Genomic DNA, 72,089 nt, shown 5'->3' with positions numbered 1-72,089 from the left:
AATTTCAGGCAGAGTTTGAAAATTATAAGTTAATATCGAAGGAAGTTACGGAGTGAGTAGTGTGCGTAGCTCCGGAGTCGAAATTTATCCGTTTTTCAGCTATTATTCCCTCTTTCCCAAAGAAAAATAATTATTTTTATATAAATAACACTTTATTCACGTTGAAATATCGAAAAATGAATTTTAAAAAGTAAAATAAAGTAAATAGAAAAAAAAATTAGAAATTAATCCGTGACCAGGACCGAACCCCTGATCACCGATTCAACAGACTTCTTTACCCATGGCGCTAACAACCACACCACGACACACACGTTGCTGCCACGAATATATAGCTTAAAGAACTTCCTTCCCGTTAAATAACAAAATCGATTTTGGCCCACTATGTGCCCCCTAATTAGTGTATAAAAATTTCCTTTATTACGATTGTTTGATATATAAAATTCTAATTTCAGGCAGAGTTTGAAAATTATAAGTTAATATCGAAGGAAGTTACGGAGTGAGTAGTGTGCGTAGCTCCGGAGTCGAAATTTATCCGTTTTTCAGCTATTATTCCCTCTTTCCCAAAGAAAAATAATTATTTTTATATAAATAACACTTTATTCACGTTGAAATATCGAAAAATGAATTTTAAAAAGTAAAATAAAGTAAATAGAAAAAAAAATTAGAAATTAATCCGTGACCAGGACCGAACCCCTGATCACCGATTCAACAGACTTCTTTACCCATGGCGCTAACAACCACACCACGACTCACACGTTGCTTCCACGAATATATAGCTTAAAGAACTTCCTTCCCGTTAATTCAGTACCGTCTTTACGTATGGGCACAACCGGGCAGTGCCCGGGGGCCCTGAACGCTCAGGGGGCCCTTGAGAATCTAATTCTTTATAGATTATATTTTTAAAAAAACTTATGATAAATAAACTTAATGCTTATAATTTTTTTTAAAATATACATTATGAAAGAATTCCTTCACTAAACACTTTGAAGTGCATACTTTGCTTTTCTTTCTACAAATAGTTATTGGTTACAGCAGTGCCGTAACTTCACCCCTCGGGGCCCTGGGGCAAAAGTTTTTGGCGGGGGCCCTTTCAAAAACTTTCAGTACTCCGTCTGTAACCGTCATTTTAGCTTTTTATGTATTATGTTTGCGAATATATTTATGAAAACAAGTTATTTGTTCGCTTATAAATAGGATTACAAAACATTGTAAATTCTCAACACGCTAAAATACAAAATTTCAGCGAAATCGATTAATCCTGAGAAATTAAATTAAAAAAAAAATCTTACTTATAAAGCTTGATTTCTCAGAAACTAATCAACCAATTTCGTTCAAATTTGCGTTTTCCATGTGGAATTAGATACTTTAAAATGATAAAAAAAATTAAAAAAGCTATATGCCTTACGATTTAAAAGTTTTCCGACTATTATTGTCCCGCAGTGGACTAATCGTTAAGACACGGTTCCTAGCAGATACCGAAGTCAAGCATCACTGGCTGCGATCAGTGTGCGGGTGGGTGACTACTTGGATCAGTCTGCGTAGGGACCGAGTGTGTGCGGTATTGTTTCCCTCGTTAAACTATTCTACCATAAAGTGCTCAACGTTACGTGCAGGTCACCAGGCTACCGAGGCGGGGGTGCCATCCCCACTGCAGAGGATCAAACCTGAAGGGACGTTTCCGTCGCCAATAGCCTATTGTGCAGCACTAGTGTGACGTAAATGATCAACATCAGACTATTATTAAATAAAAAATAGTAAATATTTACTAAAAGTTATTTTTTGCATGGAATTATCTTTAGATAAAACAATTTTATAATCGTGTGCAAAATTGTTTTCAATTCCCTTAAAAAGCTCTCGATCTGTAGTGAAATACAAAAAAATGAAATTAACATTTGGGGATCCAAACTTTGGATAGCTCACCCGACCCAAGTATTGAGACCATATTTCCCAGATTACAGCTACCTCCTGTATTACGGGGGTTAGAAAATCGAATCTGTTGAACAAAAGTTATGTTTATTCAGAGAAAGTATGTTTTTGTGTCTGATTGCGTAATTTAAAATAAAATATCGTGCACTAATTAATTTGCATATAAGTCATACCCTCGAATTATTGAGAACGTGAAGATCCGATCATTAAATCAAAAGTTTTTCAGGGTGGTACGTTTTTGGTTCACTGTACGTCAGTTATCAATTTACGACATCTCACCGAGGAAATACGACTAGGGGGAAAAAAGCTATTCACGTTGTCTACTATTGTCCCCCCATGTCCACAGTAAAGGCTACTGTATGTAATCATAAAATACCAATTTTATAAACCTGTTGAATCCGGTTACTATATCGTAAGGAAGGTCTTTTCAAGACAAAACCATTATAAAAATGAAAATTATTTTTAAGTTTCAAATCTAAAGGTTTTTGATCGCGTTATGGAAACTGAAGGAAATTATAGACTTTTTTTTCTATCGACACGTATACCCACATTTTAAAAAGTCCTTTTAAAAATATTCAGAAATGTTTTCTCCATATACATAGATTAACAAAAACAAAGTTACCTTACTCCAATATGGACAGGTCCCTAGAAAATATAGCTATATTTTGCAAAGAATTCGTTCTTGAATATTTGGCCTATGTATTCATGATGAAATGTAATCATTTGTGACAAAATTTTCACAAAGAGTAATAGTTTGTTTTTTATGAAAGAAAAATGAGGAAAAGTCAAAGCATATTTGCTAATTAAAAAAAATTCTTTTTAACGGTTAGTCATGGCAATCAATTTTAATTGCTACGGATTTCTAAGCTGATGTTCATAGCTTTTCATGAAATTAAATGCGATCTTTTATTAAATTAATTATGATTTTTTTGTATAAAATAAAGATTGCATTTCATTTTTTAATGAAAACAAAGTTGTTAAAAGCCCTGAAAATTCCAAGTTCCAATTTAAAGAATTTAAATGTTTTTATAATTTAAAAAACATAAAATTACAACAAAATCCATGCACACAATAAACAGTAAAATTATCAATTAAAGTGCTAAACAAATTAAATTTTATGTACGAACAAACAAAAAAAGCGATTTTTATGTTACCATTCTTATAAAAGAATTCTAACAGTATATAAATATAAAATTTAAGCGATTAAATGAGTTAATGAAAATATTTACTTACCTCCTTATAAATAAATTTAAATTTGTTTTCTTGTTTTCCAAAGAAAAATTTTATTAAGAATGGGAATTATTGATATCACGATTTATGTTTGAAAAAAAGGAAGTTGTAAATAATTTTAATAACTCTTAATTAAATTTTAATTTAAAAAATTGAACAAAATGAAAGCTGACAGAAAATTTATATCTGAATTAAAAATTATTAATTTAATTGATGCAGTTAAATGAGTTAAAAACTGGAATTTAACTGGAACGTTTTACGTTTGCCTCAGAAAAAATCTCTTGACAAAATGACCTAAGTAAATGTTAACAAGAGTCATCCCCTTGGATCCCTTAAAAGCTTACATCCGTTTTCCTAGAACATCTAGATAATTGCTAGTTTCAGACAACTTAAGGGACATATAGATGGTACTGTAAATATATGACATTTCATAAAAGCACAAAAGAGCCCAGGGTCATAAAAATGATTTAGGCAATTTAAAGAAGCAAAAGGTCATTTTCCTCTTAGTGTAAAAGGAGATGGCTATTTTTTGAGGAGTCAGATAACTGTGGGTTAACTCTGCGGGTGGTATGAAGATTTTAACACCTTCATACCACCCACAGTCAAAAGATGCTTTAAAATATGTCGATTAGTCTCAGTGTAGGATGCATTTTTCAGGATGCAAAACAGTGGTGCTTATTTTAGTCTTCTAAACACCTGTTATGTTTTTTTATGATGAACACCTCTTCTCTTTTCGTGTTTTAGTTTTAAATTTTTTTAATAAATTAAAAGTTGTAATTTGTAGAAAAAAACTGAAGCAAAACCAAACTATTTTTCTTGTGGGGGGGGGGGTGTTATTTCAATTTGGAAAATAGCTAGTAAATTGGAAAAAAAATAATTTCTTTTTCTAAAATTCTGAATTTTATTTTACTTTATTGTAGCGAATGTCAAATTTTCAGAAGGGCTGGGGCATATTATCTTCCATCTCAATTAAATTTCAGAGGAAAATAAAGTTTTCGATTTGGAAAATAGTTTTAAAGTCGAAAATAAGAGTTAAATATAAATTCTGCTTGACTTTGTTCCTTCGAATGTTTGAATTTCAGAAGGGGTAAAGTATATTATTCACCCCCTCACTTTAATTTAAGAGGAAAATAAAATTTTCTTTTTGGAAAATAGCTTCAAAGTTTTTTTTTTTTTTTTTAAATAATTTTACTAGACTTTATTATTTCAAATGTCTGAATTTCAGAAGATGCAAAACACATTTTAGCCCCCTTTACTTTATATCAGAAGAAAATAAAGTTTTCTATCCCCTTACTATAATTTAAGAGAAAAATGAAGTTTTCTATTTGGAAAATATCGCCGAAGTTATGTAACAAAACAATTTTTTTTCTTCTAAAATGTCCAACTTCACTTGATTTTATTCTATTAATGTTTAAATTTCAGAAGATGAGAAGCAAATTCCACCCCCTCCCTCACTTTTATTTTAGAAGAAAATAAAGCTTTCTATTTGGAAAATAGATTCAAAGATGACATTTTTTTTAGTTACCAATTTTTATTATTTTTGAGCACTTTAAAATTTCAGAAGAAGCGAAGCACTATGTTCACCCCCTCATTACTATTTCGGAAGAAAATAGAGTGAAAATTGGAAATAAAATATTTTTTCCACTTTTACTTTACTTTTCCAAAAATCAAAAAACACATTAATCGCCCATAACAGAATAAAGTTTCCTGCTTGATGTATATTTTCAAAGCTGAGAAAGAATAACTTTTTTTTGTCTTTCTCTAAAATTACCTATTTTACTAGACTTCGTCTTGGCGAATAACTAAATATCAGAAGAGGTAAAGCACATAAATGTTAGAGGAATATAAAGTTTTCTATTTAAAAATAGCTTCAAAATTGAGAATGAAAATTTTTTTTTGAATTACCGATTTTACTTTATTTTTGTGAGTGTCTAAATTTCAGGAGGGGAGAAACGCATCGTTCACCTCATCACTTAAATTTTAGAGGGGCCCTCTGTCTGCCCCTGGTTGGCACGCCACTAGATCTGACGCTAGATAGTAGAGGAAACAACTGAGTAAACCATATACAGAAAGTGTTAACAATCAACTACATGCAGTTGTGGCCTTTACCCTTCTCTGCAAAGCGTGTTTGTTCTTTTGAGAAAGGGAAATAATTCGCGAAAAGATGTTTTATCGTTTTTTACCCTCTCCTTTATGTTATAGTTTCCTTTGTGTTATAGTAGGTACGCAATAACAAAAAAGAAAATTTGCATCAACTCTATCTTAACACAATTTCTTTCTTACATACATATAATTAGAGTACTTTATTTTGAAAAAACATGATGTGGTCGCTTCATATGGGGCCCTCTTGACCGTCGGGGCCCCGGGGCTGTGCCCCGACTGCCCCGGCGTAGTTACGGCCCTGGGTTACAGTGAAAACACCATCAGCTGGAATAGCTTATAATCATGACAACTTAAAAAGACGCCCGAAGTTTAATGTTCTACATTTCCATGAAATTTTTAGGTGATCAACCATCATTTCCTTTTCAGTTTGTCCCTGTACTTTCATACATTGTCCTCGCTCCTAGGGGACCCTTTTGGCGAGTAATCCGAGGAACAAAGCCATAAATTTTACTAGTCCAAGAGGCTATTTATATGATAGCGTAACAAATTAAAAAGAACTTCGTTCTGCTAGCTTCCTGTCTCCAAACCATTGCTTTCTTGTAGAAGGATTCTTTAAGGGAATGAATTTTGTAAGTTAAAAAAAAAGACCATTACGGTAGAGTACTTAAGTAATCCTCCACGTTCCTTGTACTGCCCATAGCCAGTAGGAGTTAGGGCAGCTGAGAGCTCTGTGCAATGTGTCAAATATGTTGATTTTGTGCAGAGATTGTATACTTTTTTCGCATTATCAACTCATCAGTGGAGTATTTTAATTTCTTCTCTAGATGGTGAAAAAGTTGTAAAACAGGCATAAGGTGTTCATCGCGGTCTGACGCTGTTCATTCGTAAATCAAGGATATGAAAAAAAATTCAACAGGCTTTCTATTTATTAGCAAATGACACTGAACAAGAAGCAAGTACGAAGCTTATAAGCTTAGTAAAATAAAAAAAAGCACATTAGAAATTATTTTTTTTTTACTATCTTATGGAGTGATGCTCTTGAAAGGGTAAATAAAACTACATCTTTTTACTATCACCTGAAATGAATTTAAGTACAGCTTCTAAACTTTTTGATTCCTTAAAAGTATATATTTTTTATCTCAGAGAGAAATTTCGTGATCATTAATCAAGAGCCAGAAATAAAATGCCAAATTGTAATTTTGAATATTTAGCTAAACGAGACAGAGCGCGAAGTATACGTTTTACAAGGCATGATGGTCCGGAAAAGGAAATTCAGTGAAAGTGATAAGTTTAAAGTGAAGGTATTTCTACCTAGACTCGTTAATAATTGAAATAAGTAAACGTGGAGAAGCGTAGGAAAATATAGGGGAAAATTTTCACTTTTTAAGTAATTTAATGGACATTGAATTCAATGAACTGAGTGATAAATGCAAAAATCTAGTAAATACGCACAAGAATGATTTAGATTACGATGACATGTTAAATGAATGCATCTATTTTAAACATTTTTTAAATTCAGAAGAAAATAGTTTTGAGCTTCCTGCATTATATGAAACAATTGTTTCTGGAGGTTTAAAATCGATATTTCCTAGCATTGTTGGGTTTTATTGGCACAAGAGAAAGAAATGGCTATACTGCACTTGGTTAAAAGTTGGTCAAACTACTGTATTTATTTCCCAGCATTGAAATAGCATTAAGAATTAGTTTGTTCATGATGATCACAAATTGTACCGGTCGTTTTCTCAGCTTAAATTGAGAAAAAAATCAATTACGCAGCGCTATGGGACGCTTAAACTGTCTGATGTGCATTGAAAGTGATGTGCTAATGACTATCGAATTTGACGAAATAATCAAAGAATTCGCAAATAAAAAAGTTCGCAATTTTTTTTTAAAAATAATCATTAAAGGTAGTCATTTTGCCAAGGGGGTTATATCTTTATTTTTGTTCATTTAGGTATTGCGATTACGGCTGCTTACCATCTCAAATTTTTTAAAATTATAAATATCTTAAAAATGCTAAATTTTATGTGTATTAAATTTTCAGAGAATTCAAAATCTGTTCAAACTTGTCAAAATTATTGCATGGTTTAAAAATGTTTAATTTTACATTTAAAGTTTGTGAAATTTTACACCTCGATCTTAAGCAATATGACATGTTAAAGGGGACCAAACCATTTACGTGCCCAGGGCCTTTCATGCTATTAAGACGGCCTTGCGTTAATTAACAAAATCTATTTTGGCCCACTATGTGCCCCCTAATTAGTGTATAAAAATTTCCTTTATTACGATTGTTTGGTATATAAAACTCTAATTTCTGGCAGAGTTTGAAAATTATAAGTTAATATCGAAGGAAGTTACGTAGTGAGTTGTGTGCGTAACTCCGGAGTCGAAATTTATCCGTTTTTCAGCTATTATTCCCTCTTTCCCAAAGAAAAATAATTATTTTTATATAAATAACACTTTATTCACGTTGAAATATCGAAAAATGAATTTTAAAAAGTAAAATAAAGTAAATAGAAAAAAAAAATTAGAAATTAATCCGTGACCAGGACCGAACCCCTGATCACCGATTCAACAGACTTCTTTACCCATGGCGCTAACAACCACACCACGACTCACACGTTGCTTCCATGAATATATAGCTTAAAGAACTTCCTTCCCGTTAATTAACAAAATCTATTTTGGCCCACTATGTGCCCCCTAATTAGTGTATAAAAATTTCCTTTATTACAATTGTTTGGTATATAAAACTCTAATTTCTGGCAGAGTTTGAAAATTATAAGTTAATATTAAAGGGAGTTACGTAGTGAGTTGTGTGCGTAACTCCGGAGTCGAAATTTATCCGTTTTTCAGCTATTATTCCCTCTTTCCTAAAGAAAAATAATTACTTTTATATATATAACACTTTATTCTCGCTGAAATATCGAAAAATGAATGTTAAAAAGTAAAATAAAGTAAATAGAACAAAAAATTAAAAATTAATCCGTGACCAGGACCGAACCCCTGATCACCGATTCAACAGACTTCTTTACCCATGGCGCTAACAACCACACCACGACACACACGTTGCTGCCACGAATATATAGCTTAAAGAACTTCCTTCCCGTTAATTAACAAAATCGATTTTGGCCCACTATGTGCCCCCTAATTAGTGTATAAAAATTTCCTTTATTGCGATTGTTTGGTGTATAAAACTCTAATTTCTGGCAGAGTTTGAAAATTATAAGTTAATATTAAAGGGAGTTACGTAGTGAGTTGTGTGCGTAACTCCGGAGTCGAAATTTATCCGTTTTTCAGCAATTGTTCCCTCTTTCCCAAAGAAAAATAATTACTTTTATATATATAACACTTTATTCTCGTTGAAATGTCGAAAAATAAATTTTAAAAAGTAAAATAAATAAAATAGAAAAAAAAATTAAAAATTAACCCGTGCCCAGGACCGAACCCCTGATCACCGATTCAACAAACTTTTTTACCCATGGCGCTAACAACCACACCACGACTCACACGTTGCTTCCTCGAATATATAGCTTAATGAACTTCCTTCCCGTTAATTAACAAAATCTATTTTGGCCCATTACGTGCCCCCTAATTAGTGTATAAAAATTTCCTTTATTACAATTGTTTGGTGTATAAAACTCTAATTTCTGGCAGAGTTTGAAGATTATAAGTTAATATTAAAGGGAGTTACGTAGTGAGTTGTGTGCGTAACTCCTTAGTCGAAATTTATCCGTTTTTCAGCTATTATTCCCTCTTTCCCAAAGAAAAATAATTACTTTTATATATATAACACTTTATTCTCGTTGAAATATCGAAAAATGAATTTTAAAAAGTAAAATAAAGTAAATAGAACAAAAAATTAAAAATCAATCCGTGACCAGGACCGAACCCCTGATCACCGATTCAACAAACTTCTTTACCCATGGCGCTAACAACCACACCACGACTCACACGTTGCTTCCACGAATATATAGCTTAAAGAACTTCCTTCCCGTTAATTATCAAAATCTATTTTGGCCCACTATGTGGCCCCTAATTAGTGTATAAAAATTTTCTTTATTACAATTGTTTGGTATATAAAACTCTAATTTCTGGCAGAGTTTGAAAATTATAAGTTAATATTAAAGGGAGTTACGTAGTGAGTTGTGTGCGTAACTCCGGAGTCGAAATTTATCCGTTTTTCAGCTATTATTCCCTCTTTCCCAAAGAAAAATAATTACTTTTATATATATAACACTTTATTCTCGTTGAAATATCGAAAAATGAATTTTAAAAAGTAAAATAAAGTAAATAGAAAAAAAAATTAAAATTAATCCGTGACCAGGACCGAACCCCTGATCACCGATTCTACAAACTTCTTTACCCATGGCGCTAACAACCACACCACGACTCACAAGTTGCTTCCACGAATATATAGCTTAAAGAACTTCCTTCCCAATAATTAACAAAATCTATTTTGGCCCACTATGTGCCCCCTAATTAGTGTATAAAAATTTTCTTTATTACGATTGTTTGGTATATAAAACTCTAATTTCTGGCAGAGTTTGAAAATTATAAGTTAATATTAAAAGGAGTTATGTAGTGAGTTGTGTGCGTAACTCCGGAGTCGAAATTTATCCGTTTTTCAGCTATTGTTCCCTCTTTCCCAAAGAAAAATAATTACTTTTATATATATAACACTTTATTCACGTTGAAATATCGAAAAATGAATTTTAAAAAGTAAAATAAAGTAAATAGAAAAAAAAATTAGAAATTAATCCGTGACCAGGACCGAACCCCTGATCACCGATTCAACAGACTTCTTTACCCATGGCGCTAACAACCACACCACGACTCACACGTTGCTTCCACGAATATATAGCTTAAAGAACTTCCTTCCCGTTAATTAACAAAATCTATTTTGGCCCACTATGTGCCCCCTAATTAGTGTATAAAAATTTCCTTTATTACGATTGTTTGGTATATAAAACTCTAATTTCTGGCAGAGTTTGAAAATTATAAGTTAATATCGAAGGAAGTTACGTAGTGAGTTGTGTGCGTAACTCCGGAGTTGAAATTTTTCCGTTTTTCAGCTATTATTCCCTCTTTCCCAAAGAAAAATAATTATTTTTATATAAATAACACTTTATTCACGTTGAAATATCGAAAAATGAATTTTAAAAAGTAAAATAAAGTAAATAGAAAAAAAAATTAGAAATTAATCCGTGACCAGGACCGAACCCCTGATCACCGATTCAACAAACTTCTTTACCCATGGCGCTAACAACCACACCACGACTCACACGTTGCTTCCACGAATATATAGCTTAAAGAACTTCCTTCCCGTTAATTATCAAAATCTATTTTGGCCCACTATGTGGCCCCTAATTAGTGTATAAAAATTTTCTTTATTACAATTGTTTGGTATATAAAACTCTAATTTCTGGCAGAGTTTGAAAATTATAAGTTAATATTAAAGGGAGTTACGTAGTGAGTTGTGTGCGTAACTCCAACAATATGATGATACGAAATAATGCTTTCCAATAAGCCATCCACTTGCCAGCCACATAAGTGATTACAGAATTATTGCGAGTGATTATACAACGCCCTCTTTTGATCAGACAGAAATTCGTTAACGAAATCGAAAATTGTCATAACTTTATTTACTCTAAGACATTCACTTAAGACACTAATAAAAAAAAATAATAAGATAGTAGTTATGAACGTAAAATGTTATAATATAAACCTAAATTGAGTACATTGAAAAATGCTAAAATACGACTCATAGAAAAAGGTTCAAAGACAAAAACTTTATTGACATTATTTCCCATCAGATTACATTTAATGGAATTTTAAAGCATAAACTACTTCGAAATTTTCAATATTCACAACACTGCCTGTACGTAATAATCATATGGTGCACAATAAACATAATGTTCTGCCTTTGAGCTATTTTTTTAATGTCAACATTGGATTTGTGAAGATTTGGTTTTGTAAAGATTAGGTTTTGTCACAATTGGGTTTTACCATAGCCAGGCTCTGTCATAGACGGGATCTGTCATAGTCGGGTTCCGTTATAGTTAGGTTCAGTCATAGTTACGTTCCGTCAAATTCGGGCTTGTCACATTTAGGATTGAGGTCAAAATTAGGTTTTGTCCATAATTGGACTAATCATCCACATTGTGGGTATCCTAACTACTCACGTAATACAAAAGTTTGTGTTAGTTAGCCACCCTTTAATATTGTCCATGTGGAGATCTCAGAAGGTCACAATCCGGCTCAAGAAACAAAATGTCCTGCCCAAGAGCCAAATTACGAAATAGAGTATTTTATTCCAGTCTTTGCCTTTGAATTTAATGGAAATTCTAACCATATGCATTATATAGTTCATGAGTTAGACATTATTTAGAAAAGCTGTCCGGTGAGAGTTTACCTACAGCTCAATATACAAATTGTCCTGCAATTGAGCTAGTTAAGTCAAAATTAGGTCTTGTCATAATTGGGTTCATGAAATGTTTTTAGAACATAACTAACATTGCACGAAAGTTTGTGTGTGTGTTAGCCCTCTCATGAAAATCACCACATAAATGTCTATGCAGAGTTTTCGGAGTTTTACAGTTTGGTTCAATGAACAAAATGTCCTTTCATCAAGTAATTTTTTCAGTCTATACCGTTATCATGTTTTATGCAGAATTTAACGACGATTCTAATAGAAATGGTTCCATTAAATCCACTTCTCATTTTTCCATTTTTGGAACTCTTCAACCAAGCGCACGAAATGGGGCGTAGAAAATAACGCATTTTTCAAGTCAAATTTTATGAACCCATTCTGCTTGAAGTCAAGAGCCATTTGCTCCATTATCTCTATATCCCAGTTTTTAAGTGGAAAATTTTCGCCATTTTTATCGATCTCCTTCTCCACTTCCTGTGCAGACTTCCAATTGTCTGCCGCTTTTGGCTCTTCCACTTTTTCATCATCCATATCCATGTTTTTAATATCAAATTGAGCAGATGTCATTTCTTCTGCCAATTTCGCCTCCTCAACTTTGCCAACTCCTTTCATATCCATGTTTTGAATCTCATACAGCTCTTGCTCAGCCGCTTTTTGCTCTGCAAGCACTTCGGCCCAGTCCCTCAACTTAAACTTGCTTTCGTCTCTCTTTCCCTTTGAACTAAAAAAAAAAAAATGACTATGCTGAATTCTTTCATAACTTTAAATTGTAACAGTCACATATTGATTTTAAAGGATTATTTCTTTGTTTATTGACCGCTTCGCTTACCAATGAAAAAATATGAAAAAAATCAACATATTTTTTTATTTCATTAATAAATACAAGGAACTAAAACAAAACGTAACACACAAGTTCTAAGTTGGAATTTTATTCCTTTTTATATGCCAAAAACATTTAATTTACCATCAGTTTACTATCCTAAATTATCTCGGGCAAATGAAAAAAGTTAAATATTAGTCTTTGTATATGTTCACATCTTCATAATCTGAAAAAATCATCTGTATTACTTTCACTTTCACTCGTGAACGCCATTTTTTTACTTTTTTCTACGTAAATTCATCAATTATCGTATAACACAATTGTACAAAACACGTCTGCAGTCCCACAAATAGCTAAACTCCCAATCAAAAATTGGCAAACTTCCCATCACAGCAGATTATTATTATTTTTTTGTTTTGCAACATGATAAAACAAATAAAAACGAATAAAAACGTGATAAAACAAAACGTATTGATGAATTCCGCTATGCCCGAGTTTACTCGGGATAATAAATATTTACAATGTACACGTACCCGAGTTTACTCGGGATAATAAATATTTACAATGTATACATACCCGAGTTTACTCGGGATAATAAATATTAACAATGTATACATGCCCGAGTTAACTCGGGATAATAAATATTTACAATGTGCATATGCCCGAGTTTACTCGGGATAATAAATATTTACAATGTACACATACCCGAGTGTACTCGGGATAATAAATATTTACAATGTACACATACCCCAGTTTACTCGGGGTAATAAATATTTACAATGTACACATACCCGAGTTAACTCGGGATAATAAATATTTACAATGTATACATACCCGAGTTTACTCGGGATAATAAATATTTACAATGTATACATACCCGAGTTTACTCGAGATAACAAATATTTACAATGTATACATACCCGAGTTTACTCGGGATAATAAATATTTACAATGTATACATACCCGAGTTTACTCGGGATAATAAATATTTACAATGTATACATACCCGAGTGTACTCGGGATAATAAATATTTACAATGTATACATACCCGAGTTTACTCGGGATAATAAATATTTACAATGTATACATACCCGAGTGTACTCGGGATAATAAATATTTACAATGTATACATACCCGAGTGTACTCGGGATAATAAATATTTACAATGTATACATACCCGAGTGTACTCGGGATAATAAATATTTACAATGTATACATACCCGAGTTTACTCGGGATAATAAATATTTACAATGTATACATACCCGAGTGTACTCGGGATAATAAATATTTACAATGTACACATACCCGAGTTTACTCGGGATAATAAATATTTACAATGTATACATACCCGAGTGTACTCGGGATAATAAATATTTACAATGTATACATACCCGAGTGTACTCGGGATAATAAATATTTACAATGTACACATACCCGAGTGTACTCGGGATAATAAATATTTACAATGTATACATACCCGAGTGTACTCGGGATAATAAATATTTACAATGTATACATACCCGAGTGTACTCGGGATAATAAATATTTACAATGTACACATACCCGAGTTTACTCGGGATAATAAATATTTACAATGTATACATACCCGAGTGTACTCGGGATAATAAATATTTACAATGTATACATACCCGAGTGTACTCGGGATAATAAATATTTACAATGTATACATACCCGAGTTAAACTCGGGATAATAAATATTTACAATGTATACCTACCCGAGTTTACTCGGGATAATAAATATTTACAATGTACACATACCCGAGTGTACTCGGGATAATAAATATTTACAATGTACACATACCCGAGTGTACTCGGGATAATAAATATTTACAATGTACACATACCCGAGTGTACTCGGGATAATAAATATTTACAATGTACACATACCCGAGTGTACTCGGGATAATAAATATTTACAATGTACACATACCCGAGTGTACTCGGGATAATAAATATTTACAATGTACACATACCCGAGTTTACTCGGGATAATAAATATTTACAATGTACACATACCCGAGTGTACTCGGGATAATAAATATTTACAATGTACACATACCCGAGTGTACTCGGGATAATAAATATTTACAATGTACACATACCCGAGTGTACTCGGGATAATAAATATTTACAATGTACACATACCCGAGTTTACTCGGGATAATAAATATTTACAATGTACACATACCCGAGTTTACTCGGGATAATAAATATTTACAATGTACACATACCCGAGTTTACTCGGGATAATAAATATTTACAATGTACACATACCCGAGTGTACTCGGGATAATAAATATTTACAATGTACACATACCCGAGTGTACTCGGGATAATAAATATTTACAATGTACACATACCCGAGTGTACTCGGGATAATAAATATTTACAATGTACACATACCCGAGTTTACTCGGGATAATAAATATTTACAATGTATACATACCCGAGTGTACTCGGGATAATAAATATTTACAATGTACACATACCCGAGTTTACTCGGGATAATAAATATTTACAATGTACACATACCCGAGTGTACTCGGGATAATAAATATTTACAATGTACACATACCCGAGTTTACTCGGGATAATAAATATTTACAATGTACACATACCCGAGTTTACTCGGGATAATAAATATTTACAATGTACACATACCCGAGTGTACTCGGGATAATAAATATTTACAATGTACACATACCCGAGTGTACTCGGGATAATAAATATTTACAATGTACACATACCCGAGTGTACTCGGGATAATAAATATTTACAATGTACACATACCCGAGTTTACTCGGGATAATAAATATTTACAATGTACACATACCCGAGTTTACTCGGGATAATAAATATTTACAATGTACACATACCCGAGTTTACTCGGGATAATAAATATTTACAATGTACACATACCCGAGTTTACTCGGGATAATAAATATTTACAATGTACACATACCCGAGTGTACTCGGGATAATAAATATTTACAATGTACACATACCCGAGTTTACTCGGGATAATAAATATTTACAATGTACACATACCCGAGTTTACTCGGGATAATAAATATTTACAATGTACACATACCCGAGTTTACTCGGGATAATAAATATTTACAATGTACACATACCCGAGTGTACTCGGGATAATAAATATTTACAATGTACACATACCCGAGTGTACTCGGGATAATAAATATTTACAATGTACACATACCCGAGTGTACTCGGGATAATAAATATTTACAATGTACACATACCCGAGTTTACTCGGGATAATAAATATTTACAATGTATACATACCCGAGTGTACTCGGGATAATAAATATTTACAATGTATACATACCCGAGTGTACTCGGGATAATAAATATTTACAATGTATACATACCCGAGTTAAACTCGGGATAATAAATATTTACAATGTATACCTACCCGACTTTACTCAGGATAATAAATATTTACAATGTATACATACCCGAGTTAAACTCGGGATAATAAATATTTACAATGTATACATACCCGAGTGTACTCGGGATAATAAATATTTACAATGTATACATACCCGAGTGTACTCGGGATAATAAATATTTACAATGTATACATACCCGAGTTAAACTCGGGATAATAAATATTTACAATGTATACCTACCCGACTTTACTCAGGATAATAAATATTTACAATGTACACATACCCGACTTTACTCAGGATAATAAATATTTACAATGTACACATACCCGAGTTTACTCGGGATAATAAATATTTACAATGTATACCTACCCGAGTGTACTCGGGATAATAAATATTTACAATGTACACATACCCGACTTTACTCAGGATAATAAATATTTACAATGTACACATACCCGAGTTTACTCGGGATAATAAATATTTACAATGTATACCTACCCGAGTGTACTCGGGATAATAAATATTTACAATGTACACATACCCGACTTTACTCAGGATAATAAATATTTACAATGTACACATACCCGAGTTTACTCGGGATAATAAATATTTACAATGTACACATACCCGACTTTACTCAGGATAATAAATATTTACAATGTACACATACCCGAGTTTACTCGGGATAATAAATATTTACAATGTACACATACCCGAGTTTACTCGGGATAATAAATATTTACAATGTACACATACCCGAGTTTACTCGGGATAATAAATATTTACAATGTACACATACCCGAGTTTACTCGGGATAATAAATATTTACAATGTACACATACCCGAGTTTACTCGGGATAATAAATATTTACAATGTACACATACCCGAGTTTACTCAGGATAATAAATATTTACAATGTACACATACCCGAGTTTACTCGGGATAATAAATATTTACAATGTACACATACCCGACTTTACTCAGGATAATAAATATTTACAATGTACACATACCCGAGTTTACTCAGGATAATAAATATTTACAATGTACACATACCCGAGTTTACTCGGGATAATAAATATTTACAATGTACACATACCCGACTTTACTCAGGATAATAAATATTTACAATGTACACATACCCGAGTTTACTCGGGATAATAAATATTTACAATGTATACCTACCCGAGTGTACTCGGGATAATAAATATTTACAATGTACACATACCCGACTTTACTCAGGATAATAAATATTTACAATGTACACATACCCGAGTTTACTCGGGATAATAAATATTTACAATGTACACATACCCGAGTTTACTCGGGATAATAAATATTTACAATGTACACATACCCGAGTTTACTCAGGATAATAAATATTTACAATGTACACATACCCGAGTTTACTCGGGATAATAAATATTTACAATGTGCACATACCCGAGTTTACTCGGGATAATAAATATTTACAATGTACACATACCCGAGTTTACTCGGGATAATAAATATTTACAATGTACACATACCCGACTTTACTCAGGATAATAAATATTTACAATGTACACATACCCGAGTTTACTCGGGATAATAAATATTTACAATGTATACCTACCCGAGTGTACTCGGGATAATAAATATTTACAATGTACACATACCCGACTTTACTCAGGATAATAAATATTTACAATGTACACATACCCGAGTTTACTCGGGATAATAAATATTTACAATGTATACCTACCCGAGTTAACTCGGGATAATAAATATTTACAATGTACACATACCCGACTTTACTCAGGATAATAAATATTTACAATGTACACATACCCGAGTTTACTCGGGATAATAAATATTTACAATGTATACCTACCCGAGTTAACTCGGGATAATCAGGGAAACTGTTGAAAAATTTTACATTAAGAAGATGCAAGTATTTTTATTTCAATATACATTATTTTACAATTATAAAATAATCAAATATACATTACTTACAGCTTTTTACGAATGTATCTAAACAGCTTTGACATTTTTTTTTTCAAAATAAATTCTTTTCACAAGAAATTCAACCAACTTTCTCAAGAGTGCAAGAATGAATGACACTTTTTAATTATTAAAAATAAACTTTTAATCTTTTCATGCAGTGTTGCGACGGTAACAACAATTGCACTAACATTGTTGCAGATTGAGTACAACGTATGCTATTATTTTTCTCTAGGGGCATTTTTTTAACAACAGAGCACTCCGCGTTTGTTGCGACAAAGGTTTCAGATTACAGTTGTTAAGCTTTATATTACTATTGAATGCATTTTTTCGGGTTTTCTGCGACAAAGTTCCTTAACACTGATATATTTTGCTTTAACATACTTTTAATTATAACAATTACTAATTTAAACTAACAGAAACGTTGTGTTTACGAAAGAAAATATAGAATAAAAAATTTTAATTGTAAAAGTATTATTTTTTTAGTTCTAATATTATGGGCAATATTCTTGCGTTTTGTAGGCGGAAAATGCACTCATTATTTCCTCTTTCGAATTTTGTAAATTATTGCACAAATAAAAATTCGTAAATAAATTACATTAATAAATTAAAATTCGTACATAAATTAAAAATCATAAAATCTGTGCAGCAACTCCCAAAATAAAGATCCCGAATTTTTCAAGAAAAAAAAGTGACAGAAAGAACAACATTTCTAGAGCGAACTATCTTTTAAACTTTCGCGATTTCTGAATTTTTTATTGTATATTATTCATTTGAAATTGAAGCCAATCATTACCGATTTTTATTTAAAATCTCAAATGTGAATAGAGAAATCACGATTCTATCTTTCCTCTTTGATGCGCAAGAAAGACATATTTGAAAAAAAATTCGACAGAAGGAAAAAAAAAGAAAAACATTTTTCAAAAAATTTTGCAAAAAAGGAAAACTCTTCCCTTCCCAAACCAAAAATCTTTCTACGAAAAATTTGCAATGTTCTGCGACAATGTCGCCGTGTCGCCGCAATTCTGCCACGGAGCCATTGATTTGTTCTAACAAAAAGATTCACCTCTCTGTTAGAAATTATTATTTTTTTTTGTACTAATTCAATACTGATTCAGTTCATTTTTTTTTTAAATAAAATATTACTCTGCACCAATTCAATAAAACATTAGCCACAAATATACATACATTTTATTCACTAAAGAATATAAAATATAGAATTTGATTTTCAAATAGGAGAAACTAATTCCGTGAAGAAAAAAATCAAAAACAAAATGAAATAAAATACTTTTTTGAAATATTTTTTTTCTTTTTTGTTTTCGATGAAAAAATCAATACTTTTTCTCTAATCAAGATGTTTGTAACAGTTCCAAATGATTTCTTAGCAAATGCTTCGTAGGGCTTATATATATATATATATATATATATATATATATATATATATATATATATATATATATATATATATATATATATATATATATATATATATATATATATATATATATATATATATATATATATATATATATATATATATATATATGCTACTTTTAAAATAAAATAAAAATACTGTTTTTAATTTTTTAAATAATATACAGGAGTAATTAAATATCTAATAAAATGCCTAAAAAATTCCACATAATAAAAAAAACGATTTCGTTATATTGAAAATAATTTCAATGTTATCCCTTTAAAAATTTTCATTACAGGTAGAAATATTCGCTGTTGGGACACTTCGTTGTAAAGAGTCTCTACTGTAATTTGTGGAATGACTTCAAAAAATTTGAGAAAGTTAATTAATTTTTATTTAGTCAGTTCATTTAGTTAATTTTATTTAGTTACCAACGTCTGAAAAATTCCATGTAATGAAAAAACTATTTCGTTATATTGAGAATAATTTGAGTGTTATCCGTCTTAAAATTGTCATTATAGGTAGAAATTCGCTGTTGGGGCACTTCGTTGTAAAGAGTCTCTACTGTAATGAGTGGAATAATTTGAAAAACCTGAGAAATTTTATTTATTTTCCGGGTGAGGTTTCTGTGATGTTGTTACACATTTTAATTAGAAGACGAAAAGAATGCACAATAGATAAGTTCGTTCTAAAAGAAGGGGGGAAATTATTGTGATGAATAAAATCATAGGCTGAGGCGAAACAAGGTTCTATGGAGGTCAATAAGTAAGCTTTCTGAGAGATAGCCTGCAGCTAATTTATACATCCGTGTTCCATTTTCATAAATAGTCGCCAACAGACTACTGAATGTGTCTCACTTTAAAATATTCTATTTCAAAATAAAATATATATATATATATATTGCGAAGCTCTTTTTTTCATATTTTTTAGACACTCATTACCTTTAATTTTACCCCTTTAATTGTTTCTAAAGATCTTGTATAATTAGTAATCTATGTTCATTTATAGTATATTAAAATTAATTAGACACTTTTCGAATAATATTAAGTTAATTTGATTGAATTTCATTTTAAAAATAGAAACAATAAATAAAATTTTAACTTTAATAAGATAATTTTCTTAGAAAATAACAAAACATTGATTTTTTTTATTTATTAAATTTATTTAATATAATTTTTTAGATTTTAAGTGTCATTTATTCTATTTCGTGTAGAATAAAAAATTCACGGAAAAAGAAGCAAACAAAAAAAAAAGAAAGAAAAAAGAAAAAAAAATGATTTTAACATTTTTATAGAGGCCCCGAATTCAATGTAATTTTAAACGGAATGTAACGAACAATTATTTCAAAAATTAGTTAAGATGCAAGAACATATTTTAAGTTTACCGAGAGCCGAGATGGCTCAGGAGATAGAGCGTTCGCCTTCCAATGAGATGGACCGGGTTTGAATCCCTGCGATGGCTGGTCGATGCGAAATGCGCATCCGACTTGCATCGAACACAGTGCTTACGGGAAATATCCTCAGTGGTAGACGGATCATGCATCCCTTTGCCGTCATGCTGTACGTGGGAGGTTCTCGTGGTCTTCCTCTCCATGTAACACAAATGCGGGTTAGTTCCCTCAAAAAGTCCTCCACGAAGGCAAATTTCTCCTAATACTTGATAAAGGAGTTCCCTTGTCTTTTGGATTGGGTTAAAAATGACAAGGCTGCGGAGTTGAACATTAGAAGTCGTAAGTCCAAAAATTGGGTCTGCTGTTCAACGACAGTTATAAGATATAAAGTAAAATATTAAATATATAAAACAACAAGAAGAGGCGACATCAGCCCTACCCTACAAAAAAATCGCGAAACATTGCAGCATAAAAGCGCCAAAATAATGTGAAACAAAAAACGATTACGAACTTTTTTAAGTAAAAACTCTTTAATTTTAGTAAAGTATGTTCTTTAAATGTTTTTAAGTAAGCCTATAAATTTTGTATTTGTTAAATATATTAAACTCATACCTACTTTTTTCTTTTTTTTTATACCATTCGCTTTAACCGAGTTTTTCCGTTATCCGAGTTAGTCGTGGACCACATTAATTCGGATAATCGAGACTCTGCTGTAATTTCATATCAAGTTTTCCCGCGCATCAAAGGAGAAAGTTCTTCTTATTCGGTGAACTCGATCGCTGGAAGAAAAATCGTCTGCTGGCAACCCTGAAAAGAATTGCGGGCAAACGATTTCATTCAAACATTCTTTTCATAAGAGGAATCGCATTTGAATGCGGCGGCGATGTTTGAAAATCGTCTTGCGGATATCGCTTGTTGCGGAAGTCATCATCGGATAGACTAGTGGAAATAAGTGTAAAGATGATGCACATGAGGAGTTGTAGTGGATTTACGGATTTAAAATCCGGGAGTATCATCGTTTGTCACTATGCCATGGTAAGTTATAATTTATTATCAGGCTTAAGAACAAACAAACTGGATCAATGTATTTTATAGTCTCGATTAAGTACGGACAAGAGTAACATTCTTGCATTTATACCCTATGTATTTATTTACATTTGAAAAATATTTAATTGTTAATTGAAAATTATTAAAAGGACGTATATTACGTATATTAAGTAAATTTAAACTTTTAAAATTGATCAAAGAATTGTAAAATTTTAAATGAAAAGAAAAACTTAACAGTAAAGAAAATGGGATATAGTATTTAAAAGATGGTAATATTTTTATCAAAAAAGAAATTTCAAATTGATAATATTGTAAACCATTTAAAACATATGAAATTGTTATGGGAACACGGAGGACTTTGTGACCCGACAGAGCACCAGTAACAACACCGGGAATTTTTCGGCAGACTGGGTTCGAACTCCTAGTCACGAACGTGAGGCCAGCCAACCAGGCTCTCCCGGGCACCATGTTAACTTCGAAATAAACTTTATCATAATAATCTAAATAAACTTTAAATAAATATAGGAATCTCAGTGAAACCTATAATGAAGTATAAACATCTTGCAGCTTTGAAATAATATAAAATAGTGTTTTTTAGACGAGAATAAATATTTAATATTAACCATCGTTCTATTGACACATGGTTATGATTGTATTGCATCACAAAATATTCTTGCAATGTCGGTTTGCTAGAATGAACCATAAATAAGCATTTTCTAGCACCAGCAAAATTTGCAACTGATTTAAGAAAAAAGGAGGAAAAAAACGAAACGAATTGTTTAGGCAGTTTGGCCACATTATCTAATGGCATATTTCATCATTTTAAAAGTCTTGTTTAACTGATCAAACGATTCTCTTGGGAATTTTGTACTTTAAAATGAGATAAGTTAAATCAGTGTGAATATTTAGCAAACAAAATAATAAAAAAAGAATTTTTTTCATGGAGTTATTTTTGAATAAACTACTTTTATGAAGGTGTGCAAAATGTTCTTGGGAATCATTTCAGTAATTCCAGAAGTATGTCAAAATACGCAGAAAGTGAAATTAACGTTAAGGAATCCCAACTAATCTGCCTAATATTATTGGTACCATATTTTCCAGATCGCTAATGCTCACTTCCCCCCCCCCCTATCAGGAATCCGTTGATTAAAAGATGCGTTAATTCAGAGAAAGTGCATTTTTGTGTTTTATGTCATAACTTAAAATAGAGTCCTCACAATTTTTATATTTAAACTATACCAAATTTTAAGTTATTTTATAGCCGTTGCTAAACAGCCGATCCAATTTTTGGTTTACGACTACAAACGTTTAACTCAGTAGCCTTGTAATTTTGAACCCAACACAGAAGACAAAGGAACTCCTGGATCAGGTATAGGGAGAAATGTGCCTTCGTGGAGTACTTTTTGATGGAACTAATCCACATTTGCGTTACGTGGAGAGGAAGACCATGATAATCTCCCACGATTAGCCAAACGGCAAGGGGACTCTAACCCATGATCCATGTACCACTGAGGATATTTTACGTCAGTACTGTGGTTGGTGAGAGAAAGGTGCGGAATTCGTATTGACCCGCCGTCACTGGGATTTGAACCCGGTTCACCTCATTGGAAGGCGAACGCTCTATAAAATTTATTTACCCAAAGATAATTTCATGCAAAAAAAAGCAATTTTTATTAGATATTAATTATTATTTAATTTAATTATGGATGGAAAAATGTTTAATTATGAGGTTTCATTTTTTTATATTCCTCATATTTTTCGATTGTTTCAACTGTTTTAATTTAGTAGAAGCCGAGAAAAATTAAAATCAATTATTAAAAAATTAATTTGGCTCACAATGAAGAAATATTAAAAAATGAGGCGATTAATATTTAAATGCGATTAATATTAATATAAAATTTACGAGGAACAAGTAACATTTACTAATTTCTTCAATTATAATTTGAAAAAAAAGTATCGTGAATTATACAAAACCTTGTGAATGTGCATTGCGATCTCTTACCAGATATTTTACAATTTTTACGGGATCTTTTCCGTGACTTGCCCTACAACTCTGTATAGAATTAAAATAAAGCAAATTTGGTTTTAGTATAAAATCTTCATATTTAAATAAGTTAAAAACAACTTAAGTTCATTTGTTCAAGCACTGAAATCTTATAATTATAATTAAAAATAATTTATAAATCGATTCAAATGTTATTTTTAAAGGAGGTAAAAACGAAGGCAATCTTTGCTTTTTTGGCAGAAATTAACTAAAAATAAATCCGTTGCCTAGAAACTTCAAGATATTTTTCTATTAACCATAATAAAAAAAAAAGGCCTTTCCTCCCCTAGCGAACATAGAATTCAGTTTTTATTTCATTCTTTTTTATTCTCTCAGCTTGGTTGCTTAGCAACGGAGTATTTCTCTCTAGTCGATTACGCAGTTTGATTATAGTAGTATTAAATTTCTCATTCTTCTATGGCAATAGTTCTTTTCCCCTTTCTTTTTTTTTCTTTGGCCGATGCCAAACATATATTACTTTATGAATCTACATTTTTTTATCCAATTTTCCCGAACTTTTGTCTGCTCCCCCCCCCTATTCCCCTATTCTGAGGTTTAGGAATACAAATACGCAAAAAATATGCATGTTTCTTTTGAGAATCTATGTTTGTTCGCGTTTTTGTGTCGATTTCGTAACTTAATTAATACTTAGCACTAATTAGCATATTTGAAGTCACTCCCAGAAACCATTAAGATTGACATTCAGACGCGAAAATCCGATCATTAGAGCGAAAGTTATTCAGGGTGAAAATTATGAAAATGATATGAAATTATTTATATTTAAAAAGAGAGAGAGAGAGAACTCGTTAAAATTTTCAAAATGGCTTAAAATTATTCATATGTAAGAAAAGTTGAATTGTCAAAAAATTGGAATTTATGAAATTGACAAAAATTTCCTTTTCAGATAAAAATCAGGAAATATTTTTCAATTTCTTTTTATGCAATATCGTCTCTACCTTTCAAACATTGAAAAGAATAGATCATAGACTCATTCATTATTTAATAATAAATGCGTCTAAGAAGCTGTGCCTTTTCTACTTATTAACAGTTTGCGCCATTTTCGAAGGAATTCGTGCTGGAAGTCGAGCACTTTAAGGTAAAACAGTTTAACGAGGACCGACACCGTGCCCCTTCGGTCCCTGCGCAGGCTGATCAGTGGCGCCATCTATGGCCAAGAATTCGATTTCTGTCACAACCTTACATCACACCCGTTTATAGAGCCGTGGTGGCTCAGGGGATAGAGCGTTCGCCTTCCAGTGAGGTGAACCGGGTTCGCAATGGCTGGTCGATACGAATCCCGTACCCGGCTTGCACCGACCACAGTGCTGACGTAAAAATATCCTCAGTGGTAGACGGATGATGGGTTAGAGTCCCTTTTGCCATCAGGAAAACCGAGGGAGGTTCTCGTGGTCTTCCTCTCCATGCAATGCAAATGTTCATCAAAAAGTCCCGAAAATTGAAATAGTAAATAAAAGAGGTGAATTTCATTTCTATTTTAAATATGTATAATAATTGTCGTAAATAATAATTATACGACAATACGTATATAATAATAGTATAATAATTTTAAATATGCATAATAATTGTAAATATGTATAATAATTGTAAATATGTATAATAATTGTAAATATGCATAATAATTAAATTGTATATGTGTAAAATAACGACAATTTGAATCTTGACAATTGCAACGACTGTGCGTTGTCAGATTTTCGCTGCATTTTATGTTATAATTGCTGTAAAAAAAGACTCATCATAAGATAGATAGTTTACTTTATATTTTGATATAAAATATGTATCTAGAGTTTGCCTACTTATTGTTAAATCAACTGAGAATTTTTACAAGGAAAAAAAAAGAGAGAATGAAAATAAAATTGCGTCATTGAACCGTGAATTTAACACGTAAACTGTCAGAAAAGGAACTTGTGGTAGAGACTAGATATTTCTGTAACAAAAGGGCAAACAAGATACATATAAAATAACAGAATAATTTCTTTTTTTGTGTAATCAGGCGGATAACTTGGTCGATGGTCTCTCACACATGTTTGCCTTTTTAATCATAAAGTCTTCAGACTGTAAGAGGGAACTAAGGTGAAATGATGTTCATTTTTCAGGTTTTGCATTGATTTATGACAGTTATGATTAAAAATATTTTTAATTTAGAATCTTTTTCGTGTAATATTTCAGTCGGTCACTTTTATTTAACGAACTTCCATTTTGCTACTTTCTCTATTTTGCGATTTTTTTCGAAGAACCAAGAACATTGTGGAAATTTCTTCGTAAAATAAACTTCCTAATAGCGAAGTGAACTTTCTATTGAACGAACTTTTCTTTGAGATCTATTTTCCCTATTTCCCAAAATATTTCGGAACATTTCAAACTTGTTAATGCATTTAATGTGGGAAATGACCTTGAATTGATTTTCGAAGACATTTAACTTATAGAGAAAGCAGTAAAATCCCTTGCTTTTTTGTTAGCATTTCAAAATAAAAACTCAGACAAAATGAACGGATTTCATCAGTAGTTATTAAACATAAGAAAGCATGTGGTTAATGTATGTTTAAAATTACTTTTATGATAAAAGCAGCTATAATTTATCTTGCTTTAATTGAAAATGTATGTTTTGCTCTATACTTGCTTTCCATGCAGATTTCTTTCGTGAATAAGATTTGTATAATAAATAGTAGATACTAGTTTACAAGATAAAGGTGTCTCAATTGCTGTTTTAGTCCCGCAGTGGACTGATCGTTAAGACACAGTTCCCAGCAGATCACCGAAGTCAAGCATCACTGGCTACGGTCAGTGTGCGGGTGGGTGACCACTTGGATCAGCCTGCCTAGGGACCGAGGGTGTGCGGTATGGGTCCTCGTTAAACTGTTCCACCGTAAAGTGCTCGACTTCGCGCGCAGGTCGTCGGGCTACCGAAGCGGGGGTGCCATCCCCTCTGCAGAGGATCAATATTGCGATGGCATGTCTTCGGATCATCCTCAGGGATGTTTCCCAGACCGTCGCCAATAGCCCATTGTGCAGCTCTAGTGCAACGTAAATGAACAACAACAACAATTGCTATTTTAATTATGTGCAGGGTTTATGAGTTTAAAACCTGTTTTGGTGTTGTTTAAGTATTTCAAAAAGAGCTTTTCTATTTAACGAATTATCCATATCACGAACTTATTATCGGAATGAAGCGATTTCGTTAAATAGAGATTCGACTGTACTTACTTAAGAAGCAGACAAAAGTGCTTTCCTTATATAAAAAAAAAAAAAGCAATTGCTATAATAGCGAGAGATCAGTAATTTTTGGCTTGATTTAAGTACGCAGTTTTTGTAATTTTGATATAAGCATTTATAAGTTCGATCGAACTTTTACTGTACATAATTTTATTGATAATTTTATTAACCTCATTGGAGATTACACCGACTTTTGTGATATAATAAGGTTAACTGTATAAGGAAACTTCGCGAATGCTTTTTAACAGACATCAAATAAGGCATTCATGTTGTCAATCATCATGACACACTGTTTGTACGAAATGAAATAGAATAATTTCAAGAGGTCACATTTTAAACTCGTTATTATTCTCGATGTCTTTAAATGTTAAGACGTGACGATGAATGTTCTCTTTCTTGCATTTGATAACAAAATCACTTCTAGCTGACCAGAGTAAGGAGAACGAGTTTTTATTCAGCGAGGTCAACATTTCAAGTACATTCCCTCCCCCCCCCCCATCGTTTACATTATTTTTTTTTTACTAACGGCAGGTACTTGAACTACTCTCTTCGGAGGATGCCGGAACTGTTGCTCATTTATCGCTACCTGATGAACCTATAACACGGAGGTGAGCAATACTACCCACGTGACATTGTCACAGATAGGGGTCCCGCAGTGGGCTGATATTTTAAACACGGTGTTCATTAGAACACTGAAGTCAGGCATCACTTGACTGCGGTCAGTGTGCGGGTGGGTGAACAGTTTGATCAGCCTGCAGAGGGACCGAGGGCGTGTGGCATCGGTCTTCGTTTAACTCAGGGGTTTCCAACTTACATGAGGCCGGGGGCCACAGTTAAAAACACAATTCAAATGGCGGCCCGCAACTTAATCAAAATTTTATGTAGGATTCTTTTATGTTTGAAGGCACATTAAATATTACTGTCAGATTTTTATCAAGTTGTACAAAACAAAAGTATTGATTTACAAATTAAAATTAGAAGTATATTTTAAAAATATATTATTGCATATTAAAAAATTCGGGCCACAATAACTTTAATGTGCATCCATGTATTAAACAATTAATGTGCAACACATATCTAACTGTTAAGGTATAAAATTTTAAAAAGGTTGGTATTAAAACTTACACAGTAGCCCACAAAATGTTCAATGACAAAATTGAGGTTTGTCTGCTGCAACCACCAGAGAATAGATATTTACATTTTAAATTTTCAAATGTGTGTGTAAATATTTTCGTCCAAAATGAGTAGTTTCAAAAAGTTAAATCGGAGAATTTCTTCGAGAAAATTTCTGATACACACATGCTAAATTATATTCACAAAATACAAAAAAAAATGAAATAAAAAAGAGCATCATACACGATTATTTTTTTATTTGAATAAATATTTTATTGGGTGCAAAACCTGAGAAATAATTTTTTTTTGCACCGTTAGTATGATAAATTTCACGGAAACGAAGAAATTAGGTTTTTATTAACGTGAAAAATATTTTAAACCCACATAGATTTTTTACTTTTTACAAAAATTGTCCGCAAAAAAGGACAACTAATATATTTTAGTTCGCGGGCCACAAAAAAGGCTTCGCTGGCCGGATGTGGCTCCCGGGCCGCCAGTTGGAAACCACTGGTTTAACTGTTCTACCGTAGAGTGCTAGACTTCGCGTGGTCGTCGGGCTATCGAAGAGTGGGTGCCATTCCCTCCGCAGAGAATCAAAAATTGTGATACTGAATAAAATATCGTGTGAAATTAACAAATCTGTATAGGGCCGATATTGGATAAATAAGGGAATTAAAATATCGGGGTAATTTAACAATTATATATATGGCCTACTATGATACCTACTACTATGATACCTACTACCTACTACTTATATTGCCTGAGTAACGGCTATAAAATATCGGGTGAACTTATTAAATCTGAATAGGGCCAATATTGGGTAAATAAGGGAAATAAAATATCTGGTGAATTTGATAATTTTCTATAGGGTAAGCATGAGTGTTTTATATAGGGTAAACATCGGTATACATGAGGATTTTGTTAAAATAACTCTTGGTGTCTTTCACACTGAATCTGATTTTTATTGACTTCCATTAGTTTAAAAATATTTTGAACTGAAACAGCTAACATTTTTTTTAATTTATGGAAGTTAATAAATTTGGCGCAACTGGTTGCTGAAACCCCGAGTTATTTTGTCAAAAATTATTTGAATTACGTGAATTTTTTTAACTGAGCTATGTGTATTTAAAATCAGCTAACTTCATGGATTTGCCCCACTGTAAGGCTTGAATGAATTATGCTAATGTTTCTGGAAACATTTCGTGAGAATGAATTGGTTGCACAGAAATTCAAATTTCGGTTTTTAGAAATAAAGAAACTGGTAAAAGTAAATGTCTTAAAAATCCAAAAAACTACGAAAATCGAAAATATTAATATCTTGCGCCGGGTTCGAATCCCAACGTTGTCTGGTCGATAAGAATTCTGCTTCCGGCTTTCACCGACCACAGTGCTGACGTAAAAATATCCCCAGATGTAGACGGATCATGATTTAGAGTCCCCTTGCAATCTGGCAAACCGCGGGAGGTTTTCGTGGTTTTACCTTTCCCTGTAACGCAAATGCGGTTTAGTTCCGTCAAAAAGTCCTTTACGAAGGTAAATTTCCCCCAATACTTGATCCGGGAGTTCCCTCGTCTTCAGGATTGGGTTCAAAATTACAAGGCTACGGAGTTGAGCACTGGTAGCCGTAAACTCAAAATTTGGGTCTGCTGTTTAACGACGGTTTAAAATAAAATGGAATAAAAAATTTAACTTTTGGCTATTAGTTCGAGAATTATTGACAGTTGAAATTGTGAACTCCTCTGCAGTTTGTATAAATGAAATTACAGAGTTGAAATTTGACGAGCTAAAAGAACTCTTTTCACTTAAAAAATTAATGGGAGTTTTTTTTCCTTCTTTTTTTTTCTTGTTTGGAAGTTATAGTAATTTTGTGAGTTTTGTGTAATTTTGTGAGAAAAGTTTATATTGCTCTAGATCTTCTTTTTATAAGCTCGTGCTTCACTTTATGTCAAAAGTAATTGAATAAATCAATAAAAAATGAATATAATCAAAATGAGAATGAGAATTTAGATGTTGACAAATACAAATCTTAGCATTTATATATAATAGACTCAAGAAAGATATAAATTCACTCTAATTTGAAGCGTAATAGGATATAAAGTTATCATTAGATATTGTAAACAATTCAAACTATTTCTCACTTATTACTTTTTATTATATCGCATATTTTATATTAATTTTAAATATTTTTTTGTAGTTTTTTATTTTTTAAATCTAGTTAAAGTTAAAAATTATTCTTACATGATATAATAATATCTATATATTTAATAAACAAAATTATTATGATTATTTTAATCGAATTTTAAGGGGAGAAAATTGTGCTTATATGAAATTATATTAACTATATATTTTATAAACAAATATATTATAATTATTTTTAATCGAATTTTAAGGGGAGAAAAATGAGAATCAACCGATAAAGTATTGTAAAAAAAAAACTGATATCTCGAGCAATAATTCTCATAAAGATGAAGTTTTAAAACAGTTACATTTATAATGATGGCAACGAAAGTGGTTCTTTTGAAATAGAAACTCAGCGACGTGAATCGAGGAAAGTTACATTTTTCTCCAGTAAACGCCATTGTTTTTCCAACATTCATTTCATTATGTAACTCAAACCAAACAATACTTTTTGAGGGAAACAAATTAAGAAACATAAAATTAGCTGTTGTGTTATCTCATAAAAACCGACTTTTTTCTCTCAAATTATCATACAATTTGAATCGTTGATTTCTCAAGATTTGATCTCAATTATTGTGCTTTTCTTTATTTTTACAAGAAATGAAGTTTGAAGTTGAAGAGCTCAGAGTTACACATGCTGTCACACTTTTCGATATTTTTGACCTAGCTCCCCCCCCCCTTCTTTTTCACAATGTGTCACACTTTACTATGTGTCCCCTTGTCCCTTGTTAAGCTATGTTATGCTGACAGTTCAGTTAAAAAACACCAGTTACAAATCATAATTCATATTTTATTTTAATTATATTTTATTTTAATCATAATTTATTTAAATCATATTTTATTTAAATCATATTTATTTAAATCATATTTTATTTAAATCATATTTTATTTAAATCATATTTAAATCATATATTAAATCATATTGAAATCATATACTAAATCATAAATATTAAATCATATTTAAATCCTATTTTGTTTAAATCAAATTTTATTTAAATAATATTTTATTTAAATCATATTTTATTTAAATCATAATTCAAATTTTATTTTAAATGATAGATGTGAAAATGTGCACAGCAATAATAATGATTGGAGGCGTACTTATTCCGATGAAAAGATGAAAAACAATAAGAAATATTAAGGGACCATTCAAACATTACTTAAGCAGCTAAAAGAGATGTCTGCAACTAAATTTATTAAACTAAAGCAACTAAATTACGTAAACGACAAAAAAATTTATTACAAAATTTCAAAATTCAAAATTTCAAAAATGAATTTCAAAATTTTTAAAAATTTTATTTGTTTATTTTTTTGCTGACAAAGGGGAGAAGAGGTATAAGCAAAGTTTACGTCAGATATTAAACATCCCTTAGTTTCACTTCCTTAAAAGGCAAACTATGAAAAATAAATAAAATAAACAAATTAAACGTGGAAAAATTTCAAATGGAGAATATAAGTTAAACTTTAAAAAAGAAAAAAAAGAAAATTTAAGGATTTGAGTGTTTTTTTCCAATAATGCGACGTAAAATTTATGTTCTTAAACAAACATAAAATTGCAAAAATCAGAAATTGTTATAATCCTAATGATGAAATTATACTATTTAGATTACTTTTCAATATTATCGGCCATAAATTACAAGAAGTAATATAAAAATTCTGAAAGCCAAATTCAGCTCCCTTGAATTTTTTAATCGGCGTAAAATAACATTTCGGGAATGATTACCCATAAAATAAACAATACGAGAAATTGAAAGCGCTCGTTTTTGAACACATAGGGGTGCTTTCTTTTAACAAAAACATTTTTAATCACCATTTTTTTAAACTTTAGTTCCCCTTTACATCATCAAAAATTATGTTATTTTTAATGTTAAACTTAAGTTTATAAAGTTTATGTTATATTTATGTTATTTCGAACTGTGAGGGTTCAGGGGATCGCCTTCCAATGAGGTGTACCAGGTTCGAATCCCAGTGATGGCTGGTCGATACGAGTTCCGCACGCGGTTTTGTTTGGGTCCATAACGTTTCCCCCAATTTAGAATTATTCATTCATTTTAATGATTTTTTTTAATCTAGGTGGAAAATCTCTCCAATTTTTTTTTTAAATGGAAAAAAGGTATTTTTCAGTCCTAAATAATTCTTGCTCGTACCGCTAAACAGTTGATGTTCACAGATAAATAAGTGTTGAATCACTAGTTTTTTGTCCACATATTTGTGCTCATTAAAAGTCATTAAGGCTTAAAAGTGTGTCTCTTCAAGTAATTTGTTGATTGTATCTGACTCTTTAAATGAACAAATAATATAAACAAAAAAGTCAGTTCTTACTTAAAAGTCAACAAAGAAAATTTTTATTATAGTTACTTTTTATTAAATAATTAAAAACTTTTATCTCATATAAAACTGAAATTAATTAATCAAATATAATGAATGAATTAATATTTGAAAAAAACTGTATTAACATCAAGTGTTATGGACTACAAGTTCAAAAAAGTGTATTTGAAATTGAGTGGATGAATTTAACGTATTTTATTTAACGATTGAAAATGTGAACAAGATATAGGGAGTGTATGAATTGAATAAATGACATTATTTTAATATCTTTATTCATATAATATTTACTATAATATTATATCTTTATATTTTCATATAATAAATGACATATTTACAATAATATTATATCTATATAATTTTATATAATATTATATCTATATAATTTTATATAATATTATATCTTTATTCATATAAAATAACTAATATAATATTTACTTAAGCATAGATCAACGTTTTCCAGCAAAAATTTTATTTTTACATAACGAGTAGGTAACAGGCAGATGCACTTTAAGTTGATAAACTGCATGTTCATAAAAAGATGAATAAAATTTTATATTCTGTTGCAGGGCCTCTCCTTCATGGCATTGATCCTACTGACATGTCGACTTCACGAAGTAGACCGGGAAGTAGGCTACCTACAGGCTGTCATCAACGACTGGTTTCCCCATCCTGACACAACAACACCTGTCCAGCAAGCCACCCCAGCCAACAGATATTTAAATTTACTCCAAGAAGAACTCATCCAATTCTATTTACGTAAGAATACATTTCCGTGTAGAACAAAAATTTTCCTCTAAATTAATTGGCCAAATTATTAGACGCACTATACGATTCTAACATAAAATCTTAATTATCAGGTGACACTATACAGTTTTATTGTTTTTCCGCGACACTTTTGCACTTGTTTAAGTTCGTGTATCAATGGGTTAAATTAGACGATACATAATATAAATTCGACGATTGGATAAATTAAAAGATAAATTTACATCTATAAAATATTTATTATATTAAATATTATATAAGTATATAATAATAAACAGACCAAATTATTAAGACGCACTATAAGATTTTATGTAAAATCTTTATTATCAGGTGATACTTTAAGCTTTATTGTTTTGACGCGACTGAATCTAGTTTGCACTTGTTTACCTTCGTGTTTCAGTGGGTTATTTTAGGCGATACATAATATAAATTCGACGATTGGATAAATTAGACGATATATTATATAAATATAGAATATTTATTATATTAAATATTATATAAGTATATTATAATAAACAGACCAAATTATTAAGACGCACTATAAGATTTTATGTAAAATCTTTATTATCAGGTGATACTTTAAGCTTTATTGTTTTGACGCGACTGAAACTAGTTTGCACTTGTTTACGTTCGTGTTTCAGTGGGTTATTTTAGGCGATATATCACATAAATTCGACGATTGGATAAATTAGACGATATATTATATAAATATAGAATATTTATTATATCAAATATTATATAAGTATATTATAATAAACAGACCAATTATTAAGACGCACTATAAGATTTGATGTAAAATCTTTATTATCAGGTGATACTTTAAGCTTTATTGTTTTGACGCGACTGAAACTAGTTTGCACTTGTTTAAGTTCGTGTTTCAGTGGGTTATTTTAGGCGATATATCACATAAATTCGACGATTGGATAAATTAGACGATATATTATATAAATATAGAATATTTATTATATCAAATATTATATAAGTATATTATAATAAACAGACCAAATTATTAAGACGCACTATAAGATTTGATGTAAAATCTTTATTATCAGGTGATACTTTAAGCTTTATTGTTTTGAAGCGACTGAAACTAGTTTGCACTTGTTTACGTTCGTGTTTCAGTGGGTTATTTTAGGCGATATATCACATAAATTCGACGATTGGATAAATTAGACGATATATTATATAAATATAGAATATTTATTATATCAAATATTATATAAGTATATTATAATAAACAGACCAAATTATTAAGACGCACTATAAGATTTGATGTAAAATCTTTATTATCAGGTGATACTTTAAGCTTTATTGTTTTGAAGCGACTGAAACTAGTTTGCACTTGTTTAAGTTCGTGTTTCAGTGGGTTATTTTAGGCGATATATCACATAAATTCGACGATTGGATAAATTAAAAGATAAATTATATATCTATAAAATATTTTATATATTAAATATTATATAAGTATATTATAATAAACAGACCAAATTATTAAGACGCACTATAAGATTTTATGTAAAATCTTTATTATCAGGTGATACTTTAAGCTTTATTGTTTTGAAGCGACTGAAACTAGTTTGCACTTGTTTACGTTCGTGTTTCCGGAGGTTATTTTAGGCGATATATCACATAAATTCGACGATTGGATAAATTAGACGATATATTATATAAATATAGAATATTTATTATATCAAATATTATATAAGTATATTATAATAAACAGACCAATTATTAAGACGCACTATAAGATTTGATGTAAAATCTTTATTATCAGGTGATACTTTAAGCTTTATTGTTTTGACGCGACTGAAACTAGTTTGCACTTGTTTACGTTCGTGTTTCCGGAGGTTATTTTAGGCGATATATCACATAAATTCGACGATTGGATAAATTAGACGATATATTATATAAATATAGAATATTTATTATATTAAATATTATATAAGTATATTATAATAAACAGACCAAATTATTAAGACGCACTATAAGATTTTATGTAAAATCTTTATTATCAGGTGATACTTTAAGCTTTATTGTTTTGACGCGACTGAAACTAGTTTGCACTTGTTTACGTTCGTGTTTCAGTGGGTTATTTTAGGCGATATATCACATAAATTCGACGATTGGATAAATTAGACGATATATTATATAAATATAGAATATTTATTATATCAAATATTATATAAGTATATTATAATAAACAGACCAATTATTAAGACGCACTATAAGATTTGATGTAAAATCTTTATTATCAGGTGATACTTTAAGCTTTATTGTTTTGACGCGACTGAAACTAGTTTGCACTTGTTTAAGTTCGTGTTTCAGTGGGTTATTTTAGGCGATATATCACATAAATTCGACGATTGGATAAATTAGACGATATATTATATAAATATAGAATATTTATTATATCAAATATTATATAAGTATATTATAATAAACAGACCAAATTATTAAGACGCACTATAAGATTTGATGTAAAATCTTTATTATCAGGTGATACTTTAAGCTTTATTGTTTTGAAGCGACTGAAACTAGTTTGCACTTGTTTACGTTCGTGTTTCAGTGGGTTATTTTAGGCGATATATCACATAAATTCGACGATTGGATAAATTAAAAGATAAATTATATAAATATAGAATATTTATTATATCAAATATTATATAAGTATATTATAATAAACAGACCAAATTATTAAGACGCACTATAAGATTTGATGTAAAATCTTTATTATCAGGTGATACTTTAAGCTTTATTGTTTTGAAGCGACTGAAACTAGTTTGCACTTGTTTAAGTTCGTGTTTCAGTGGGTTATTTTAGGCGATATATCACATAAATTCGACGATTGGATAAATTAAAAGATAAATTATATATCTATAAAATATTTTATATATTAAATATTATATAAGTATATTATAATAAACAGACCAAATTATTAAGACGCACTATAAGATTTTATGTAAAATCTTTATTATCAGGTGATACTTTAAGCTTTATTGTTTTGAAGCGACTGAAACTAGTTTGCACTTGTTTACGTTCGTGTTTCCGGAGGTTATTTTAGGCGATATATCACATAAATTCGACGATTGGATAAATTAGACGATATATTATATAAATATAGAATATTTATTATATCAAATATTATATAAGTATATTATAATAAACAGACCAATTATTAAGACGCACTATAAGATTTGATGTAAAATCTTTATTATCAGGTGATACTTTAAGCTTTATTGTTTTGACGCGACTGAAACTAGTTTGCACTTGTTTACGTTCGTGTTTCCGGAGGTTATTTTAGGCGATATATCACATAAATTCGACGATTGGATAAATTAGACGATATATTATATAAATATAGAATATTTATTATATTAAATATTATATAAGTATATTATAATAAACAGACCAAATTATTAAGACGCACTATAAGATTTTATGTAAAATCTTTATTATCAGGTGATACTTTAAGCTTTATTGTTTTGACGCGACTGAAACTAGTTTGCACTTGTTTACGTTCGTGTTTCAGTGGGTTATTTTAGGCGATATATCACATAAATTCGACGATTGGATAAATTAGACGATATATTATATAAATATAGAATATTTATTATATCAAATATTATATAAGTATATTATAATAAACAGACCAATTATTAAGACGCACTATAAGATTTGATGTAAAATCTTTATTATCAGGTGATACTTTAAGCTTTATTGTTTTGACGCGACTGAAACTAGTTTGCACTTGTTTAAGTTCGTGTTTCAGTGGGTTATTTTAGGCGATATATCACATAAATTCGACGATTGGATAAATTAGACGATATATTATATAAATATAGAATATTTATTATATCAAATATTATATAAGTATATTATAATAAACAGACCAAATTATTAAGACGCACTATAAGATTTGATGTAAAATCTTTATTATCAGGTGATACTTTAAGCTTTATTGTTTTGAAGCGACTGAAACTAGTTTGCACTTGTTTACGTTCGTGTTTCAGTGGGTTATTTTAGGCGATATATCACATAAATTCGACGATTGGATAAATTAGACGATATATTATATAAATATAGAATATTTATTATATCAAATATTATATAAGTATATTATAATAAACAGACCAAATTATTAAGACGCACTATAAGATTTGATGTAAAATCTTTATTATCAGGTGATACTTTAAGCTTTATTGTTTTGAAGCGACTGAAACTAGTTTGCACTTGTTTAAGTTCGTGTTTCAGTGGGTTATTTTAGGCGATATATCACATAAATTCGACGATTGGATAAATTAAAAGATAAATTATATATCTATAAAATATTTTATATATTAAATATTATATAAGTATATTATAATAAACAGACCAAATTATTAAGACGCACTATAAGATTTTATGTAAAATCTTTATTATCAGGTGATACTTTAAGCTTTATTGTTTTGAAGCGACTGAAACTAGTTTGCACTTGTTTACGTTCGTGTTTCCGGAGGTTATTTTAGGCGATATATCACATAAATTCGACGATTGGATAAATTAGACGATATATTATATAAATATAGAATATTTATTATATCAAATATTATATAAGTATATTATAATAAACAGACCAATTATTAAGACGCACTATAAGATTTGATGTAAAATCTTTATTATCAGGTGATACTTTAAGCTTTATTGTTTTGACGCGACTGAAACTAGTTTGCACTTGTTTACGTTCGTGTTTCCGGAGGTTATTTTAGGCGATATATCACATAAATTCGACGATTGGATAAATTAGACGATATATTATATAAATATAGAATATTTATTATATTAAATATTATATAAGTATATTATAATAAACAGACCAAATTATTAAGACGCACTATAAGATTTTATGTAAAATCTTTATTATCAGGTGATACTTTAAGCTTTATTGTTTTGACGCGACTGAAACTAGTTTGCACTTGTTTACGTTCGTGTTTCAGTGGGTTATTTTAGGCGATATATCACATAAATTCGACGATTGGATAAATTAGACGATATATTATATAAATATAGAATATTTATTATATCAAATATTATATAAGTATATTATAATAAACAGACCAATTATTAAGACGCACTATAAGATTTGATGTAAAATCTTTATTATCAGGTGATACTTTAAGCTTTATTGTTTTGACGCGACTGAAACTAGTTTGCACTTGTTTAAGTTCGTGTTTCAGTGGGTTATTTTAGGCGATATATCACATAAATTCGACGATTGGATAAATTAGACGATATATTATATAAATATAGAATATTTATTATATCAAATATTATATAAGTATATTATAATAAACAGACCAAATTATTAAGACGCACTATAAGATTTGATGTAAAATCTTTATTATCAGGTGATACTTTAAGCTTTATTGTTTTGAAGCGACTGAAACTAGTTTGCACTTGTTTACGTTCGTGTTTCAGTGGGTTATTTTAGGCGATATATCACATAAATTCGACGATTGGATAAATTAGACGATATATTATATAAATATAGAATATTTATTATATCAAATATTATATAAGTATATTATAATAAACAGACCAAATTATTAAGACGCACTATAAGATTTGATGTAAAATCTTTATTATCAGGTGATACTTTAAGCTTTATTGTTTTGAAGCGACTGAAACTAGTTTGCACTTGTTTAAGTTCGTGTTTCAGTGGGTTATTTTAGGCGATATATCACATAAATTCGACGATTGGATAAATTAAAAGATAAATTATATATCTATAAAATATTTTATATATTAAATATTATATAAGTATATTATAATAAACAGACCAAATTATTAAGACGCACTATAAGATTTTATGTAAAATCTTTATTATCAGGTGATACTTTAAGCTTTATTGTTTTGAAGCGACTGAAACTAGTTTGCACTTGTTTACGTTCGTGTTTCCGGAGGTTATTTTAGGCGATATATCACATAAATTCGACGATTGGATAAATTAGACGATATATTATATAAATATAGAATATTTATTATATCAAATATTATATAAGTATATTATAATAAACAGACCAAATTATTAAGACGCACTATAAGATTTTATGTAAAATCTTTATTATCAGGTGATACTTTAAGCTTTATTGTTTTGAAGCGACTGAAACTAGTTTGCACTTGTTTACGTTCGTGTTTCCGGAGGTTATTTTAGGCGATATATCACATAAATTCGACGATTGGATAAATTAGACGATATATTATATAAATATAGAATATTTATTATATCAAATATTATATAAGTATATTATAATAAACAGACCAAATTATTAAGACGCACTATAAGATTTGATGTAAAATCTTTATTATCAGGTGATACTTTAAGCTTTATTGTTTTGACGCGACTGAAACTAGTTTGCACTTGTTTAAGTTCGTGTTTCAGTGGGTTATTTTAGGCGATATATCACATAAATTCGACGATTGGATAAATTAGACGATATATTATATAAATATAGAATATTTATTATATCAAATATTATATAAGTATATTATAATAAACAGACCAAATTATTAAGACGCACTATAAGATTTGATGTAAAATCTTTATTATCAGGTGATACTTTAAGCTTTATTGTTTTGAAGCGACTGAAACTAGTTTGCACTTGTTTACGTTCGTGTTTCAGTGGGTTATTTTAGGCGATATATCACATAAATTCGACGATTGGATAAATTAGACGATATATTATATAAATATAGAATATTTATTATATCAAATATTATATAAGTATATTATAATAAACAGACCAAATTATTAAGACGCACTATAAGATTTGATGTAAAATCTTTATTATCAGGTGATACTTTAAGCTTTATTGTTTTGAAGCGACTGAAACTAGTTTGCACTTGTTTAAGTTCGTGTTTCAGTGGGTTATTTTAGGCGATATATCACATAAATTCGACGATTGGATAAATTAAAAGATAAATTATATATCTATAAAATATTTTATATATTAAATATTATATAAGTATATTATAATAAACAGACCAAATTATTAAGACGCACTATAAGATTTTATGTAAAATCTTTATTATCAGGTGATACTTTAAGCTTTATTGTTTTGAAGCGACTGAAACTAGTTTGCACTTGTTTACGTTCGTGTTTCCGGAGGTTATTTTAGGCGATATATCACATAAATTCGACGATTGGATAAATTAGACGATATATTATATAAATATAGAATATTTATTATATCAAATATTATATAAGTATATTATAATAAACAGACCAAATTATTAAGACGCACTATAAGATTTGATGTAAAATCTTTATTATCAGGTGATACTTTAAGCTTTATTGTTTTGACGCGACTGAAACTAGTTTGCACTTGTTTACGTTCGTGTTTCCGGAGGTTATTTTAGGCGATATATCACATAAATTCGACGATTGGATAAATTAGACGATATATTATATAAATATAGAATATTTATTATATCAAATATTATATAAGTATATTATAATAAACAGACCAAATTATTAAGACGCACTATAAGATTTGATGTAAAATCTTTATTATCAGGTGATACTTTAAGCTTTATTGTTTTGACGCGACTGAAACTAGTTTGCACTTGTTTAAGTTCGTGTTTCAGTGGGTTATTTTAGGCGATATATCACATAAATTCGACGATTGGATAAATTAGACGATATATTATATAAATATAGAATATTTATTATATCAAATATTATATAAGTATATTATAATAAACAGACCAAATTATTAAGACGCACTATAAGATTTGATGTAAAATCTTTATTATCAGGTGATACTTTAAGCTTTATTGTTTTGAAGCGACTGAAACTAGTTTGCACTTGTTTACGTTCGTGTTTCAGTGGGTTATTTTAGGCGATATATCACATAAATTCGACGATTGGATAAATTAGACGATATATTATATAAATATAGAATATTTATTATATCAAATATTATATAAGTATATTATAATAAACAGACCAAATTATTAAGACGCACTATAAGATTTGATGTAAAATCTTTATTATCAGGTGATACTTTAAGCTTTATTGTTTTGAAGCGACTGAAACTAGTTTGCACTTGTTTACGTTCGTGTTTCCGGAGGTTATTTTAGGCGATATATCACATAAATTCGACGATTGGATAAATTAGACGATATATTATATAAATATAGAATATTTATTATATCAAATATTATATAAGTATATTATAATAAACAGACCAAATTATTAAGACGCACTATAAGATTTGATGTAAAATCTTTATTATCAGGTGATACTTTAAGCTTTATTGTTTTGACGCGACTGAAACTAGTTTGCACTTGTTTACGTTCGTGTTTCCGGAGGTTATTTTAGGCGATATATCACATAAATTCGACGATTGGATAAATTAGACGATATATTATATAAATATAGAATATTTATTATATCAAATATTATATAAGTATATTATAATAAACAGACCAAATTATTAAGACGCACTATAAGATTTGATGTAAAATCTTTATTATCAGGTGATACTTTAAGCTTTATTGTTTTGACGCGACTGAAACTAGTTTGCACTTGTTTAAGTTCGTGTTTCAGTGGGTTATTTTAGGCGATATATCACATAAATTCGACGATTGGATAAATTAGACGATATATTATATAAATATAGAATATTTATTATATCAAATATTATATAAGTATATTATAATAAACAGACCAAATTATTAAGACGCACTATAAGATTTGATGTAAAATCTTTATTATCAGGTGATACTTTAAGCTTTATTGTTTTGAAGCGACTGAAACTAGTTTGCACTTGTTTACGTTCGTGTTTCAGTGGGTTATTTTAGGCGATATATCACATAAATTCGACGATTGGATAAATTAGACGATATATTATATAAATATAGAATATTTATTATATCAAATATTATATAAGTATATTATAATAAACAGACCAAATTATTAAGACGCACTATAAGATTTGATGTAAAATCTTTATTATCAGGTGATACTTTAAGCTTTATTGTTTTGACACGACTGAAACTAGTTTGCACTTGTTTACGTTCGTGTTTCCGTAGGTTATTTTAGGCGATATATCACATGAATTTGACGATTGGATAAATTAGACGATATATTATATAAATATAGAATATTTATTATATCAGGTATTACATTAGTATATTATTAATAATTCAAACAAATCATTAGACGTATTGTAGTGTTCTAATAATTGCATGTTTTGTACGAGTTTGTATGCAATACTTTTATATTTAAACATACATGTAATGGGTTTTCATTCAGGCGATTTTTTACACACTTCCTATTTGTATTTATTTTTAACGTATTGCATGACAATGTTAACCCTAATAGACGAATGTGTCCAAACAGTCTCGTTAAAACAATAAAGCTGTATTTATAGTATCATCTGTTAAGTAAGATTTTGCATAGAATCTTAAAGTGCTTCTAATAATTTAGCTAGGAACTGTATTTCTCGATTTTAAAATTTAATTAAGTGAATGAGAAATGTAATTCCATCATTCTTTGTTCTCTTCGCTTTAATGAGGTATTAAATAATTTATAATTCAACTCGAATAATCGAAAGTATCAAATTTCATTACGTAAAAATTTTTAAAAGTAGTAGCTATTTTTAAACATTATGTGGGCCTATTTGTGTATCAACAACATTAATAAATAAAAAATACAAAAAGAAAGAATTACTTACCACTCCAATCATCTATGTATATATGTTACGGTAAATGTGATTGATCTGGTGATTATATATAATAACCGGTTAATATGCATAATCAGCAATAAATTTGATAAATTTATTGTTGACTAGCCTCCTAAAGGTCTGGTTTCTTAGGACAAGCGCCTTATCTGGGCGTCGGCGTGACGTCAACGTCACGCTGACGCCAACAAAATACTGGTTTGTTAGCTCAAGACCTGGTTTCTTAGAACTAGCGCCTTATCTGGGCGTCAGCGGAAAGTTGACGTAGATCTGACGCCAAAAAAATACTTTTTTGTTAGCTCAGCGTGAGCAGTCGGTCTAACGCAGACATTATCTCTCATTGCGCATGCGTTAATAACGTAAACAAATATTTATTTTGAATTTGCATTGATTTTGTTATTGTCGACCAGTGTTTTAGAGAGCAAATAATGACTTTGTCCAAGAAAAAACACATTATAGCTGAGCTAAATGAAGACTGCTATGTTTAATGAAGAAGCTATGTTTAATGTCAAAATCAAAATCTTGGCTGATTTCAATGTGCTGTTGGATGTTGTCCGCCATTGCTTCTGTGGTTAACGTCACGCTGTAATCCAACTGCAGTTGAGTTGGACGGCAATTGTAGTTCAAGATGAGCGTTCGATGACGTATACTATCAAACTCACAAATGGACCAATCAGAGGTTAACGCTGATTTCCAGCTGACGGCGTTCTGTCCTAAGAAACCAAGCCTTTAAGGCGGCCAGCTGTCCGCCACGCTAAAGGTTTTCACAAATAAAGTTTTTTAAAACATAGCAGGAAATCTAAAGAATAGTAGCATCATATGCTTTTATATATTATGTAGCTACAACGCTTAAGAAAAAAAAACTAAAATGCTAAATACATGAAAAGAACACGAAATTATGGTATCAATTTCTATTTCCATATAATTTTTTATGGTATCAATTTCTATTTCTATATCGCTACAAAAATTATCGCCTTCGCTTAAGAAAAAAAAAATAGAGCGTGGAAAGAAGAAGCAAAACTTATTATAACAATGATGAACAGCGACAAATATATCAAAGCGAAGCGTTCTATTTACGTATGGAATATGTTGCCACATTTTTAATACAGAAGTAAAACCTTTCTCCACTTTGATAAATGTAAGCTAATGCGAACCTTACAATTAAATTATTAATTCCTTCGTATATTATTGGTTTAAGCTGTCGAAAATTAATATTTCAATTGTAAGGTTCGCATTAGCATACATTTATAAGAGTGGAGAAAAGTATATGCATTTTTGAATAGTTTTTTTAATATGGCTCTTTGAAGACGAAAAAGCATAGATTTTCTGACAAATGACTGATAACTAAAACACTAATCCAAATTTTTGAAAAAGGAAAAAAATACTTCTTCATTATGTCAAAACACAATTATGTGCCGAGTTTCGTGCCTGGGCGAGGCTTCTGGGGCGATATATTGTGATTACAGACACACACTGCCGCGTTTATTATTATGTATAGATTATGCAAATTCGAAAATTTATCAAATTAAATGATTTGTTTTCTGTTTGTTTGTATGTATGTATGTATGCCTGTTTGTTTGTATAACCCCGTATCCAAAGTTTGCACCAACCCTCTCTAGAAACACTAATTGCCAACAGAAAATTCCCAGCCTTGATATCCCACCTAAGATAATGATTAAGTGAAAAAATGAAAACACTTAAATTCAATGTAAATAAAAAATAATAACATTTAAATACCAATGTTTTCGTAGGGACAACGACATCTGCTTAAATTGTTTCAACGATATTTCGAAATACCCAACAAAGGAAATTAAGGGGTCTTTTGACCTGTTTAACTGCTTAAATTATCGGTGTAATATTTCTCTCACATGGCGGCAATCTTCCATATTTTAAGAATCATGAAACAAAACTCCTCAAAAAAAAAAAGGAATATATGGTTATTTAGAGAAAGTCTGCTTCTTTGCTCATTTCGCGAACTTAAATATCCTCTGCACCAATTAATTTGGTTAGTCCTTCAAACTATTAAGATTGAGTACTAGTACGGAAAATGAGATCAAAAGTTATAATTTTTTTTTTTTGCGCAATAGAAATAACTTACATAACTATTTTATATTACTTATATATTTATGGAAAATTAGATCAAAAGTTATCAAAATGTCCTCTTTTTTTCTTCTTTTTTTGCGCATTATAACAATAGAAATAACTTATATAACTATTTAATATAACTTCTATATTTATGAAAAATTTTACAAAAGTTATCCAGTTGTCCTCATTTTTTTCTTTTTTTGCGCACTATAACAATAGAAATAATTTATGTAATTATTTTACATAACTTATACCTTTATGGAAAATTAGAGCAAAAGTTATCAAGGTGTCCTTTTTTTGTGCAATAGAAATAACTCATATGCCTATTTTATATAACTTATGTATTTATTTTTGTCATATATTTTCATTTTGCCCATAGCACTAGAAACACTATTGTTCTTTTAAACTAAAAAGGAACGGGGAAAAAAGAGAAAGGAAAAACATGCGTTACCCGTTTTACGATTAACATATACTTTTCAGACTTTCTAGCTTTTTAAATTCAAAAATTACATTAGAGTAATTTTAGATTTTTTTTAATGTATATTTTTCACTTAGTATAATTTCTTAATAAGAATCTTTAAAAGTATCTATCGATGAAGTTTGCAAAGAAATAAAAAGCTAAATGACGTTTACTAATGGACAGATATAAAAAGGAAACAAAGTGGTCAATTCCCAGGAAGAAATCTATAGATAGTCTCTTTATTATCTATAGACACGAAATATCTAATCACGCCATCGTCCATTCAAAGGAAGTGTTGCTTCAGGCTATTCTTTAATGGGATAGGTTAAATTCCAAAATGGTATATATGGTGATTTCAGTGAACTTCGTTTACTTCCTGGGTTTGCTTTTTCATCAATTCTTGAGGAAAATTTCTTTTTCCATCAGTTGATGAGGATATCTAGAATTAAATGCATTATAAGAGAAGTGGGTTGAATAAAAATTCTAAAAAAGAAAATTGAAAAGGTGTTATTTGTTATTGAATTCATTCTTTTTTTTTTTTTTTATAGAACGCTTTATAAGTCAAATATCAACTGATGGAAAAAATATTTACTTCGAGGGTGTAAAGCAGGGATGGGCAAACTTTTTTGGTCGTGGGCCAAAAATTGAGAAAAAAATTGCTTGGTGAGCCAAGTAAAAACTTCAAAATTTAAATATAAAAAAAAGCGATATTTAAGTTTTAATTTAAATATTTAGTGAGATGAATGAAATTTCGATTTCATTTTTAAAAGTATCTTATATGAGGTTCGAAGTGAGATGTGCTTACTTTAAGGAACGAGGCTAAATGCTTTAGTCTACTTCTAAAATGATTGTTTAAAATGTTCATAGTTGAAAACTCTTGTTCACACACATATATATATAAGATTAAGCAAACATAGCACTGATTTTCTGGGCATGAAATATTAAGATTTTGGATACTAGCTTTTGGTAATGATTTCTAAAACTCAAACATTGGCATATTTAGAAACAACTGCATCAGATGATTGCTAGATTGTCCTCTCGTTGAAGCTTAAAATGCGCAGTCTGATACATGTGAAGCATAATTCACCTATATTGGATTCCATAAGTTTGCTCCTCGAGAAAGACAAACGCCAATCTACAGCTATTCTATAAAGAACTTCTGCTTTCGACATTTTACCAATTGAAGCTGTCAGTGCTATTTCCATCAATTTATGTCTTGTAGAACAAAAATAGAGAAAGTAAAAAAAGTAATTCTTCAATTAAATTTAATTAATTAATTTTAGTTTTATGACAAAAATTGTAATTATTGAATAAAAAGTAACTAAAATAAAATTTTTCTTTGTGAACCTAAGTAGGAATTCACTTTTAAATTTCTTTTTGTATATTGCTAGTTTTTCGTACAGATCAAAAAGCAGTAAAAAAATAATTTTATACTAATTATGAAACTTGCTGAAGAAAAAATTGAAGTTTGCATTTTTTTCTCTAACCGATTTCTCGAACTAGTTTCTGAAATCGTCGGCCATTTCTGATCTCTAGCTGAGACCCTTATACCACCTGGTAATATTATAATGAAATAATAAGACACGTGAAAAAAAGTTATTAAACTTGATAGTCTAAAAAATCATGATTCGAGAAATCGAAATTTACGATTTGTGAAAGCTATTACCATCTCATCATGTGTGAGTCATACATTCTTTTTGCATCATACATAATACATTCTCTTGTTCACTATCTTGTTTATGAGTGAATTTATCTTTGAAAATATTCTGGCATTATTGTTGAATTACGCAGAAGTATTTTTTCTGATCCGTTTCATACTTGCATTAATTAATATGTTTTCGATCACCATCTTGTTTGCTAGTTTTAAGTTATATTTTTTAGAAAATAATCTCTAATGTGTATTACTGTTGAATTACGCAGATGTAAAATTTGTTTTTTTCATTTCATATATGTGCCAATATAATATGTTTTCGATCACCCTCGTGTTTTTCGAGTATATAGTTACATTTATTTTTGTATATTCTTAAATATTTCTATTCTTCAATATTCTTTTGTATATTTCTCAATAAAATAATTATTTGATTATCCAATATTAGATAGTCTAAAGATTTAATCAAATGAGCGTTTTGCTCTTAAAAGGAAACACCACATTCTTGGTTGGACACGAAACTTAATTAACATTTCTTTACGTGCAAGCCCCCACACTGCAAAAAACGTTTTGCTGTTCTGGTCTAGGGTTGCATTATTTTATTACGTCGGCTTGACGATGTATTGGTTGGATTTGTTGGTATTTAATATTTATCGTGATAATTGAGCCACAACTGTTCAATTACGCAAAGTAAAATATTTTTCCATTACGTATGACGCTTTCAACCAATACCAACCAGCATACGCTTTCAGCTGATAACTTGTTTATGAGATTTTGATTATGTTTTTAGTAGCAATAGTAGTACTATATTTACGTCGCACTAGAGCTGCACAATGGGTTATTTTATTTTATTTTATAGCCGTCATTGAACAGCTAACCCAATTTCAGGTTTACGACTACTAATGTTCAACTTCGTAGCCTCGTCATTTTGAACCAATCCAGAAGACAAGGAAACTCCTGGATCAGTAACCCCATAGGTATGATTTGTTACGGGAACGTGGAGGACTTTGTGACGCGACAGATTTAACGTGAATCAGTTACCATTTACTACACGGCAGTCTTCGGGGATCTAACCTATGACCTCTTGGATATGGATCCAGTGCCCTACCAACCAGGCTATCCCGGCCTACAATGGGCTATTAGAGAGGATGATCCGAAGCTTTTTTGGTCCTCTGCAGTGCAGGGGGGAGGTCTATTCCGTTTTGAGAGCCCGGCGACCTGTTGAGCGCGAAATAGAGCATTTTACAGAAGAATAATTTAACGAGGACGGATAAGTCAGCCACGCCGATCAAAGTGGTCACCCAACCGTTAAATAAATGCAACCCATCATGCTAGATTTCAGTTAACTGTACTGTTGAATTATATGTATATTGTACTGTTACTGTTAACTGTACTGTTGAATTATATGTATATTGTACTGTTACTGTTAACTGTACTGTTGAATTATATGTATATTGTACTGTTACTGTTAACTGCACTGTTGAATTATATGTATATTGTACTGTTACTGTTAACTGCACTGTTGAATTATATGTATATTGTACTGTTACTGTTAACTGTACTGTTGAATTATATGTATATTGTACTGTTACTGTTAACTGTACTGTTGAATTATATGTATATTGTACTGTTACTGTTAACTGTACTCAGGGTTGGAGTTTTTGCCGGCAAAAAGGGGTTTTTGCCAGGACAGTGGCAAAAACCTGGTAAAAACCGGCAAAAACTGGTAAAAACCGGCAAAAACCAAATTATCTAAATTGCTGATTAAATATTATTACAAAATACTTGAAACAAATTTAAATCAATCATAAGGAATAATAATTTTGATACATTACATGAAAAAATTATTTTTAACATATTAATAATTAATATAAGGGTAATAATTTTTAAAAGATTGAAAGTTTGTGATCTCTTTTCATTTTAGAATCCTAAAATAAATGTTTTTTTACAAATAAATTATTATTTGTATAATATTATTATTTATTATAAAAAATTATTATTTGTACAATAATTAACTGCACATGTTGATAGATATTTTATGCTTTAAATTATAGTTATATTAATTTTAAAATAAGTTCATTTCACTGGAAAAAAGAGAATAATCACAAATTTTCCAATCAATAATGCTTTAAATTACTACTAAAATGATATATTATTACATTATCATTTAATTATGGAATAATAATTTCGTTAATTTTTTGTAATTATTTATATTCATAGTATATATTTCAATTTTGTATCAAAAATGTGTTTTTGTCCTCTCATCTTGGAAAATATAGGTTTTTGCCACTTTTTGCCAATTTGCTTGGCAAAAACCTGTTTTTGCCAGGACGGTTTTTACCGGTATTTACCATGGTTTTTTCCACCTGCGGCAAAATCTTGCCAACCCTGACTGTACTGTTGAATTATATGTATATTGTACTGTTACTGTTAACTGTACTGTTGAATTATATGCATATTGTACTGTTACTGTTAACTGTACTGTTGAATTATATGTATATTGTACTGTTACTGTTAACTGTACTGTTGAATTATATGTATATTGTACTGTTACTGTTAACTGTACTGTTGAATTATATGTATATTGTACTGTTACTGTTAACTGTACTGTTGAATTATATGTATATTGTACTGTTACTGTTAACTGTACTGTTGAATTATATTGTACTGTTACTGTTAACTGTACTGTTGAATTATATTGTACTGTTACTGTTAACTGTACTGTTGAATTATATTGTACTGTTACTGTTAACTGTACTGTTGAATTATATTGTACTGTTACTGTTAACTGTACTGTTGAAATATACTGTACTGTTGAAAGTAAAATATTTTTTGAGTAGGAAGGCACTGTTTTAAAAGAATTTTTTTTCTCCAAAAAATGTAGCTGAACTTCGGTCTTCCCGGACAACCCTCGTCCTGAGTGTTGTATTTGTGGGCATCTACATCGGCAGCTGGTGGTGGATGGCGTTTGCAATTAAACAAGTCAGCAGAGGTGTGAGTAGATCCCCTTCTTTATAAAGCAACAACAACTGAGTTGTTTTTACAGCAATTGTTCTTATTGAAATAAAGCTAGAATTCGATTAAGTTTAAACTTTTTTTTAATTACAGGGTAGTGTATCACTGAGAACAGTTTTGCTTCTGGCAGTATTTGCCGCCGTGGATATTGCTGCTAGTACAGGATTTGTATTGCTGAGATTAATAATGGTGAGATACTTCTTCATTTTCATTTAGAAGAAATGGGGGAGCCGTGATGGCTCTGGGGATAGAGCGTTCGCCTACCAATGAGGTGAACAGGGTTCGAATCCCACCAATGACTGGTCGATACGAATCCGCATCCGGCTTGCACCGACCACAGTGCTGACGTGAAATATCTTCAGTGGTTTACGTAGCATGGGTTAGAGTCCCTTTGCCGTCAGGCTATCCTTGGGAAATTCTCGTGGTCTTCCTTTCCGTGTAACGCAAATGCGGGTTAGTTTCACCAAAAAGGTAAAATTTCTCCTAATACTTGTTCCAGGAGTTCCCTTGTCTTCGGGATTGGGTTCAAAATTTCAAGGCTGAGGAGTTGAACATTAGAAGTCGTAAACCCAAAAAATGGGTCGGCTGTTCAACGACTTATAAGAAAAAAAAGAAATGGGGTCATTTAAAAAGGGTTAAAACTAATTCATTAAGGAACGGAAAATATTATTCGCTAAATCGAGGATAATTCGTAATATCGAGGGCAAAATAAAAATAAAAAATTGACTAACCTTATGGATTATCCGAACATCTTTAATAAGCAAATACGCAAAATAGATAGAAATCTTACACTTACACTTTTTATTCGGAAAATACAGAAAATGTTTACTCGCTGATTAATTTGAATTTTTAAAGCATTTCGTGAGTATGGTTTGCTTATTTCTTTTATTTCTTACTCTAAAAAGTTTTTTTTTGACGTCATGAAAAGGAGAAAATACTCCTCCATTTATTTACATCTTGCTGCATTAGGTAAGTTTTCACTGTTTCCAAATCATTCAAAGCATCAGAAAATGTAACAGTTTTCACTATAGATTCATTACCATTGACTTCTGTGTCCGTGTCGCTATTTATTGTTTCCCATAAATCTACTTCATTAACTTCATAAAGTTCGTTATATAGGTAAATAGGGTTTCGCTAAACCGGGGTTCGATTGTATATAAATATTGTTAAATGTAATTTTGTCTTTGGGTATGTATTGCAACCGGATCTGAAAATAATTTTAAAACTCGATTAAAGAAGAATGGTAGATAACAAAAATGGGTGGTTTGTTGCGGGTTTTGCTAAAGATACCAGAAATATATTCGTTCACATCAAAATTGAAATTAACAGCTGTACGTCTAACATCTATTGCTTTATATTTTTCCGTCAGCAGCGCCCTCTGTTGACAAATTATGTTATTACTTTTCCAATGGAGATATTTTAAACCTGGATACCCAAGTGGAACTTATTGAAACGTACATTTTGACAGTCAGTTCTTTGACACCCTGTTTAATATTGTATAACATAACAGAAAGCTTTAGGCATCTGTGGTTAAAAGTCTCTAATCTGTAGTACCTTCAACCTTATCATGACTTTAAACTTTGTTGTGTATATGCTCATTCTTTGTTCCACTGTTACAAAATGTATTGTTGTCGTTCCTCAAAATCAAAAATGTAATTTCAGTATATCAGGCGTGACAGATTTTATCCTCAAGGACTGAGGCCATTAAGTCCTCAAATGGAAGCAGACCAAATGGCAGCATACACCTCTCTACGGCTCATCACTATAAAGGTAAAATTCTTTCAATTTATTCTATCAAACTTGTTCTGACAATTCTTCAGTTTATACTATCAAACTTAATTGTAAATTGATGCGTTGGTGGAATCCACTAGTATTAATTCCATATTGCATTAAAATGAAGCATTGCTCGTAATATGACGTTTATCATTGCTAGTTGATAGGAGACGAAATAACATATGGAATTATTTAGTTCTTCAAAGACGCCATTTTATGATCAATCTTTGTTTTTCAATTCTCAGCTTTCTCTCTTGATCTATTTTAAAAACAAGTCTTTCCTTTCCTCCGTTCTATCTAAAATTCCTTCTAAAGTCTAAAATTCCTTCATTCTATCAAACTTAATTGTAAATTGATGCGTTGATGGAATCCACAAATATCAATTCCATATTGCATTAAAATGGAACATTGCCTGTAATATGACGTTTATCATTGCTAGTTAAAAACTCACGAAATTACATATGGAATTATTTAGTTGTTCAAAGACGCCATTTTATGATCAATCTTTGTCTCTCAATTCTTAACTTATTTTAAAAGCAGATCTTTCCTTTCCTTCATTCTATCTAAAATTCCTTCTAAAGTCTAAAATTGCTTCATTCTATCAAACTTAATTGTAAATTGATGCGTTGGTGCGATCCACTTAACGTTTTTAAAAAGTGCTTAAAGGTGCTTATTTTCGATATTAAAAAGCACTTAAAGGTGCTTTTTTCATTGAGTGTTTTTAAAAGGTGCTCAATTTTACCTCTTCGAAAATAAGATTTGTTTTTCTTTCCCATGTCGATTCTCGTCATGTATTGTGCAAAAGTGTGCTTTTCACATTGTTCTATTCAACGTTTTCACAATTCATTCAACCACAGTCCATTTCAGCGTACCGTCGCTTCATAGCGCATGAAAGAGCCTATCATTTTACGTGTTTGATGAAATACCTGCGAATCCGTATGTGCGTCTACTGAGCTAGGTTCGGTGAGAATATTGCACTCTCATGTGCGACTCTGCTGCATTTTGCAAGACATTCTCAATTTCAGACTTCATTTTTCCCAAAAAATGACCTTGAATGTTAAAAACCTCTTTATCAAAGTGTAAAATAGACATTATTTAATCAGGTCGAAAAAAGCTTCGCACATTTTTTATAATTTTATAATAATTTAGTTAATAAAGGGTGAATGATTGTGCTAGGATTCAAATTTATTGGTACTAGCGTCTACCTTAAATGAGCAGTTAATATAGGCTATATTTTAAGCTACGAAATCATGAACAAAAGCGTCCTTTCTCTGAATAATCATACCTTGTTTCCTGAATATGAAATTTGCAGAATTGAGTTTTGACAATTTACAGGGAGTGTTCCAATATTGATATATTTTTCTTTTCATTTTAGTCAAGTTGTGGCAATGCAGATATTTTGGTGAGCGTCGTTGTGGGATTCTTAACAGTACTACGAGTAAGCTTTTTAAATTATTAGAAATTTCCTTTTGAAGCATATTATGTAAGCATATTTTTGGTTATTGTATACTACTCCCCTTATCAGTATATGTAACTTTACACACATTTTAAATAGAATAGGCTTCTTAAGGTTAGGCCCTAACATCCCCCTCCATTACCATGATTTCAGCAAATCAGGTTTTTGTCTACTCTAGCATGTTGCAACTTATTCCTGTCATAATATGATGTCATAATTATTATGTTATTAGTCATAATTATAATAGTATTATTATATTATTAGTCATAATTATCACAGTATTATATTATTAGTCATAATTATCACAGTATTATATTATTAGTCATTACATGATGTCATAATTATTTTATTATTAGTCATAATATGATCTCATAATTATTATTTTAATGAAAAGTTAGAAACCGAAAGTAAGCAAAATGAAATTTTAAAGATATGTATGCTAGCAGACACAGCACTTCATCAGGGGACACATCAGAGCCTTTCTGTAGTTAGTGATTAAACCAAAAGCTGACTGACTGTGCCCCGAGGCTCCCCATAATGGATAAACTAAATAACAAAATGCAATTGGAACAATGCAAGAATATTTGAGATATTGCATTTTGTTATTTAGTTTATCCATTATGGGGAGCCTTGGGGTACAGTCAGGCAGCTTTTGGTTTAATCACTAACTACAGAAAGGCTCTGATGTGTCCCCTGATGAAGTGCTGTGTCTGCTAGCATACATATCTTTAAAATTTCATTTTGCTTACTTTCGGTTTCTAACTTTTCATTAAAATTGTTAACTTATGACAAATTTGGTTTTAGTTGCTTTTAGCGCTTTTCAATTTTGACTGATTATTTCTAAGTTTTATCCTGGAACTTTTATCCTAAAATTTGTTTAAATCAATTTCATACTTTGATTGGATGTCATAATTATTATATTATTCGATATAATTACGGTAAAACCTCGTTATAGTGAACACGGTTTATAGTGAACTCCTGGATATAGGGAACGAAATGTTCACTCTCATGCCCTGCTACACACGTATAATATTATTTTTTGTGGATATAGTGAACCAAAAAAAAAGAGGAAGTTGGATATTATGAACTTTTTTCTGTCTTCAACTGATTTATTTTCTTTATTTCTTTTGTAATAATTTTGAAACTTCTACTTCAAAATAAATACATATACCAATTTTTAAAACAAACAGGAAGAAAAAGCAATAAGCATATTTTCTTGTTTGCTTCATTATTGAATGGGTCCAGCATTCAAGGAAGCCGCAATCGTTCAGTAAATGCTTCAAGTCAAAATCGATGAATTTTGCTAAGCGATTGGGTGAGACTACTTTTATGTGCTCGAATGGGTGGCTAGAGTTGGAATAACATAATTTTTAGTAAAATTTGGAATAACATAAATTGAGGAAAAATTATCGGAGTGTCTGGAAATATTACCATATCTAATGTTGAGGATTGCTCGTCAGTAAGGCCCGGATTTTGATGACATTTGCATTTTTTTTGCATTTTTTGCATTTTTGGACATTCTTTGTCCTTTAGAGCATTTTTTGAGATTTATAGGGCATTTTCTTTAAAATTTTGGGGCGTATTTTGCATTTTAAAGGATTTTTTAAATTTTTTTGTTAAATTTTTCTAATTTTCATTATTTTTTATAATTTTTAATTATTACACTGGCTTCCAAACAATGAAGAAAATTTCTAGGATATTAACAGGTGAAGCAACATCTTTTCAAATTGAAGAAGAATTGTCAGTAAGTGTGACCGTCCTTTTCAAGTACGCATCAATAACATCAGTAGGCGTTGAAAAAAGCTTCTCCTGGTATAAAAATTTGCTTTCAGACAAGAGACGCTCGTTTACATTTCAAAATATTAAAAAAAAAATTTAATAATCCACTGTAATTCTGATATTTAGTAATATTATGAGATGGAAGTTGTTATATTCATTTAAGTTTCTATACAAAATGAAAATGTTTTGGAGTCAATATATTTTCCTTTTTTTGCTATTTTTGGATATAAAGCATATTTGTCGAACTTTAATGAACGTAGAACAAGTATTGCATTGCTTTATATTTTTTGAAACGACTCATAATAATTTTGAAGAGTAAAACATTGTTTTAGTTCAATATTTTTACTTCTATTTAAGTCATGTCATAAGGCATTTTTAGCGCAATTTTCGCATTTTAAGGGCATTTTTTGCACTTTTTAAGGGCATTAATTGAGATTTTTTTGGTCAGAGGTGGCGAACCTTTATACACCAACGTGCCATTTTTTCTAAAAAATTGTTTAATGAGGTCATAGACGTGCCGTCAAATAATTTTGCTTCCGTGATTATTGGGAAAATAATAATACTAAATACTATCAACTCAAAACTCTTTATTTACATTGAAAATAAATACATTGTGCCATGTCTCAGTTATACGCATGAAGTAACATCAGTGATTTCTGTTGTTGCAGATTAGATGACAAATAACTTATGTTAGGTTGTAAGATGTTAGTTTAAGCAGGACTGTTAATTTTTTTACTAGTTATTTATTGTTAGCTTGTTTTTTATCGTTATTAATTGCTTTTTTAGCATTAATTGTTAATTTTTTTTATTAATAATTGTTTATTATTTTGTTTTGCTTTTGTGAATTTTAATTTAATTGTTACATATGCCTCATAGTGTAATAACATTTGTGTAATAACAATTCATAGTGTAATTACAACTGTCATCGGTGGCGTGCCCAAAATAATGTTGCTCGTGCCATAAATGGCACGCGTGCCATTGGTTCGCCATCCCTGTTTTAGGTCATCAAAATCCGGGCTCTACTCATCAGCTAAAGAAGGTTATTTTTTTTGTACTCAAGACGAAGAGTAATAAGAAAATAAAAGTTAACATATTTTTATTACTACGTATTAGTTTTCAGTCATTTTTGTATTTCATTTAATTCGTCATTTATTTAAATAATGTCGTGTAATAAAAGGGGGTAGTTTGGAAGCATTATTTAAAATTGTTTGAGGAACCGATATAGTGAATTTCCGGTTATAGTGAACCGAAATTTCGGTTCCTGAGGGTTCACTATAGCGGGGTTTGACTGTAATTTATTATCATCCGCGGAATGAGTTTCAAAATTAATTTGGTATTATTATTTATTATTAGATCTACAGCGTAGTTTGCGTAGCATCATTTTACAAGAAAGCAAAAAGTGGATCCCGCGATATATTTCAGAAAGGTAAACATACATTTTTGTTTTAATTTTATGTATCTCAAGTGTATTTGTGGAAGGTCATACCTATTCGAAGAATCGGAGTTAAACTGTCTGACTTAACCGAGATATTCATTGTTTAGGTGTGCAATACTTATCATGATCACGAAATTTAATCCCAATGGCTTAATGTAGCGAGAATAATTACCTATACACAATGGAATTCGTCAAATATCTTAATTCAATGATTTTGTTCAATATCTAATTATTTATATTTGTTGGGTAAAAGTTGTCTTAAATCAAAGTTTGGAAAAGTAGGTCGATACGTTTTTATCTTTTTAGATAAATAAGTACTGATACAAGTTCTTTTCATTTTTTTACTCTGACCTAAAATAATATTTATGTTAATTTTTAGAAACATGAGAGTTGTTGTTCATTTATGTCGCACTAGAGCTGCGTCCAGCAGTGGACTGATCGTTGAGACACGGTTCCCAGCAGATCACGGAACTCAAGCATCACTGGCTACGGTCAGTGTGCGGATGGGTGACCACTTGGATCAGTCTGCGTAGGGACCGAGGGTGTTAAACTATGGATGTCCTCGTTAAACTATGCTACCGTTAAGTGCTCTACTTCGCGTGCAGGTCGTCGGGCTACCGAAGCGGGGGTGCCATCCCCTCCGCAGAGGATCAAAATTGTAATGGTATGTCTTCGGATCATCCTCCGGGATGTTTCCCAGACCGTCGCCAATAGCCTATTGTGCAGCTCTAGTGCGACGTAAATTAACAACAACAACAACAGCACTAGAGCTGCACAATGGGCTATTGGTGACGGCATCGGAAACATCCCGGAGGATGATCCGGAGGCATACATACTATCACAATTTTGATCCTCTGCAGAAGGAATTGCATTTCCACTTCGGTAGCCCGACGACCTGCACGCGAAGTAGAGCACTTAACGGTAGAACAGTTTAATGAGGACCGACACCGCACACCCTCGGCCCCTAAGCAGACTGATCAAAGAGGTCACCCACCCGCACACTGACAGCAGCCAGTGATGCTTGACTTCGGTGATCTGCTGGGAACCGTGTCTTAACGATCTGTTCACGCCAGCTCTAGTGCGACGTAAATAAAGTACCTTCCTATCTATCGTCAACAATGCAGATTTATAATACTTAATCCAAAAACTTTTATTAATGATACTTGGGGCTGTGATAGCCTGGTTGGTAGGGCACTGAGCGTATGCCAAAGAGTTCGTGGGTTCGTTCCCCGCCTGCCGAAGACTTCCAGTGTAATAAATGGTGACTTATGCACGTTAAATCTGTCGGGTCGCAAAGTCCTCTATGTTCCCATAACAAATTAGTACTTCTGGGGGTACTGATCCCGGAGCTCCCTTGTTTTCTGGATTTGGATCATAATTACAAGGCTAAGGTGTCGGCTGTTCTACGACGGTTATAAAATAAAATAAAATTAATGATACTTGAATATATATTATTATTAAAAATATTGAAGTAGTTAGAGAATATAATGTCAGGTTTAGTTAAGTGAGAATTTTTACCCACAAGTAATTGTTTTAAAATTAACAGAATTCTTATGAACAGAGTCTTATGAATTTTTGAATGCTATAGTATAGTATAGAAATTGAATATTAATCATTTTAATTTATCAGCTTATAGAAAGAACAGTTTTAATGACAATATTATTATTCATTTAAAATTTTTACTCACTACTTATTCCGTATTCAAAGTTCAACACATAATTTTTTTTACAGAAGATTATTATGCATTAGCATTAGTGTTCATCGCAAAATTCTCTAAAAATCGGAAGAAAAAAAAGTTAATTTTCATTTTAATATTTATTATTTAATACATTAACTTTTATGTCTTAAGCTATCGTTGTTTAACTAGTTTTCTGAGTTCTTTATTAACAGATGTATATATAAATATTTCAGATATCACCGGAAGTTGTGATACCTCTGAAAGGACTGAATCTGTGAAAGATTTTGAAGACTACAATCCCAAGTCCCTCATAATAGACTAGTGAGTAGTTTTCTGAAATTAATTATGTATTTAAATAACTCTTTATAGCAATAAATCTTTTTTTCTCAAATTGGGAGAGATTGAATAATTTTTTTGAGGTAAAATAATCTCATTATATTATATAGGGTGTGCAAATAAGTTCGTCACAAGATGGCACTACCATAAGGTTATGTGGAAATTGACTGGCGTTAAACGTCTTGTTCATCTGGTAATCACATAACCTTAAAGTATTCCGTGTTAGCATTACGTAATTGTTTTTGTACAAAAATGTGAAATTTTGTGCCAAATAAGCGACATTTCTCGGAACTTTTGATTTACTTCTTTAATTTGAAGAAATCTGCAGCTGAGGCGCATCATCGAGAAGCTGTGAGGCTGTTTTAGATGAGAGAAGTTTCAGAAGTTTAAGAACGTTGAATTTGACGTGGAAGACACAGAACACAGTGGAAGGCCGAAGTTGTGCGAAGACAAAGGAAATGGAAGGATTCATCCCAAACGCAAAACAGACTTGCTCTTACATTGTAAGTGACTCAGCGAGCAATTTCACATCGTTTAAAATTGTTGGGAATGATCCAAAAAGTATGGATGGAACCCAACGTTCCATACAAACTGAAGCCAAGAGTCGATTTTGCAGGAAAGTTGATTTTGCTATTTGGAAACACTTCAATGGGAAGTTCTACCCTCCCCCCGTATTCGCCAGACTTTGCCCTTATCACCCATTCCGGTTGATGACACGTGATTTTTCGGAGCAGAAATTGACAGCGTTTAAAGAATCCCAGGAATGGGTCGATTCGTGGATATCCTCGAGAAATGAAGAGTTCTTCAAACGTGGTGTTCGAGTATTCCCAGGAAGATGGGGGGGGCGGGGAATTAGTGTCTAGTAATGGAGAATAGTTTGAATAAAAGATAATGTACCTTATTTTTACAGTAAACGGACAATTATTGATAAAAAACGGCGTAAACTTATTTGTACTCGCAATATATTATTTCGAAATTTCTTTTCATCATCAAACTTTCAGATGAAAAAGTTATTTTAAAAAGAGAAAAAAATAGTCAGGATATGAATTAATTTCTTGTGTCCACTGTATTGTTTGGTTTCTCATATTTCAATTGGTTGTTTATTGTTTGTATTTCAGTGCAAAGAACAAGCCTCACTACACGTCTCACAGAGATAGAAGGTCCAGCATAGTCGCCCCTTCAACACTGCCGCCCCCTCAAGAGGACGACCTGATGGACTTGAAAGTCCAAGCATCGGACATGGCCCTGGACATGCAGAGGGCAGCAGTGCACGCGGCCTCTCAGGCCATCAGAATCTATTCCACCGAGAAGCACATTGCAGAGAGCATCAAACAAGATTTCGATCAACTTTACCATCCGACGTGGCATTGCATTGTCGGGCGGAATTGGGGTAGTTGCGTCACCCATTCGAAACAGTGTTATGTGCGGATGAGTTACAAGGATATGACCATTATGCTTTACAGGTCAACGTAAGACGCTTTTAAGGCCTGTTTACACGGTCCAAGTTCTTGAATGCCAGAAATTGGAAGATTCGTCGACACTATCTTGAATGTTAGGGGAGAGTGGGGTCAATTGTAACATTTTTTACTGAACTATTTTTAACTAACAAAAAATCAAATATATTATTAGTATTAATTGACAGACGAGTAAAGTAGACTATCCTCTACTAGAAAAAAAAAAATAAATACCTTATTTTAAATCTTATTATATTAGTTATTAACAATTTTTGACAGACGTGCACTTGTTACAATTGTCCCCACTTACGGGGTCAATTGTAACAGTTCATAAATTCAACTAAAACATAGTTAATTATGCATATTATCATAGTTGTGATATATTTTTTATTGATCAAAATAGCAGTGATATTTTAGGAGTAAAAATAATAATGAACAGAGACCTAAAGGGTTAAACTTTTAACTTTAAGGGGTTAAACATTTTAATTTATGCTGTGAAAGGGGTCAAATAAAATAATGCACATGCAACATAATATAAATGATATAGGAAACTATTGGTGGTACTTAAAGAGTTAAATAATGGTTTGTAAACATAAGATTATTTATTTTCAGCTGTTACATTCGTCCCTTTACTTATTGTTACATTTGTCCCCAAGACGCCATTTCAGCTTTATTTGTTAAAAAACAATGCTAGTTAATTAACAAAACTAATCTTTTTTATTTTAAAATGTTAATTAAGGTGTCCACTTACATATTCGGTCAATAAATTTTATTTGTTTGAACAAAATTACTTTGTTACAATATAGTATTCTAATACCAAAAAAAGTACTTACATAGCGTGAAAATATCTTTTGCAATGTAACTCTTTCAAAAGTACATAAAAATTTTTGCCAGCAGGGGTGTATATGTAGATTTATTAAATACACCTTGTGCGCCACCTAGGAACCAAATCTAGAACCCGACACTCGAAATTTTTGCTCTGTTACAATCGTACCCTGTTACAATTGACCCCACTCTCCCCTACTGATGGTTCGGATGGAAAACCCGAGCATGCGCATTGTTCATATTCGAAATTATAATATCATACTCACATGAATGTAAAATTACTAAAAAAAATTCAAATTAAATAATAACACCAATAGACCAGAACAGATTTGTTCATTTGGATTTAAATATATGAAAACGGACAACAAAATGACATGATCTGATGTCTGGCTTGCTGACGTCACAAAACTTAAGAAACTGATTGATTACGTGAGGAAAAACTTGGATAGAAGGTAGAATGCACTCTACTATCATTCAAGCGCTTGGATGATTTTTTACGCGATCCAAGCTGAAAGCAAAACAAGTTTCCATCAATTTCTCAATCTTCATCCAAAAACTTGGATTGTTTAAACAGGCCTTTAGGAATGCCAAAGTCAACTTTTAGATTATTTTTTTGATTTCATATTTCATGAACAAATCTTTTAATGTATTGATTGTAAATTTTATAATATTGATTTAAAAAATATTGTTTTTAATTTTTATAGTGATCAAAAATAATATACTTTGATAAAAAACTGCACTTGCGTTAATAATTGCGGAAGAAAAATTTTTTAAATGTAACTAAGTTTCATTATCTTGTTAGTCAGATATATGAAATTGCTTTTTTATTTATTTAACTTTTTTTATTGCACTTGGCCTGAAAGAATTAAAATGAGCTGACAAAATAGTAAAAGAGTCAAAGCGTGGGAGTCAACACAAAGATGCGTTATGATGTGAAACTGTTAAGTAAAGTTGATGTAATGTGTTTTGAATTAATTTATTATTTTTGTGTGTAAAACAAATGAAAATTGTATTTTATTTGTCTTTTTTATGTTTTAAATAAAATGTTTCTCTTTTTATCAATTGCATTTTCTATTTCAAAGAAAAGTTTTCGATAGCTTGCCTTCATAAAGATGACGTCAATGCTCAGAACTTTTCAGTTTGATTGTGCGCATACAAGTTTTTAATTTTCTGAAAATCGACAGATGGTCTGATTTAAAAATTCTTCTGATTCTGATTAAAAATTCTGATCTAAAATTCCGATAACAACCGTGGTGGCTCAGGGTATAGAGCTCTCGCCTATCAATGAAGTGACCCGAGTTCGATACCAGAGATAGCTGGTCGAATTCCTCACCCGGCTCGCACGCGACCACAGTGCTGAAGCAAAATATCTTCAGTGGTAGACTGATCACGAGTTAGAGTCCCCTTGCCATTAGGCTAACCGTGGATGGCTTTCGTGGTTTTCCTCTCCATGTAACGCAAATACGGGAAGTCGCATCAAAAAGTCATCTACGAAGGCAAATTTCTCTTACTACTTGATCCAGGAGTTCCCTTGTCTTCTGGATTGGGTTCAAAATTACAAGGCTGAACACTAATCACGGCTTTACGACAGTTAGTGTTCACGAAAGTTGACCACCAATAGTCGCAAAGCCGGAATTAAGTCGACTGTTCAACGACGGTTAAACAGCGTTAATTGTTAGTTAGTGTCTCCTTGCTGTCAAGTGACGTGCGTTCCTCTCTATGCGGGGTGAGTTCAAGGCTCGGTACTGAGTTGGAAGCTCTTGAACTTACGATGGTCAGAGTTAAACAATTAAGTTACACACTGTTATTGGTGTTTGTTGTTTATGGCCTGTCAGCACCAACCGGTTAAAATTGCACCGATAGTTAACTCACACAAATCTTGATCCCGCAGTGGACTGCTAGTTAAGGCACGGTTTCCAGCAGATCACCGAAGTCAAAAATCACTGTGCGGGTGGGTGATCACTTGAATCAGTCTGCGTAGGGACCGAGGATGCGCGGTATCGGTTCCCGTTAAACTGTTCTACGGTAAAGTGCTCGACTTTCCGCGCAGGTCGTCGGGCTACCAAAACAGGGGAGCCATCCCCTCCGCAGACAATATAAATTGCGATGGCTTGTCCTCGGAGCCTCTTCAGGGATGTTTCCCAGACCGTCCCCAATAGCTCATTGCGCAGCTTTAGTGTGACAGGAATTAAGCACCTACCTACCACACAAATCGTTCGAGAGCTGACTGGCTGTTAACGCAAAAAATAAGTTCCACAAAAATGTCTGCCCATAAACACCCGATGGTCGAAGGTCAGTAACACTGAGTCTGAGTTCGTCTAAATCCGATCATCAGATAAAAGAGTTATTTAGCGTGTTCATTTATCTGATATTTGATCATGCTAACACACATTGTTCTCTAAATTGAATTGTATAAATAAAATGCTCGAAAATGAGGGGGGGGGAATAAAAATTTTGATAAATTTATGCTATTTTTAAGTGAAAGTCGTAAATACAATACTTTCAAATCATACTTTCAAACTTGTCCTAGACTATGACCTTTCCTAATATTTATTTAAGTAACAACAAAATTCTCTAACTTAAGTGCAATGAAATTTTCTCTAAAACAAAATTTTCTACATTAGCCAATCAGTTTCGATATGGAAAGATTAAAATAACGAAAATGGTTTAAAGAAATATTTAAATTTAGAAAATTAAAGAAAAATTTGATTTAAAATAAATAATTTTTCTGGGTTATTTCTGTACATAAGATTTTTGAAGCAACAAAATTTCTCGTGAAGAACGTAATAGCACTGAAAACCTCCCATGTATTGATGAATTTTCTTTCTCCAATTCATAGTTGCAGTTAAATTTATCAGCACATTGTTATCTTTACGTCATTTTTATGTTACGTCAATTATCAGCGCATTTTATTTTTCAACTCCCTATTATTCTTATTTTATCAAACTGTCATTCTGTAAATTTATTTTTTTCTTTATTTATTAGTAGAATAAGTACGTTCGCAAAACAGTTACTCGAATGAATATATCTATTAAATTTTTTTCCCAACAATCTAAGCAATTTAACTCTTTTTAGTTAGTTTAATATGCGTTGAATTCAGTTTGTGTATCCGCCGCAGGTAAGATTTTCGTTTTCTATTTTCTTAAAAATTCTTTGTTAAAATGAGAACATTTCGGAAATTTCTTTGCAAAATAACTTCCAAATAGCGAAGTAAATTTTCTATTGAACGAACTTTTCTATGAGATTCACCTTCCCTATTTCCCAAAATATTTCAGAACATTTCAAACTTGACCTTGAATTAATTTTCTAACCCACTCAACTTTTAGAGAAGGCAGTAAAATACCTCTCTCTTTTTGTTTGCATTTCAAACAAAAAACTCAGACAAAATTAAAGGATTTTATCAGTAGTCATTAAACTTAAGAACGGGTGTGGTAATGTATGTTTAAAATTACATTTATAATAAAAGCGGCTATATTATTATACATAAATTTAACTTTTTTTAGTTGAAAATATATGTAGCATAATAGTGTAACACTGGATAGTGTTTTGCTTTATTCTTGCTTTTCATGCAGAATTCTTTTACGGCTAATATTTATAAAATAAATAGTAGATTCTAGTTTACAAGATAATTGATATTTTAATTATATAATGATATCTAGTGTTTATGAATTTAAAACTTATTTTGTGTTCTTTAAGTATTTCCAAAATAGGATAACTTATAAACTCATTCAGTTTCGTTCTATTCAGGCAAATGCCGAGACATTTAAAAAGAAAATTCCAAGTAAATTGTGTGATTGGTTAAATTTTAGCCACGCCCTTAAGCCCACTTCTCGTGTAATGTCTGATTCCAGTAAGTGCTCATGGTACGGCATGGAATGTTCATGGAGCAAAACTTTCCCAATTTTTACTTTCCAGCCGGTAATCACCATTCACCTCTCGATAGCTCTTAATTTTTTGCCTGCTCAAAAATAAAGAATTTTTTTAAATTTTTTTGTTTATTATTATTTTTTTTTTATAAACGTCGTTGAACGGCTGACCCAATTTTTGGGTTTACTACTACTAATGTTCAATTCCGTTGCCTTCTAATTTTGAACCCAATACAGAAAACAATGGATCAACTATTGGGAGAAATCGTAGAGTGCTTTTTGATGGAACTAACCCACATTTGCGTTACAAGGAGGGAAAGACCACGAGAGTCTCCCACGGTTAGCCTGATGGCAGGGTGATTCTAACCCATGATCTGTCTATCACTGAGGATATTTTACGTCAGCATTGTGGTCGGTGCATTCGGATCTGCCAGTCATCGCTGGGATTTGAACCCGTAACGAGATTGCTAAGTTACAAAAACGGAAAATAGAAGAGTAAATAGAGGATAATGGGATCAATATATGGCAGGTTCTCACTGAAGTGCAAAAGCGCAATTTATTTGTAATTTTAACTACTTTGCATTACCTTGAAAACTGAACGTGAGCAAGGTGAAAATATTATATTGGATAATTCATTCAAAGTTTATAATTAATAAGGCTTAATTTCAAATATAAAATTTAAATATTGATTATTTTAGAGAAATTATTAACGTTCATTGAAAAAAAAAATAATTCTAAGAATTCTTTATTAAATATTAGCCACCGATTTACCCGAATTGGATTTGCACGTGGTAATAAAAATTTAGTTAACGAAGCGAGTTTTAATAAATTTATTAATAATAAGAGCATACAATTAACTCAATGAATTTAATTACGTATTTTGAATAGCCATTGTGTTTTATCAAATTTTGGAAGAGATAAGAAACACTGTTTCGGATTAAATTTTAATTTCGGTGATCCTCACACTATTGCATTGATGTATTTTGCTTTAGTTATATTAATACAATATCAGAAAGCACTCTTTTTTGGCGGATATAATAGTCTGAGCTGATGACGAGACTATATCTTTTCCTTATTTTGCTTTTCCAATTTTTAAAAAAAAATTGTTTAAAGCATTTTTATTTTAATAATTTTTTTTTTCTTTTTTAAAAAAAATCTTTTTATTTTTTCTCCATCTTTTGTGTATGTTTTAACTTATTTTATGAGTTCTATGTACTCTTATGCGCAGTAAATAAAACTTATTATTATTCACCGAAGTATATTCGATAATCTCTATTCTTTTATCCTTTTTTTCTTTATCTTCACCCAACTTCGAAACATATATATATATATATATATATATATATATATATATATATATATATATATATATATATATATATATATATATATATATATACAAGATATATATATATATATATATATATATATATATATACAAGATATATATATATATATATATATATATATGTTTCGTATATATATATATATATATATATATATATCAAATTTTCGATTATATTTCGATTATATGTATATATATATATAATCGAAATATATATATATATATAAGTTCAAAATGAAGAATAATACAAAGAAAAATTATAGACATATGAAAAAAAGGGGGGTGGGAAATAATAAGTAAAAAATAACAAACATTAATGAAACTTATTGTTTTTCTTAACTTTCTTAGTGTTTTCTTGTATATATATATATATATATATATATATATATATATATATATTAGAGTCGGACCTCTAATTCACAAAGTTCCTTTTTGCGAATTTCTCTATTTCGCTATTTTTTTCGAGGAACGAAGAAATTTTTGGAAATTTCTTCGCAAAATAGCTTCCAAATTTCGAAGTAAAATTTTTACATTTAACGAACTTTCCTTTGAGATCCACTTTAACTATTTCCTCAAAAAATTTCAAAACATTTTAAGCCTGTTAACAAGTTTCATAGGGTAAATGACGAATTGTTTTTCGTAGCCACTTAACTTCTAGGGAAAGCAATAAAATCCCTCTTTGTTTGCAATTCGAGCAAAAAACTTAGACAAAATGAGCGGATTTTATGAGTAGCCATTAACTTAAGAACGCATGTGGTAATGTATGTTTAAAATTACTTTTATTATAAATGCAACGATAATTTTATGCATAAATTTAGCTCTTTTTAGTTGAAAATGTAGGTAGGGTAAACCAACCAGTGAAGGAACATTTCATATATATTGATTAAAAATAAGAATTTGAAAGTTTTTCTTCATATTGATTGGTAACAATAGCTTACTGCCAAACAATAGGAAGTCATCTAGCAATGTTTTGGATTACCTGGTCAAATAGACTTCTCTGGAAAAATTTTTGAATTTGTAATTATCTCTGCAACACCTTGTTTCTTTGAAAAAAATTATAAGGGGAGTGTTTGTATTTATATGTTGGAAGTGGAATTAATTGCATGTCATAGTTTTATTTTTCTCACTGTGAAAAAGAGAATTCAAAATATAGTTATTGAAATTACGTATTATTTTTTTTAAGCATCATAGCATGATAAAGTACTGAGATAAGGGGTGTTTATTCACTGGGTCACCAAACGATGAAAATCCAGTGAATGAACAAGTGCTTCTTTACTGGGTTTTTTTCTAAGTTAATGAAAATAAAAGATAAACTTTAATTTTCTTGTACCTTTAGTGATATTCCGCATCAAAACTATGTTAAAAATACGAAAAACAGCTGCCTACCAGTGAGGGAACAGGCATGTTCCTTTAGAGCTGTTCCTTCACTTGGTCTTCTTACTACTTGTTATTTGAACCTCCAAAACTTTAAAACAATATTATGTAAGCTCTCTACAATTTTTTTACATAATTTGCAAATAGTAACAAATAAGTTGACACTGTCATTTAACTGAAATTACGAATTTTGAAATTAATATGATTTTTTAAAAGGCAAGCGAAACTTAAGTGTTCCTTCACTGGTTAGTTTACCCTAGCATAAACTGAATATGTTTTGCTCGTTTCTTACTTTCCATGCAGATTTCTTCTATAGTTAAGATTTATAAAATAAGTAGTAGAAAATTATTTACAAGATAAAGGTGCTATTTTAATTATGTCTAGTGTTTATGAATTTAAAACCTGTTTTGTGTATTTTAAGTACTTCAAAAGGTGATTTTTCTATTTAACGAATTTTCCATATAACGAACTGAATTGATATATTAATATAATCAAGTGTTAACCGGTTTCAGTCACGTAAAAACAATAACGCTGTATAGAGTATCAACCGATAATTTAGATTTTACTTAGAATCTTGTATGTGCGTCTGAGAATTCGGCCACGAACTGTATAAATTTTATTTGTTATATTTTGGCAACATTTTAAAAAGCTATTCGGCATGCTAATTTTTTTTTCTTTTCTTATTTTTCTTTCAGGAGAGCAAAACTGAATGCACTGTCGAAATATTATAATTTTCTCCATTTTAATTTTCCTCTGCATAACATGGATGCATTACAATCTGCTGACAAAGAAAGACTCTCCGTCCATTCTTTTGTACCAAAATCTGTCCCACTACGTCCATCCAGAAAAGCACACAGCCCTGATACTCCCGAAGTCTCAATGCACCGGTGACGTCTTCATCGTGGTCGTCATATGCTCAGCCGTCCCCAACTTCGAATCCCGAAACGCCATCCGAAGATCTTGGGGGCAAAATGGCGTTAGTCAGAGCAACACATATTTCCTGTTGGGAAGATCCCCCAATGACGACATCAACGCAGCTGTTGCCACCGAGAGTAGAAAGTACTCAGATATCATCCAGGAAGACTTTCTGGACACCTATAACAACTTAACTCTCAAATCTGTGATGTTGTTGAAATGGGTGAAAGAGCATTGCGGAAATGCCAGGTATGTGATGAAGACTGACGACGACATGTTTGTCCACGTGCCTAATCTTGTCAAAGCTCTGGAAATCAAAATGGAACCCAACCTCCTACTGGGTTGTTACCTCAACGATTCCATTCCAAACAGAGACCGCAGCTCCAAATATTATGTTCCAGAAAGTTTTTTTCCTGATCAGTACTACCCGCCGTACCTTTCCGGTACAGGATATGTATTTTCCGGGGATACCGTTTCCGGATTGTACAGAGCGTCGCTGGAGGTCGAGTTTTTCCATTTGGAAGATGTTTTCATAACCGGTGTGTGTGCTAGTCGAATCGGACTGCAGCCTCGCCATGATGGCCGCTTTTTGTACAAAAATGATGAAAAGAAAAAGGACTGTTGCACGCTGCAATCCTTGATCACTGCTCATAAGATATCACCAGAAGAATTGTTACAGATATGGAAAGCGTGTTTTCAAAATAACGTCGTGTCTTGCCCATCCAATGCAAACTTTATTTCATATTCTGAGAGCTTCCTGATAATCTTCGTTATGATAGTTATCTACATTACAATATAACAGTGGAATTGCATGATTTGAAAAACCCACTATAAAAGATTCTAAATTAAGTGACTGTGATATATTTAGTCGGATCCAATGTATGTAATTATGACTTTTTAATTAAAAATGCCTTTCATAAAAAAAGTGTTGGAACGAATTGTTTCTCTTATTGAATTCTGTTGTTTAGAGATAACTGATCATATGATATTCATCACTTCACTCATGATATGCCTTATTTCGCAATGAAGCAATGCATATCATAAAGAAAAGTTCAAACCAATCAATTCTCACCATTCTATTGCTTTGCATCAATTGTTATTTTACATTCGACTTTTTATTTTATTTTATAACCGTCCTTGAACAGCTGACTAAATTTTTGGGTTCACGGCTACTAATACTCATCGTGGTACCCTTGTAATTTTGAACCCGATCGAGAGGACAAGAGAACTCCTGGCTCAAGTATTGGGAGAAACTTGCCTTCGTGGAGAACTTTTAGGGGGAACTAACCCGCATTTGCATTACATGGAGGGGAAGACCATGGTTAACCTGGCGGCATGGGGACTCTAACCGTCTACCACTGAGGATATTTCTCGTCAGCAGTGTGGTTGTTGCAGCCGGGTGCGGAATTCGTATCGACCAGACATCGCTGGGATTCGAACCCAGTTCACTTCAATGTCTCTATCCCTTGAGCCATCGTAGTTCAAACATTTGACTTGACTTAATTCTCCGTACTATCAAGTTGCGTATGAGGCAATAAGGTATGCCATCCTCTCCGGTCTAGCCCTGGCACTCCCTCAGCTCGGCCATCAAAAGGCAGTTGTTTCTCTTAGGATTACTTGCCGCAAGGTTTGCTTTGGTAAACCTCTCCTCCTTCCTCCATCCGGTGCCAAAATATTAAATAAAATACCATTTTAAACTAATAAAAATATTTTACTAGTTGTCGTATATAAAGCTATAAATACTTTATTTTAAAATTTTCAGTTTTAACTTTTTTTATCAAACTTTTATTTTCTAACTTTTGTTTTTATTAACTTTTATTTCTATTATTATTTTACTATAAAAAAGTATATTGCATAGATCGACACTTTTTTAGTTGCATATTGTTCGATAACAATAATTTGTAAAGTTGGGTTAAATTTAGAATCCTGATTTTAAAATATGCTGTTAATGGCAATTTGTTTATACTTAAACTGCAACCTTAAAAGCTAATTACGGAAACAAAATTTATAATTTTGGCTCATAATAATATCAGAAATTTTACAATTGCTTATAGATGCTTAAATTTATATTAATTAGATAAATCATTATTTAGAATAACTACATTAAAAACTACGTCATGAAATTCGTTGAATTTTAACTATTAGTTATTTATACTTTTCGTTAAAGTTTTTATTTTCTTTGACTTTATCCATTTTTTAATTCTTTTCGTCTGCCTTTCTTTTTGAAGTAACTGGGTGGTTTCAATTTAGATGGCGAAATCTTATAAAAGTTCTGAAAGACAAAATAAGAGTATTGCTGTTTTATTCACTGCAGGATATCGTCTCTCTTAATTGGCGACGGTCTGGGAAACATCCCTGAGGATGATCTGAAGACAGGCCATCGCAATTTTGATACGCTGAAAAGGGAAGGGCTCCTCTGCTTTGGTAGCCCGACAAACTGCGAGCGAAGTCAAGCACTTTACGGTAGAGCAGTTTAAAGAGGACCGTTACCACACATTCTCGGTCCATACGCAGACCCTGACTAAGGTGGGGGCATACGGGGCAATTGCCCCGGACCCCTACATTAGAGGGGACATCCAAATCGAATAGAAAGTTCATTTTCCGTTACATTCTCTAATTAACTTTTTTAAAACAAAATATCAGTACAGCGTAAAATCCATCAGTTTTATGTTAGCTTCTTCATTAATCTATCGTATGAACACAATCTATATTTCATGGCTCTCTAAGGCGGAATTCAGCTAAATTTTCGCAATTACCATTGACAAATTATGCCAATCAAAAGCCTGTATTTCTACATATAACAAAATGCGATATTTTTACAAAACTACAGGCATCTGATGGGTTTAATGAACCATCGTAATTGCGTAAGTCATAATGTCAGCAAGGATATGAATTTCCCCCTGCTAGATGGCTGAGTTAACAATCAGAAAACTGCAATCGGCATGGTGCACATAGAATTATCCAATAACCCATTGTGCAGCTCTATTGCGACGTTAATTAAGTACCTACACATTCATAAAAGCTATCTATAATTTATAAATTCTAAAGGGATATTTCCGTATCGTGATTTGTCGCATCAACTACAATCGCTAAGGTGCCACATAGATTTTAAACTTACATATTTAAAAAAAAATTTAAACTTGCAGATAAAAAAAAAAATTGCAGATGTGTGTGTTTGTCCAGGGGTGGCTATGAGTTACTCCTTTCGAGTTGGTAGTTTTCTGCTCTTTTTTTAAAAAGTTTCTCCCCAACAAGACTTAGCGATAATTCGTGTGGAGAGTTATAGAGAAAGGAAGTACGTTAGTTTCTGTCTTGATTTTCATGTAAATTAAAATCGCTTAATTTGTTGTTGTTGTTGTTAATTTACGTCGCACTAGAGCTGCACAATGGGCTATTGGCGACGGTCTGGGAAGCATCCCAGAGGATGATCCGAAGACATGCCATCACAATTTTGATCCCCTGCGGAGGGGATGGCACCCCCGCTTCG

General features: G+C 31.1%; 2 protein-coding genes across 2 annotated transcripts; both read left to right on the top strand.

The window, feature by feature from the left end:
* Positions 1 to 21,569: 21,569 nt before the first annotated feature.
* LOC107446829 (uncharacterized) lies at positions 21,570 to 60,508 on the top strand. The gene is made up of 9 exons (XM_016061600.4): positions 21,570 to 21,768; positions 33,241 to 33,430; positions 50,236 to 50,345; positions 50,460 to 50,555; positions 52,029 to 52,136; positions 53,515 to 53,577; positions 56,728 to 56,800; positions 58,721 to 58,808; positions 59,942 to 60,508. Exons 1-9 carry the CDS (start codon positions 21,694 to 21,696, stop codon positions 60,294 to 60,296), a joined length of 1,158 nt encoding a protein of 385 aa, XP_015917086.3. The 5' UTR covers positions 21,570 to 21,693; the 3' UTR covers positions 60,297 to 60,508.
* A 3,469-nt stretch (positions 60,509 to 63,977) lies between these two features.
* Positions 63,978 to 69,527, top strand: LOC107446830 (beta-1,3-galactosyltransferase 1). The gene is made up of 2 exons (XM_016061601.5): positions 63,978 to 64,220; positions 68,383 to 69,527. The coding sequence occupies exon 2, from the start codon at positions 68,397 to 68,399 to the stop codon at positions 69,399 to 69,401; it is 1,005 nt and encodes a 334-aa protein (XP_015917087.3). The 5' UTR covers positions 63,978 to 64,220; positions 68,383 to 68,396; the 3' UTR covers positions 69,402 to 69,527.
* Positions 69,528 to 72,089: the final 2,562 nt, after the last annotated feature.

Source organism: Parasteatoda tepidariorum, chromosome 3 (assembly GCF_982258835.1).
Source record: "Parasteatoda tepidariorum strain Cologne lab strain chromosome 3, Ptep-v5.0, whole genome shotgun sequence".
NCBI lineage: Eukaryota > Metazoa > Arthropoda > Arachnida > Araneae > Theridiidae > Parasteatoda > Parasteatoda tepidariorum.
Note: the sequence above shows the minus strand (reverse complement) of the source record. Positions and strands in the feature narration are given on the sequence as shown.

Excerpts from the sequence above, each read along its gene's own strand:
- LOC107446830 (XM_016061601.5), top strand. The coding sequence starts at position 68,397 with ATGCACTGTCGAAATATTATAATTTTCTCCATTTTAATTTTCCTCTGC.
- LOC107446829 (XM_016061600.4), top strand. The coding sequence starts at position 21,694 with ATGATGCACATGAGGAGTTGTAGTGGATTTACGGATTTAAAATCCGGG. Across the intron at positions 50,346-50,459 it reads TTAAACAAGTCAGCAGAGGT|GGTAGTGTATCACTGAGAAC; the intron begins GTGAGTAGATCC and ends TTTTAATTACAG. Across the intron at positions 58,809-59,941 it reads AAGTCCCTCATAATAGACTA|TGCAAAGAACAAGCCTCACT; the intron begins GTGAGTAGTTTT and ends TTTGTATTTCAG.